The sequence below is a fragment of the Melampsora larici-populina genome (assembly GCF_000204055.1).
Source record: "Melampsora larici-populina 98AG31 unplaced genomic scaffold MELLAscaffold_12, whole genome shotgun sequence".
Classification (NCBI taxonomy): Eukaryota; Fungi; Basidiomycota; class Pucciniomycetes; order Pucciniales; family Melampsoraceae; genus Melampsora; species Melampsora laricis-populina.
In genome coordinates this window covers 1,589,794-1,659,591 of record NW_006768776.1, presented here as the reverse complement: position 1 = coordinate 1,659,591, position 69,798 = coordinate 1,589,794, and the positions used below count along the sequence as shown (strand labels likewise).

The window sequence follows — 69,798 nt, the reverse complement described above, 5'->3', positions numbered from 1 at the left end:
AAAAGCCACCTGGCCATGTACTCAACCACGTCGCTTACGAGCTTTCGCGTCATTGGTCAAACATTGACTCATAGCTTCGCTGGCAGATGAAAACTTGCCTTTCATCTGCACTCCTTCAACTGACCACATACGTCCAGATACCAAGGGTTCAATTGGTCGTGGCAAGAGTGAACTGCGGTCAGCGGAGCAAACATCCGCTGCCGACGAAAAGGTTCTTTCGACTGGGCACGATGTGGCACTGATTGCCAAATAATCGTGTGCAAGGCGAGCAAGAATGGGATATTTCCCTTCGTTTACCTGTTAAAGAGGTAACAAGTCAATATTTTGTATCGTGATGATACCGGTAAAAAATATAAATTAAGTAGAAGATACTCACTTTCCACCAACCCAAAGCTAGGTGAGGATTGTCCGCCACCTCAGCTGAAGGCTCCTCAGCCATCTCCAAGTATGATCGCAATTCATTTGCGGTGTTGCGTCGATTAAGTTCTTTGTGGTGGCGAAACTCTTCATCCTCGGCCAATAGACTGTTACCATGCCCTGGTGTTTTGGCTGTAGACTTCGCATTTGATGAATGAGGGACACTGGACTCGACTTCCAACTTCTTGCGTGCATATTGTGCTTCTATCAAGTATTTTGCTGTAAGCGTCTCCGATGAATTAGCGCCAAAAGCGAATTCAAAGTAGTCCATTCGAAGACTGGGATGCAAGATTGTCGCGAGGTTGAGTGTGTTAGACGAGGTAGCTTCCTTGAGATACGCCTCGACACGCACGAGCATGGCGTGGTACATGGGAAACAGTGGCTCGGCGCGAGATTTGGTCTTGTCGATCTTTGCTTGAATCTGCTTCTTCAGTTTTACATACTCACGGATGACAAGAGAGGCCGTTGGTCCATCCTGTTCAAAGAACTTGGTTAGATTTTCGAAATCCTAAAGTAGATGAATCAACATAAGCATAGAGTCAATTGGCGTGCACATTCAAATTCTATAGGAATTGAAACTCACCTCAAGGATCTCCATAAGATCTCGTACTTGTCGCCATTCGTCCGGTGTAATCATCACTTTATTGAAAATCCCTCGGGGACGGTGGATGTCAGGAGGTAGAGGGGTTTCTCCAGGTCAGGCTTGGTTTGCATGACGTGGTGGGTCCATCTGGTCCTCTTTGAGGATCTGATCGATCACCTATGTTCAAATAATGGTCAATATAAGTTATTAAAAATACTGACCTCGCGTGCATTGTACAGCCTCCGCCAACATTGGAGCTTGATGTTCCACCGGATTCCATACCCAGGAATCGGACGTGGAAGCTTCTTCTTGAGCATTGCTAGACATACAGCATCAAATAGGCCACACATGACCGCTGAGCCTCCGATTTTCCGACCTATGACATCAAGCTATCATAATTATTTTGATTAAATGTCAATGATGGTTAAAATTGAAATGAAAAAGATAGGAAGGATGGAAGGAAATTGTACTAACCTTGTCATCAGGTTGTGCACCGCGTTTGCTTCGTTACGATCAGTTGCTGCAGTTTCGATGTCTTCGGATGTGATATCTGGCTCTGGATGAGGCCCGTCCTTGAGTTTGTACCATCCTGGGGTATCTTGGGCTTGAGATGACTTAAGGTCATTATCATCAACCTCTGCAGCCGAGCCGACTTCTTCTAAATCGTCAGAAGTGCCTTCCTCGCCTTCCTTGTCCTCGTTCTCTTCGGGAATTGATTGCAACGTAGTATTCGGAATGGGGAAATCGCCTAACATTGATGATTTGACTAGGGGTGGCGGGGGTGCTTGAATTCCAAGTGATTGCAAACCGGCGTTTACCATCAGAGCCAACTTATGGCAAACACAGCGAACCCGATCGGTCTGGTGATCCCAGACAAAGTCTTCATTGCGATCTTGACTATACTTAGTAAGTCGAACTTGCATTGCTTCGGCCAAGGTGTTGTTATTGCTACCGGAATCGTGAGTCTGTGCCAAAATGTGGCTATAACAAAGGACAGACAGAAAATTAGTATAAGGGAAGGACAATATTTAAAAATCCTATTTGAAATGAAAAAAACATCAGATTACTTATCTTATGATGAATTCCATGCTTCGTGAGGATGTTGATTAGAGGCTCGGCCAGCCAATCCCCCTTGTGATGCCAAGCGATAAGCTTCAGACACAGATGCCTCGTGACAAACTTCCAGTCTTCGGTGATAAACGTCACTGTAGCTCCAATGAAACCATATCTATTACCTTTGGTTGTCCACACATTGTGGATCATTCCAAATTTGCTGGTAAGAGACTAAGGTCAAATGAAAAAAACGACAATAAGAAAAATACAATGGATAGAATATGAAAACATATATGCAAGAGACTTACTTTGAGTTCCTCAAAAACCACTGACCGCATCTCCATATAAGCCTCGTGAGCAAACTTGGCAACCCACCTTCGACCAAACAAGTGAGCGTTGGGGTTGGCATACTGGAAAGCCGCCCGTAGATAGGGGTCTTTGATCCGACGCCATGGTTGTGCCGTCCTAATGACCCACATGCCCAACATCTGGTTAAGGGTTTTGTTGTCGAATTTGGGGATGGAATGGGTGAAAGCTGTGATTGATGTTTGTCCAGCTGGAGGTTTCGAATCCATCTTTCGCTTTTCGGCGACGGTGGGAGGAAGGTTGCATCCTGATGCGATTGCAGGGTCCCTGTTGCTGCATCCTGGTCGGCCAGTCTTGGTAGGCTGCTTGGAACCGTCGCGATGGGCCCACAGGCTAGACGTCCCACCAACACTACGAACCCCTTTACCGCAAGCCTTGCAAGGAAAGGTACCACGTACACCCGGTTTCTAAGAGCAATGATACAGAGTCAGAAGATTGATACAGAGAGGAATGAGGAAATAACAAAATAAAACAAGATACTTACGTCTTTGGGACCCACTATTGGATTTTCGAAATAATCCTTGAGAGGATCATATCAATCATCCTCCACCTCTTCATCTTCTTCTTCTTGTTTACCAGCAACCTTGCTATTCTCGTCGTCTGAGTCTTGCGTAAGGTTAACTTGGAGTTTAACTTGACTGTTTGATGATTCGACATTGGAGACCTCTGCCTTTTGTTTTGAAGTTTTGGAGCTTTTGCGTTTGTTCTTATCAGGTTTCTGGGAGCTTTTCTTGCGCCTCGTGATGACCGGTTGAATGATGACCGGTTGATCGTCTTCAGAGCTTGAAGTTTCTTCTTCTTCTGCTGGAGAGTGCCTTCGGCGTTTGGTAGAGAATCAATGAGCTGAGGCGACTGATGCTTCAGATTCAGACTGCTGATCGTGCTGATCTTCATCACGGTCTCGACGTTTGATTGAACGGCGTGAGTCTAGCGGAGTGCGGATCATCTGAGGTGGATTTCTGGCAGGCGAAAATCGAGTGCTGCGTCGGTTAGAGGATGAGGACATATTGATGGAATTGGTAGAGATGGATTCAACAAGGCTAAGTAGATATCGGTAGAGAAGGAAGATGGCTCGAAAGATTTCAAGTTGATGTAGATAGAAGAGTAGGAATCTGTACGTGGAGGGATGAGAATTGGTGGAAAAAGATAAGACAAGTCGTCGGCAATCGGGATTAAGAAACTTATAAATTGAAAGAAAATGAAAGATTAGAGACGTACAGCTTGGAAAGTGCAGCAAGGGGCTGCACATTTAGATGTTCCACCCACTGCGCGCGAGGAGTGGCCATTTTTGTTGTGGTTGGATCTAGACTGCACAAGTAACCATGATTCAGTGCGAAATTTATACCAAAGAAGACAAAGAGGTTGAGAAAACTTACTTATATGACCAGATCGGGAGAGTTCCAGTGAGTGGAGTGCTAGTTTGATGGCATTGGCGGTGTGTTTCAGTGGAATACGATTGGAATGGGGTCGAGGGTTACCAAGGGGCAAGGGTTGTCCCCTTGCTGCTCTAGGTACCCTAAAAAACAAGGTACAGTACCAAATATCCCGGTACTAACTTAGTGCAGTATCTGGTACCGCACCCGGCCTTCCGGTACGACACCGGGTACCGTACCCGGTACGACACCGGGTACCGTACCCCTCCAGTACCGTAGTCAGCGCTCAGATCCAGTACCGTAGTCAGCGCTCAGATACGGTACTGACAGTACGGTACAATACCGGTACTAGCAACACCCAAACCCCGCCGCAGCGCAGCGGAATTTGGGTCCACGGGGGCAGAGGTGTGATTGACCCCAGTTTTAAGGGGACCTCACCGCAGCGCTGCCGCAGTGGGAAAAAATCTCAAGGGGACCGCGGCGCGCTTGAGACCATCGCAGCGCGCCACAGACTGGGTTTTTTTCACTAAATTCAAAAAAATGAAATTACCACCAAAAAAAATCCAAGCTTGCGAAGATTCAATGTACAACCATAATCACTGCTTCTAATCTACAATTACAATCTCTTTCTTCTTTTTTTTTAGCCTCACCCTCTAAATATTTTCCAATATACTTAATAGCATCTCCGTATTCACCTCCTGGGTCTACATCATCTTTGATCCATTCACGTGAGCAAACCAACCTACTAATTGTGGGTGGAATGAGCCCACCACGATCCTGTGAGCAAATGTCAGATGCACTCGAAAAGACCCTCTCTGCCGCGCAAGAAGTGCCTGAAACAGCGAGGTAATCTCGTGCCATTGTAGCAAGTACGGGAAATACTACTGAATTTGCCTGTAATGTTATATAGATGTCAGTTCAAATCACATCCTGAGCAATATGGAAATGTTAAACTTGTAATCACATTCCACCAATCAAGTGGGGTCTTACTTTTGTCATACTCGCGCTGGCCCATCAAGTAGGACTCAAGTTCAGCTTCCCGCGCCATTTGAACTGGATTGACGTTAGAGCTAGCTGTAAAGTCATTGAAGCCGTCATCGTCGTCGTCTTCTACTGGCTGAGTGTTGTCATTGGCTGGTGGAGGGTCTTCAGTGTTTCGTTTAGCATCCTCCAAAGCTGAAGCAAATGCTTGGTTAATCAAGGTGTTCACACGCTCTTTGTGTTCCGGATAACATTTCTGAAAAAAAGCTAGTCGATAACGGGGATGCATGACTGTTGCCAATACCAAGGCATCACATTCAAGAGCTTCGTCGATGTATATGTTGAGCTGGTCTAACATGACACCAATCATGTCCTTCGCGGCTTCAATTTGGTTTTTTTGCGAGCTTCGTTGAGCGAGTTATTGATCCGGTTATATTCTACAAGGACCATAGCTCCTGAGGGAAAGTCTCCCTCCATGCGCTTGGTACCTGTGCAGAAAGTCTATGAAATGATGAAATAAAATTTGATCAAAAACAAGTAAAAATGTGATTATGGGCAATATGTTCACTCACTGCTAGTATTTCATTGAGAGCTTCAATTGCTTCCCATTCTTCGGCATTTATTAATATCCCTTTGAAGTATTTTAAGCCTTTGCGATCGGTGGCTAGCATCTTGTTTACTATCTATGAGGTTTTGAAAGCCATGAGCATCAAAAGATGAAAGGTATCATGCAATGAAAGTAAACCAACCTCTTGTGCAGCACACATTCGATTTTGGGAGTCGTAGATAACGTTCCAACGAATGCCATACCCTGCAATGGGGGTCCGGTGATCTAATCCTGCTTCCTTGCAAAGCCCTTTAAACTCTTGACGACGAGAATGAGACCCTGCAATCTTCTTGCTGACGGTATCCACCTGATTGAAAGCATTCATATCAGTAAGTGTTGATTGACTCAGCTTGAGATGCACTTGCAAAAAGCTGACCTTATGAACAGCGGTAGCAAAGATGTTGCCAGCATCTGTTTCCGTCACTCTTTGAGCATTAGAAGTCAGTTCTTCATCGTCTTCATCTTGAGGACCTTGATCGCCTTCGTCCAAAGGATCTTCAACATCTGAATTGGCTGAGTCAACATCCACTTGGATAGCTTCATTGTTCAGCTGGAAGGTCGGGATTGGAACTGCTAGATTTGGTTCAGTGCTTGGTTTGACATGTCCCGATTGGATTGATAATGATTTCAATCCAGCCTTCACCACCAAGGCTAACTTATGACAATAGCATCGAGCGTGCATTTGACATGCATTCCAGAACACTGGCTTTTCTGCAGCCGCAAACATGACCGACATCTCGGATGCCATGGTCATGTTGTTCGAGCCAGAATCGGTTGTTTGGCCTAGAACGTGAATGCATAAATACAATTATCAGGTTGGAAGTTAAAGACAATATAAAAAGGGTAAAAGAAGTAAAGATAATAAGACCTATCTTTTGATGTAAGTCGTGACGAATTAAGTATTTAGCAACTGGGCGTGCCAGCAGCGCACCATAATGATTCCACGCAACCATCTTCAGAGTCAGAAAGACTCTGCAGTACTTAAAATCCGCATTGATATAGCAAGCAATCAATGCTATGAAAGCATATCGATTTCCTCGGGTGGTCCATACATCGTGGACTAACCAGATACGGCTGGTGTTAGACTGTGGAATTGATAAAACGGTCAATTTAAAGAACATAAAGTTAAATAAACAAAATTAAACAAAATCAACAAACCTTTATTTTTTTCAAAACCTCTGAGTGAAGGGCCTTGTAAACTTTCTTGGCTGTTTGTGCAGCCCATGTTGGTGATCGCATGTCGGCTGACGGGTTGGCCAACTTGAAAGCGCTTCGCAAGATTGGGTCAGAAAACCGTGCCCAGGCAAGAGCATGTCGCACGATCCAGAGCACAAGAAGCACGTTGAGCATCTGGACCGTGAAAGCAGGCCGATCAAGGAAACCATCCATGAACTTTCCGGCAGGTGTCTGCTTCTTTGCAGCCTTCTGTAATTGCTGATAAGTTTGTGGAAGCTGCATTCCTGACTTGATTGCCTTCTGACGGTTAACACAAGGTTTGCGATGCTCATCCCCATCTCGATGAGCATAGAGGTTGTCGTTCGATTTGATTCCACGGGTAAACCATTGGCCACAAAATTTACATGGGTAATGACGCTTGAATGACCCAGTCTTGAAAATAGATAAACAAAATAGAAAATCAAACAAATAATGTGAAATGAAATAAATCAGTGAGCTTTGAGTCACTAAAAAATACATTCCAGACTCAGGTTTATTCAATTCCACCGAAACCAGTGAGGTTACACACCAGTTGTAAATCCTCACTGGTTCACAAGCTGATCAGACCTCTGCACCAGTCAGAGCTTGATCATCACTTGCTGATGGAATGTAAACTTGAATCTGTCATCGCAAATGTATCAATGAATGAAGTCAAAGAACAAACGAACCTCATTCTTATAATGCTCCGGCTTTCCATAATACTTAAGGAGAAAAATAACGTCCTTCGATTGACCCGGACGTGTTTCAGCATTTTCATCTGAAGATGAGACCTGGTCAACGTCAACCACGTCAGGAACCGACTTGTCCTTTGTGCCCTTGCCCTAGAGAAGATAAAAGTAAAATAACATGAGTGGGGATCTGAGAAGCAGACAGCGCAAAACAGAACAAACTCGCCTTTGAGGTCTTTTGCTTTTTCTTGCTGACACTCGGATCCGGTGTGTCAGACTCATCACCATCTTCTTCACGTGGTCGCTTGTCCTGGAAGTTGAACAGACAAAAGTAAAAGAAAATGAGTGGTGGATATCGCTGAGAACCAAACAGCATGCAAAGATAGAAACTCACATTTGTGGCCTTTCTCTTTTTTTTGGTGAGACTCGGTTCGTTATCGCAACCGTCTTCGCGTGCTCGTTTTTGTGTTGTACCGGAACCAGAGGCAGCAGGTAACTCGTCGGTAGGGCTGTTAGGATGTGATGCATTGGCAGTTTCTCTTGTGATCCTACGGCGTGAATCTGACCCGGTAAACACATAGCCAGGTGATGGTTGTTGTGGAGATCGGTTTCGTAGGTTTCGTACTTCGCGAGCTGGTGTGGATGGGATCCCAAGAGTTGTGGAAGAGGATTTAGGAGCCGAGGAGGTGGAGGGATTCATAATGAAGGAAATGTTTGAAAAGCAATCGGAGGAAAGGTCATTCAAGGTAGAAATCGAATTTGAGGAGTACAGAAGAGAAAGTAAAGTGGAGCAAGGATTTGATCCAAGGGGTAATAGGAAGAGGATCACTAGAGGCCTATCAGCCTGTTCTAAGGGTCCAACTCTGAGATAATCCGCAAGACTGATTGGAATCCGATCATCAAGACTGATTGTGGTTGAACTTGGATGGAAGGAGGTCCACTGGAGACGGAAAGAGTTCAGCAATCAGCAAATTAACTAGTGAAAATTCTTGGGGAAACGTGATTGAACCACTTACACTGGATTTGCCCATCTTGAATGTACCAATCGAGATGTGGTTGATTGAATGAGAAAGAGATGTACTAATCGGGACTTCTGATTTGAGTCAGGGGCTGATCATGTAGAGTCTTATAGGCTACCTACAGTACGGGCCAAACTGGGCCCCTGGGTTCCCCCTGGGGTCCCGTCAATGGGGCAGCGGCGGGTTGGACCCCGCTAAAAACCGGGCCTCAGCGTGGTTTTATCCCAGTCCAATTTCAGTAGACTGAGGGCGCGGCGGGACCCCCGCACTGCCCCCGCACTGCCCCAGTTTTCAGCGGCGGGGTTTGGGTGTTGGTACTAGTGCCGTATCTGTGGCTGTGTTGCTGTCAGGCCCCCCCACAACCCATGAATTCATGGGTGATGACACACTACAGAAAGGTGGGACACCATCTGTCACATACCCTGTCACTACTGTTGGCACCTGGTCAACAGGCAAAAGACAGATCCGGTGAAAAAAAAAATTGAACATTTCAACCATTTTACTTTCTACCAACCTAGATAAAGAAGTCTTATTATTAACCTATGAAACAGATATTGAACAAACTCAAAGCTCATTGAGACAATCAGAACAAAGACCTTCATTACTTTTGTCTGCTAGATCTGATTTCTCTTCATTTAGATCACAACAAAGCAAATCAGATGGTGATCATCATTTAGGGGATCAAGATAGAATTCATTCAATTCATCAATTAGCTGATGATATCTTAGATCATGCTTATGCTAGACAGATTATTTGTACATTTTCTCTTTATCTTGTCTATCTTGTGTTTGTTATTATATTGATCTTACCTGTTTGATTCATTCATGTTCAAAAGCAACACGCCTGAATAACAAAAAACACATAAAAAAACCTGTGGATTAATCATATCATGTTTCGGTCTTTCATTTAAAAATCTTCATCATGATCCAAAGAAAGTTGGAATTGAGTTAAGATTGCAACGAGATTTAAAAGAACCATGATTGAGTTAAAGAATCCTGTGCAAAACAAGACAAGTTATTGGCTTTTTATCACCTTACAATCTACTCTTACATCAAATTTGACTTTACCAATCCTTCTGTGTACTTCACAGGGGCAAAAATTGATGCTCACAACTATGTGAGCGTTGAATAGTTTCTGTTTTGTTCCCATTTGGTTCCCATTTGGTTCCCATTTGTTTCCCATTTGTTTCCCTTTTTTTTCTGATTGTCAGCTCATTATGTGATCAACAGAAGCTGAGGAGATGAGTCAGGCCTCCCTGAGGCAAAATTCCTTAGCAAAGAAGCCTGAGGGAGGGCTGGCCCATCTGCTCACTTCATCTAAGCCCCTCAGCTCATCCTCAGCGGCATCCCTTGACACCTGCTGATCCAGGGGACACCTGTGGCTGGCTGGGCTTTTGTCAAGCTAGCCCCGTGTTGGGTTTTACAACACCAACCCTAAACTGTTTTGGGAACAAGGGCAACATAAATCTCATTCTCATTCTCAATCAAAACATCAAATCTCATCTCATTAAACTAACACCAACCAACCAGCCAATCAATCAATCAATCAAAAAAAAAAAAAACAGCTTGCAAAACACTTTGTTGTCAGAGTAAGTTCAATCAAATTCATCAACCCAATCAATCAAACCACAAATCAATCAAACCAATGGGGGAAAAACACTAATCTAGATCTCACTAGTCAGTTAGGACATCAGAAGTCACATTAGAATCACAAATCACACATTATGATAAACTATGTACATCAGTTTCAACAAACTTAGTTCAAATGGGACCCTAAACAATTCAACTTTAACACAATCAAGATAGTAGAATCCAACATCGAAGAGAATCTAAAACAGGGAGGTAAACTCCTCAAATCATCAATCCAATCCAATCAATCAACCAAAAAAAGAAATTTAACGGAGTTGTTTTTAATATAGCTTTCATTATTAGTGGATCAAATCCTAAGATTATTAGAAACAAGTTTCCCAAGCCTGACCAGTTCAATGATCCACAGCACAAACCGACACAAAGAAATCCTAACAACCTATGAAAAAGATTTCAAACGAACCCAATTATCCTTACAGGAATCTGAACAAAGAGCTTCATTACTTTCCTCTGTTTGATCGGAGATTTCCTCATTTGAATCTCAACAGAACCATTGCTCTACGGATGATGATCATCATCTACAGGATCGTGATCGGATTCATTCCTCAAATCAATTGGCTGACAAGATTCTTAATCAAGCTTATGAAACTTGTCATCAGTTCTCAGTTCAGAGGAATTTGATCTTAGGTATCAATACGAGGATGAATAGAGTGGTTTGTAAGTACTTCGGGTTAGATCAATCTCAAACTGATTTCTTTATTGTAAACTCATCTCATTCATTCTGTTTAAATAGCTTCAATCCCAGGTGTAAACTCTTTAGTATGAATGATCCAATCACGTAGAAGAAGAGATACATCCATTCTAGCTCGAGTAGCTGGAAGTTGTACATTCTCACTCTTACTGATGACCTTTAGATAAACTGAACATCAGATCTTTTGAAAAACCACCACTCCTTTGGAATTCATTCTTCTCTATGACTTTTGAGAAATCCTGTTTGATGACTTTCAATCCTTTGATCTTGAATTTTATATTTTCATGTATATATGCTTGTAACTTTTCTCATTCCTCTTTCTCTCTTTTGTTTGTTTTTGTTATCATATCAATCATATCTGTTTCATCCATCCATATTCCAGGAACCACATATCAGACGTTAACAAAACCAAACAGAGTTTGCTTCTCAGAATCATCCTACACCAAGCTTGCTAGAAAAATTTGATCATGTAAAGAATCAAGAGATGTAGATTGATGTAAGATCAAAAGCATATCTATAAGAAGTACAGTACCCAGAGTTGAATCGTGAAGAAATCAAGTGTACATAGAAGGGACGACTCTATCAATTGATCATCTTCACCTGCATTTCCCGCCCAAATCATCTCTGACTTTGCCTTTCCTTAAATCATGATATGACACATCTTTTGCTCCACTTGATCACTGATCTTGAACGGAATTTATAACACTCTACTTTAGCTGTGGCCTCACAAGACAAAAAAGTTGATCTTTGAAAATGCGAGAGGTAATCTTTCTAATAAACCAACTGGTACATATCTGTACTGGAATCCTAATGGTTCACAAAGAAATCTTTGGGTGGTATTGATTCCTTATTCCACCAAAATCAAAGAATTAATTGAAGTTCCAATAATCAGATTGTTTTCATTTGCGTTGATAATTATATGGGAAAATAAAATATTTACAACACTTCAGATTTTTAGTAAAGAGAAACACAAAACACTTCAAACAAAACTAACATTCAATCTGATGATTTCACAAACAGCAAAGACAACTCACATCCATTCTGTCACATCTTTAGTTTTTTTTTGATTTGTTAAAATCACTCAAGGTTCAGTTAAAGAAGTATCAATTCAAAACACGCAGTGAGAGTTTAATCAACTTCTTCAATCTTGATATCATCATCCTCCAAGCCGTCAATCTCCCCATCAATATCCATAGAAGTAGCATCATGATTAGGTCTGATTAAGATTTGATTAGCTCTCCAATCAGCTGTTACCATCGCCACTTCTCCATCCCTAATTCTTTCTTCTAAGATCATACAAGACAAGGGATGTAACAATTTGTTTTGATGGTTCGATTCAGTGGTCTTGCACCATACTGTGGATTGAATCCAGCTAGACCCAAGCTATCTCTTGCCTTATCGTCTACTTCCAAAGTGATATCCTTTCCATTGATGTACAGTCGTTTTTGAATCTCAGCCAATCGGACGTTCAATTGATCGGATTTGTGCTGATCCAAGCTTGTTGAGAATCTGTTCAAATGAGAAAACTTTTCAGCAAAATATCCATCTGATAATCACTGCACTTGATAAAAAAAAGCCTAAATCACTTATGATAGCTGCATCAATCCAATTAATAAACTCAGGAGCAAAGTGTGCACAAATAGCACTATGAACCAAAATCTTAGCCGATTCAGGTACCGGTCCATCTTCAGGCGTCTCATTCAGGTATACAGCTCCCAAATTACTCGTCATTACAATCAGACAATTTCTAAAGCTGACTACTCTTCCCTGACTATCAGTCAATCGACCATCATCCAAGACTTGTAAGAACAATTCAGTAAACTCTCTTGAGGCTTTCTCAATCTCATCAATCAATACGATGCTGTAAGGTTTCCTTCGTACCCATTCAGTGAAGGTTCCTCCTTCTTCGCGACCGACGTAACCGGGCGGAGAGCCAATCAAGCGACTAACACTATGCTTCTCACTGAGATAACAAATCACAAAAGGAAGGAAAAGTGTGCAGTCAATCAGTATGGTGCTTTATGGTGAATCCAGCAGTTAACACATAACTCACGAGTATTCACTCCCATCAATTCGGCAGATTGCATCTCCACTATTGAACAAGAATTTGTCCAAAGCCTTGGTAAGTAAAGTATTACCGGTCCCCAAAGGCCCACCTAGTGTGAAAGAAACCAGAGGTCAATCTTCTGAACAGTTATCAAATCGCATCTATGAATCAGAGGAAGAGAAACAAAAACTTACAGAACAAAAACAATGCAATTGGTCTTGACTCATTGGATAACCCACTTCTACTCAATCGACATGATGAGTGGGTGAGTTGTCGCAAGGTGTAGGTTCTTCACAACAGCAACATCTGATGTAAACTGAGAAGAGTAAAAGTCAATACTGTAGAGCTTTCTAGAACGATCAAAGGGAATACGTTCAAGTTCTTCGAGTTCCTTGACAATCCAAATGATATCTTCCCTCAAAGAGTCCAATGGATTGATGATTGGAGTTTGTGGGATTGAGTTTGATCCAGATGAAACTGAGTTGATCAGATTCTGAATAGAAACTTGAGATGGACTTTGAGTTTTGGCAGGAGAAGTAGTTGAAGATGGTATACAATTGAGGCACTGATTGTTGAGTTAGGCAAGGGTGGATATCCATTATTACAGCAGAATCAATCTGAGGTTGAAGAGATGGGTAATGTGATTGAATCGGTTTTAGGTTTTTGAAGCTTTGATTGAGATTGAGATTGAGAATCAGATGAAGAAGATTGATTTTGATGTAGTTGATTTGAGATTTGATTAGTACAATCGATTTGATCACAAGATTGATAATAATCAGAGAATGTTAAACAAAGTTCATTTGAACAACATAATGTATCCAAGAGTTGTTGATGATGATCTAAATCAGAACAACAATCAAAAGCAAATGAGTTAGGATTAGTAATAGTTAAGACTTGATCCCAAACTGAATGATGATGAGTAGATGTCATTGAATGTTGATTGGAGAAAGATTGATTAGATTCAAGTGGTGATGATGATTGTGGTTTGTATCTGCTGATGTCGATGCTGTTGGCGAACTTCTCACACAGGGGTTGACCAACCGTACTTGGAGATACATTCCTCAACCCGTCAAAAAACCGGTCTCTGCTCAAAAACCCGCGGAATTTGAGCTGGGGTCCGGCCGTAATTCTTGGGTACCCCGCAAACCAGATTTCAACAAAAGCAGGGTAAATTTGTGGTGTAGTGCTGACAAGTATTGGGAAGGGGTGGTGAAAAAAAATGAGTATGTTTCCATCTTGGAGAGGTTCTGAGCTGTTCTGAGTATGTCTCATGAGTGGATCCTGTATACTCATCTCAGAGACTGAGCCCAAAGAATGCTCATCCATGATAAAAATGAGCATTCTCCAGCAATGCCAAGCAAAATCTGAGCAGAACAGCCTGATCGCCTGAACACTGCCAAACTCATGAATTGAATGATTCTGAAACAAAATGAATCTTTTTTGGAGACTTCAGGAAAGTCTACAACGCTCACATAGTTGTGAGCATCAATTTTGGCCCCTGTGCTTGTAGTTTGATCTATATTCGTCCATGTGTTGAAAGTGAGATTTGAATGTGGGTCTTTGGGAGGCATTGCGGTTCCAGTCGACTTGGGGTGACGTGGTGATTGATTAGGTGGAGGTGTGGTTAATGAAAGGTCTCGCCAAGCTTTCATTGGGGATGTGACGTGGCGGAAACAAAGAGTGAAAGAATTGTGCTAAATTTCATGGGGAAGGGACAGGTCACTGAAAGGCCTGACAGTACTGTCAGGGTTGTCCCAATTGCCCCTTGTTCTCTGTTAGATTTGGCGGCCCCGGGGCGTGTACTGTGAGTGCTGTGAGATTGCTCGGGCAGAGTTGGCCGGACGGGGCCGGGTCCGGGTCACAGCCCTAGTTCAGGATGTGTCAGTAAATCACCCAAATCTATAATATCATTCATCTCAGACAGACTAAATACCTATTGGTTTCCATCCTATCAGAGAAGAACACAATACAGTTAAACCTCTAACATCCAGTGCTCTTGGTGGACAGCTTTTGTACCAGATAACAGAGATTACCAAAATCCAGAGTCAAGATCCATGCTGGTAGCCTAACTTGGCAGACCAAAATTCAACCATATATCAGAGGAGACCAGGTATTTGAGGACCAGATTGCAATTTTCAGAGGTTTGACTGTACTGAATACTCCTAATCTTACTTTTATATATGGTGGAACCATAGGGAAAACCAAAATCCAAAAAAAAAAATCTGGCTGATTGAACTCTGTTGAGGATGAAAGAGATGCTTGTTGTTGTGGAAAAATATATGACTCCAAGCATATCCATATAGTTATCCTTTATTTTTTGCTTGCTTGTTAGATTTCATTTCTTTGAATATTCTTATGTTGGACAGGTGGGTCATAGTAAAATAGATGAACCCCATAAAATTTGTATGGTGAACTATTATTTTCCTCCTTGCATCTTTTTCTTTCTTGTTGATGTTCTTATACTTGACAGGTGAGCTATAGTACTTTATAAGTGAAACTTTTGGCAGTTGTGGCAGCAACAGGCATGCCCCAACCTGGTACTGTCCAAAAATCCCTCATCATCTTAGGTGTAAAACCCCTGTTGGGTAAGAAATATTACACTTTCTAACCGCCTGAGCATCCTTACAAAGGCCTTGGTTTTAAGACTTGTATGCAGATTGTATCCTGCCTCTACAAGAAGGCTTTGGTGGGTGCAGGTCAATATGCCATATCAAAATGGACATACTTTCACATAAGCATTGTCAATTGGAAGGTTGGACTTGGGGAACTGTGACAATTTTGGGAGTCACATCCTGGAGGCAGGCTTGCCCAGGAGCACCCCAAAAGCTCAAAATATGTAGGAGAGTGTCACCTTGTTATTCTGCAGGCTGTGACAGGTTAGTGTCAAGGAGTTTTGGGTGTGCTGCATGTTAAAAAGATTGATCAATCCTATTCCAATAATATTCATTGGGTTTTCCTTGCACTGGGTTGATGTTACTTGTCAGTGTCTTCTCCCAGAAATGCAAGTGTGTCAATAATGTATGAATTTTGTTTGAAAAAAAATACAGTTGACTTGACTTGACCATGATATTTTATACAGTTTCCCTTGCGCTTTTGCACCTAGGCACACTCCTTCAAACAAGAGTGCGCCCACAGCATGACTTGGGACTCAGGTGGTGGGTGCAGCACATATTGCATGTCAAAAGGTGTGTCAAATAATTTCAAAAACAGGGGATGGCGCGCCCACAAGCAAGACTTGTAAAATTTGAAGTGTAGGTCTTCATGGGCCAAATCTTGGGCTAGAGGAAGCCTATCAGATTGTCATGTTGTTCTATGTAACTTTCAAGGCAAAGAAATCCCTTCAATTGAGCCCCACTTGAGATGTTGTTGCTAATGATTGCTCTTCAGAGTATTGAGACCCGTAAACTGTCTTTTCAACAAAAGTTTTCTGTAATTTTTATCTTAAAATCATGGCTATCGTGACTTGAAACAGCTTTTCCAAGTCCTGATTTTTGTTTGAGCTTTGTCACAGCCTTGACCCTTGAAAAGATTTTTTTAATGTTTTGCATGTTTTTTTGCTCAACACGCGCGTCCGCGTGCCCCCTGCTGTTTAGGCGCGCCTCTCTCTCCGCCAAATCCGCGCCCATCACGGTCATAATTTTCTAGCCTGGCAGCCAGTGCCTCAGTAATTTTTCCACCAATCTTTGATTTCAACATCTGTGGCTTCACGTGAATGCTCACCCTTTTGAAAGATACCGAAAACCAGGGAGAAATATTAGATACTTCCGAGTCTGACTTGGCCCTCACACTTTCCCAAAAGATACATTGGTCTACTTCGAATTGGCATCTTGTACTCCCTAGTGGATGCTCTATAGCACACGCCAGCATACTTACAAACTTGGCAATTTCACATTTTTTGAGTAACTATTCTCTTTGAAGGTTTGTAAACAAAACACAGGCCATATCAAAAACGCTTTGATTACTGTACAAGCTTCTTGAGCCGTGAATTGAACAGCGACTAGGTATTTTGACTTGATCACTTTTATGTAGCTGCATTGCAGGAATTGCCCCCGTAGAAACTAGATAGACCTTTTTTCTCAATCAAACAAAGCCCTTTAGGACCGGGAATCCCTTCTTCACAAAGCATCTGGAAACAACGGGCTTGTTTAAAGCTCAGACGTGACCTGATATTCTACTTTCTCGGACCAACACCTGACCCAAGCTCATCCACCGCGCGCAACCTCATTCACCGCCAAGAGACTATTATGTAAAGTGAGTCTGAACTTGAAGCACAGGCCCCCTGAAATCCTGACTCCAAGTTCTTCACCCCTTTTGATCGTGGGTCTTAATCAGAACCAAATCCAAAACTTGAAATCAGGTCAAAATACGGAGCGCATCCGAAAGAGGGGCCAGCAATCGAGAGGATCGAGATTTCAATCGACTTATTGCTTTCAGAAAATCCACGAGACAAGTTCAAGGCTCAGTAAGATGAAAATTTCTAAGCACGGAAGCTATACGTCCAATAGACGCGATTCCCATCGCCATGCTGTCTTCTCTTACGAGTTCTACCGTACGTTAGAAGACAGCATCGCCTTTTTTTCGGACGGGCCGGTTAGCCGAAAATGGCCGTTTTTCTACCATATATATAAATAATATATTGTTAGCCGAGGTTTGTGGTTTCAATGAAGCCCTCCAGGTCCATCTGGCTCATATATGTTTGGATTGGAGGAGGGGTAGGGTGCCCGGTGCAGGGAAGCAGACTTTTTCTCAAACTGTTGCTGCTTTCGCATCACACACTTTCTATGATTAGCTACATATCTAAGAAGGGACACGTTTCTGACGCTGTTTCTAAATCACTGCGCTCATCAAAATGTATCCATGGTTTGACAGCTTCTTGTCTGCCTATGAATTCGCTGGGGGGAGCACAACCGAATCAAGTAAAGGAAGGTCAATTAGGATCTAGATGGACAATTTGTAGATATCTTTTTAGTCGAAAGAATCGCTTTGCAATGTTTACCTGAGGGAGTGAGCTTACGCATCGATGTGCTCATAAAATTCGAACTCCCAAATATCTCAAACCAGATATATTCCTCGTAATAGTATGTTTCATAGCCGCTGTCACTTGCAAAGCGACGAGAAACGGCGCATCTCATCCCAATAAACTTGCCGAGGTGTGTATAGCTTGTTTCGCTCTGTATTTTTGGGGGCGATGGCCAGGTCCATCTTGCTGCGTCGGATGTATTCTATCTTAGCTTACACGCACCCCACTTGGGATTTTGGGAAAAGAAGCATAGTACCATCATCAGGCCGGGGAAGATCCGGCTGAGCAGAACGGAATACACAGCGAGACCCAAGATGTATCTATATAGACATATGACACATAATTATGTAAGGATTGCGTTTGGTACCGGGAGGAGTCAGGACAAGGCCAAGTTTGGCTTTTGGTACCAGGTTTCACAACGAGCATCCTGGTCAAAGGTAACATTTTGGCTTCAGCCAGATAAAGGCACTCAGCCGGCGCTATTTGTGGTCCTGCGCAAATGCTATAAAGCAAGGACGGATTTGAACTCTTCCTTTATCCTCCTAAAGCAATAGGTTCTATTTTCGAAACATCATTTCGATTGATCTTGAGAATTTCACAAGGAGCCAGATAGATATATACAGTCGATATATCCAGAAATTTTCATAGTTTGATCCCTTTTCATCCTTTCCTGAAGTCTGATTATAAATTCACCATGCACTCTAGAGCCATTTTTCAGTTGTTATTATCGGTCATCTTAAATGCCCATATATTCACTGTATCTGGAACTTTTTCATCTAGTATTACCAAAGAATGTCCAACCTTAGCCCACAATCAGCCTTTAAGTCATGGGCGTCCGTTTATGACAAATAAGCGAGTTGTTTTGAAAAATGTGGGTCATCTTTGTTCTCCTTAATTGTGAAAGGTTTCTTTCTAGAGTTGAATTAAAGTAGCTTGTTCCTCATTTAGGGAAACCAGCCAAAAATATTTCAATCCGAAGGACCTTCTACTCGGGCTATATTTCCAGCAATTCGGACCGGAGAAGAACGCGCAAAGTCGCTGTCACAAGGATCTAACCCCAAAAAACCCGGCTTGGCCCTCACAAAAAATGACAAGCTGGCATGCAAAATTCCCGCTCCGTCTGAGAGAATAAAACAGACTACCATCACCAAACGCTGTCTAGGTTCATCTCACAAGACATTGGATCCGGACCTCGTCGTCGAGGCTTACAGACAGTCAACAGGCACTCGATTGATTATTTCTGATTATGATGTAAGAAAAATTCCTTCAGATATCCTTGCTAAACTCTTAAGCCCAGTTAACCAAGCCTAGAGACGAAGGATTTCTTGCACTAATTAAATTTTGCTTTCAAGGGAACTCTCCGTGAGTTTGTGAACGATCCGAAAGCAGCAACACCATCGCAACAAGTACTAGATGATCTGGAAGCACTCAGCTCAGAGGAAAATAATCTGGTTTGGTTGGTTTCTGGAAGAGATCAAGGATTTTTACAGAAACATTTTGGTCACATTGAAAATCTAGGATTGAAAGCTGCTTATGGTGCAGCTACACGTGATCCTAACTCTGGAGAATGGGAAGAGAAGGACTTTGATCGAGGATCGCTTGATACAATCATGGAGATTATGGAAGGTAAAATCTTATTTTCTCAAATGAAATTGATACAATCTGATTAGTGCGTTTTAGGTTGGCGTTCTTCGCTTCCTACCACGTGGATCGAGGAAAAAGACTTCGGATTAGCCTACCATTATAAAGAGTCGTATGATGTGGCTCTAGAAGACAGGTCAGAAGATCTACGTAAGTGCAAAAAACAGTCAAAGATTGAAATCTCAATCTAACATGTTGAACTTCAGCCCGTAAGCAAGCAAAGGATGAAATCGACCGCTTGTACAACAGTCGCGCAAAACAATTGAAAGACCAACTCGATGATGCTATTGCAGAGGAGGGATTACCATTGAAGACTATCCTTGGTAAGTTCCATTGAACGACACGCGACCAATTTTTCCACATTCTTGTCTCAATGTTTTCCTCTTCCAATTGGACTGTCCAGGAAATATGGTCGTGGAGGTTAAGGACAAGACTTTAAGCAAGAGAGAGGCTGTCCTATCAATTTATAAGAATATTGAGCATCCGGATTTCGTTTTGATAGGGGGTGATGGTGAGTACAATCATCACCTGAAAATACTTATGATTCTTGATACTAACACCTGACTCTGACCCTTAGATCCAGCAGATGAAGACATGTTTCAAGTAGCTCATGAACAGGAAAGTAAAGCCAAACGTTACGGAAATTCACCTTTTGTAGCAACAGTACATGTCTCCCATGACAAAGGCAAGCGAACTGATGCAAAATACATGGTCAGAGTACCGCATGAATTTCGTGGATTGGTGTCAAAGTTGTCAGCTTCAGGGTAGAAGAAAGTCCCTCTGCTTTCATCGTGAGTGGAATAAAGAATGTTCGAGTTAATCAAGGTTCTTAACCTGGAAAACTTGAATAATTGCGAAAAACTTAATTGGGAGGGGTCGATTGCTATGAATTGTTGTGCAGGGATCCAGTGTGAAGCCACCCCCTGATATTTGACAGTCTTCCTCCTGTGTATCCTCTGTGTATGCGTATGCATGAACGATGATATCACATATTTCTTCACTTTTTCTCTGATTTAATGATGTTCGACATTAATTTGTGTTCTAACATTGCCCTTATCCATGGCCAATCAGCAATTTATCAAACCAATAAACCAAAAACTCTACACATTCACCCGATGTCATCAATGATGCGCTCACCATGGGGTTGTTTTCTTCTTTGGAATCCAACTCTAGCGTTTAATTGAGCTGAGCATTCGTGTTGACAACACGCAAACGCCGCGCAGCGTGCCGCCGCACCACCTTCACAACGATAGCGCGGCGATTCACCGCAGCGTCATGACAAACCTATCGCAGCGTCGTCGCAGTGATTAAACGTCGGATTGCGAAGGCGGCGCGGCCGAAAAAATCGCCGCGCGCTGTCGCAGCGGGCAGAATTGTAGCTGGTCGCTGGCCGCTGTCAAAGCAACAAGATGCCTACAAAGATGACACAAGCTCGCACCTGGCACCTCCTGGCACATACTTATTGGTTAAAAAGAGCATATCAAATCAATATTAGCTGAAATAAGATGCGAAGGACTTGTATTTTGATACAAAGGACATATGTCGAATGCCTTATCCCTGCGGTCTCCTCACTGCGATTGCGGCCCGGTGCAACCGCAGTGAACCCAACGCGGCGGCCCGGCTGTACCGCAGGGATGGTTTGGGCCACTTCGACCACGACACGGCCACAGCGCTGTCGCAGTCCTCTGCGCGATGGTTTGCATGTTGGTGTTGATGGTTGGGGTTCCCCATTTTGAGTGCGAAGAGAAGGCATGCTGTGAAGAAATCGATGGTAACATCCACATATGTTCTTTTTGTGACTCTGGTCGATCCTGAAGTCCTCTTGCCTCACCTTAAGTTTACATTGACTTTGACCTTGGATGGACACACTCAGCTGTTGATTCACACCACACAACCCTGTTAAAAGAGCAGAAGGCACTATGTTTGACCAATTCACTTCTTCGAGGAACGGGCCACCTTGATGACAAAGGGAGTTTGCCGTTGTATCAGTTGTAACCCAACTACACACGGAAAACCAAAGAGCGTATAGAAAGTTGACCCGACCAGGGCTATTCGGACCCCTCCTCGCCCTACCTATACGCTCGGAGTATCCTCCTGATAAAAATACACCCAGTCACAAAAGCTGAGGTTTGGAGATGTGCCTGGGGCATCACTAAAGACCCCTGCAAGATATGCCGAACAAATTGATGTCAAGAAAAGCATTCGATCAGCACCTTTCTAAAACAAGGGTATCTGCTAGTAACAACCGACCAGGCAATGACACAGGTGCTTACGTTGGTGACTCTGATCTACAAAAGACAGTGAAGAAGTATTTGTAGGTCTCACCTCCGTATAGATTCTTTACATACTCTTTAACTGGGACTTTTGCTAGATTTTCTTTGCCAAATTTTCATCTGATTCGTAAGAGTCAGACATTCGAATGGTGTATATAAATCCAAACCAATCTTCACTCTTAACCTTTCTATAATTTCAAAAGATTAAAACATCTTTTTTCTTAACTTCCTTCAATCTTTTTTCCTTGGCAGGACTTTTATCAATTTTTTCTACTTTTTTCTATCTTTTCAATCTTCAAAAAATACAATTTCACTTTACACACCTTTTTCTCATTTCTCGTTTGCTTAATTTTTACTACTAAGCTCCTTCAAAGATCCTGCATTCTATCATGTTAAATTTCCATATCTTCAAAGTTTATCTCTTTCTTACATTCTATCTGGTTTTTCAAACTTCATCCGCCGTCATTAGCTCTGATCATCACATAGGTAACTCTCTGGTCTCATCAAAGAATGTGATCGGAACTGAAGACAAACTGGGAGGAATTCCAGAAAGCAATATAAGCAAAAAACATATCAAGCGGGCCAATTCTCCCCCACCAGCCAATGACGGCGGTGCTCATCCAGCTCCAGCTGGCGGTAAATCTTCACCCCCTGCTGGCGGTAAACCTCCAAGCGGCGGAGGCAATCCTCCTGCTGGTGATGGAAAGGGTAAAGCAGGCGCTCCTCCGGCCACTGGTGGACCCGGTTGTACAAAATATGTGATTATTAGGTTAGTGACTTTGACCCTTTGAAAATTCCACTTCGAAAAATCATTTATATCACTCTAATCAAATCGTGTTTATTTTGTTTCATCCGTAGTGCAAGAGGAACTGGTGAATCTCAGACTAACCCTTCGAGTTACTCAGCATGGATTAAGGGTGTACTGGGTCAAGCACCAGGTGGAAGCAACTACGAAGTAGTATATCTCGCGGCTACAGATTATATCAATGGTCCAATCCAAGGTGAGAAAGACACGATCAGATATCTAAATCAACAAAAGACAAAATGTCCGGGACAGCATTATCTCTTGATCGGTTATTCTGAAGGTGTATGTGCAATCTTTCTTTTTTCTCTTGATCATTCCCATAATCAAACTTCAAACTATCTTACAGACTTTTTCATCACCTGACACTTTCAGGCCATCGTTGTTGCTCGAGCTATACGTGCGTTACCTCTTCCAGATTCACAAGTGGTAGGTATCGTCCTTGTTGGAAACCCAGTTTGGAAACCTGGTAAACCGTACAACAGAGGCACTGCAGTAAGTTTTAGTTTCTGTTAATCACCAATTTTCGGTATTCATCAACATATACTCTATAATTTGATTCTTGAATGATCCTTTGACCTATTTCACTATCTATTTAGAAAACCGGTCTAGGATCAGCTTCGATTCAAGGCATTGAAATTCCTAGCAAATATTCAAAAAAACTACTAGATATTTGTAATATTGATGATATCGTTTGTACCTCATCTGGTTCAATGGTCGCTCATGTAGCATATCAAAATTCTTCTGCTTTCAAAGAAGCTCAAACTTGGGCTGTAGGAAAACTTAAAGGAATCGGTGGCAAATGAAACTTTTGGATTTCACTACTTGTCTTTTTTGTTTCTAGTTTAGCTTTCTAATTGTTTTAAGCAGAACTTGAAGTCTGTATATGTACCTTGAAAAGTAATCGTAATGTAACCAATCAAAGAAACCCCGTTGATTATAAGCAAATCATTCACTTAAATAAAGCAAGATGTACAAACCCGTTCATAGTTTTCAATTCACCCAACCTAAAAAGCAATGTCACCCTCCATAATGTGGCACTGAATTGACGAGCTAAAAGTTTGCAATCATAAAGCCAATTCAAACACACTTGATGAATTAAGATAAATTTTCTCAATAGAGCTCTAAATTGATATATGCAATGATCTATGCTTCGAGTGTAAACAATAAAAACTTTTTTAGCTCTGATCTTGGTAACTTTGAGTAGTCAAACCAAGGTAGGTAAACAAGAGAAAGAGTGAAATCTAAGAAGATAAACAAAAAAAATACTTGGACAATATAATCCATCTAAACCTTCAAACACAATTGAACCCATGATTTGATGGACACATTGAGGATCATTAAAATCCAAAACAATTGAGTACAGGTCAAGCAATCAAGGAGATCAATACTTAGGGCACATTCACTTAAGCAATTTCTGGTGAGAAATCACATTCTGCAAAATTTAAAGTGTCTATTTGGTGGTGTGTGTGTCATTTTTGCATTAAAAAATCACATTCTGTAAATTCTTTAATTCAAAAATGAAACATGCAGCACCAAATGGACACTTTAAATTTTGCAGAATGTGATTTCTCACCAGAAATCGCTTAAGTGAATGTGCCCTAAGTGAACATGCCCTTAGGAATGATGTAAAGCAGGACCCCTGATAGTCCCTATAAAGGTCCAATGTGTCAAAACTCAATTTTTGCCCCTTTTAGCTCTCAGTAGATTCACTGGCTTTTGCCAAAAACCACATTTTGGCTCCAATTTGACCACATACATTGGAAAAATGCCCCAAATTTTGCCTAATTTGGCTCCAGGGAGACAACAAACATTGGAAGCTTGGATTTGGGCATTTCAAAGTTCTTTGGATGAAACAAAAAGAAATGGAGGAAAAAGGTTGAAAAAAGAACATTTTTAGAAACAAAAATTTATAAAGTACACAACCTTCATACATTAAAACTTGTTTTCATCTTTATTTCTTGGCAAGTTGATGTGAAGCAGAAGGCTCAAAAGTTTCTTTTTGTTTCACACAAGTTGAGCTGATTGGTATGAGTGAACTCATAAATCTGATCTTTTCCTTGCATGACTCTATATAACATGTGTACCAAGAAGAGCTTATATCAGATTGACTGTGGTGGATTCAGACTTTTCTTTGTAATTCAAGTGAATTTGGCTGGATCACACTGTCACATATTCAATTCCCAGTGTACTTCTGCATTCCAACTACATGTACCTCGGAGTTTACTTCCATTCTTCTTAAGACCAAAATGGCAAAGTGAATAGAAAGAATTTCTTTTCTTTGTTATCTTACAGACAGCTTGCAAGGACATTTAGAGAGTGATGTATCCATGTCAAAGGATTTGCTTTGGCTGGTGTGCAATTTCTTGTGACTTTGTGGATAGTAAAAGTGCTTAAAAACAGGGTGTCTAGGTGATTCTTCAGTTTTCTCTGAGACTGGCCAGTATGACCACATGGGGTTGCTCCATAGAAACAACACACATAAAATTTTAGAATAAAAAACAGGTGGTTTTGGCTCCAAGGGCACAATGACCTTGGAAAAAAATTCCAAAAATTTGGCTTTTTGTCTCCAGGTTTCACAACAAACATATCTACTAAAAATTGCAGTTTGGCTCCAGCAAGACAACGGGGCTTTGGTGGTGCTACATATCAGGGGTCCTACCATATCTACATCCAAAGAAAACCCCAAGTTAAGCTTCAATCAAAGTAAAGGATTATGATCAACAATAGTTGCAATTATAAAGCATTCTTATCATCATTCATCATTCATCATCAAAACATATAAAAAAGATCTTCACAACGTTTGTATACAGGGTTTTTGAAATTCATTGAAATGATCAAAGAAAGAAAAATGAATAAAAGAAAATCAGAAACACGCACTCATGAACTAAAGTGATATAGAGAAGAGAAAAAAAAAGAAAAATATAAAAAAGAAAGAGATAAAGGAAGGCGGAAAAAGAGGGAAGGTCATCAAAAAAGAAAGAAAGCAGGTCAAAAGTGTTCAAATCCGATATAAATTCTCTTTAGGTATATTATATATATATAGATCTCTTATCTCTTTCAAAATCTAAACATGAACTTCAATCAGGAATGAATCTACTACAAGTTATAGATAACTATTTTTAATGATCTTCTATTTCTTTGCTTTCTTATCTTTCTTCTTTGTAGCAGCTTCAGCCACCAACCTACAAATCACAAGACCTCAACAAGATCAGACGATTGCATTGTAAACTGATAAGAGAAAATCAACATACCTTTCCAACTCTCTTCGTTCTTCATCTGTCTCATCTGGTTCAACAGCTTTAAATATGGCTCCAATCATCATTAAAGCTTTAGCTCGGTTCATCAAGACTTGATCAGTAACTGATGGAGAATCCTAAAATAGGGTAACAAGTGATGATCATCAATGAACCAAACCGCATAGAAGGTGTGTAATGCAAAGAGATCAGAAGAGAATGATGTTTACCTTTGAAAGTACATTATCAGCTACTTGTCTCAAAATAGCACCAGATTCAAACCTAGTTCCCTTCCAAGAAATCAACAACAACTAAACCAAAAAATCAAATCAACCAAACACCTTCATTTCAATTCCCAATACTCAAGAAAGAAAATGAACAAACCTTTCCCACCAAATCTTTATTCAATTGTTCCATTTCATCTTCAGGTAACTCACCCTTCTCTTGTCTTTTCTCTAAATCGACCATCGCACTTTGTACATCTAAAGTCGAAGATAACATTCCCCAAGCTTCTTTGATCATCTTTCCTTTCTGTTTAGTGTTTTCAAAAAAAGATGGTAATCCAAGAAAGTTCGTAAAAGGTGATTTAGATCTATGTAATTTAATATATGTTGTAGCTTTGATTTAACAAAGCAAAAAAAAAGAAATTCATCAATCAGAAACCGATTTGACTTAGAGAGAAGTTGATTTTGGTCTTTCAAGATGAAAATAAGAATAGTACCTTTAGTAAAATAAACACTTCCAATCAATTTCAATAACTCCACTCCAAAACTCTCCAATTTCAAATCTTCAGCTTCAGTTTTAATACTCTGAGCAAACCGTTCAGTTTCCGGATCACCCGGTTCACCCGGTTGCTTAGCATCCACAAACGGTCTGATCCTTTCCAAAAGTCGTTTAGTCAAATCTGTCACTCGATTCGCCGTATCTTCCTTTCGTTGACGTTCATACTTTTCCGCTTCGGCTCTCTGTTCCGGTGTTTGTTTCAAACTAGGTTTCACAACCGGCGTCGGTGGGGTGGGTGGCGTAGTAGTAGGTTGAGATGATCCAGAAGCAAGTGTTGTGGCTGTCGTTGCATTCGCTCCTGAAGGTTGGATGCCTCCTGTACCAGTTGCAATCGAAGGTGTACGACGCACATCGCTTTCTGCATTCACAGATGGTTCAGCAGGAGTAGTAGAGGAATCTAAATCATGTGTGATCGTATCTTGTGGCGTGGTCCCATTAGCATTGGTCGCAGCCCATTGAGTTCTTAAAGTTTCTCTTTCTTCTTCTGTAGTATTATGTTCAAATGCTTTGCCAATATCTTTTCCTAATGAAATTTCACCAATCCAATCCTTTTTTTAAAAGAAGTTCGAAAAGTAGAAATCATAAGGATTTGATGGATCAAGATCTCTAAGCAGTCTAAAGAACTTACCCTGAACTTTTGACCTCCAAACATCATTTCAAACAGTTTTCCAGGATCTTCAAGTGGCGTCTGTCCAGCTTTAGTATTATCACGTTTACCATTCTTATTATAATATGCTCTTTCCCTAAGATGAATGAAGCCCAAAAGATTCAACATGAACCCTCGAGTTTGAATATGGAGATTGGTATGAAGAAAAAGACTAACTGAGGATCCGATAGAATCTGATAAGCTTCTCCAATCAACACAAATTGTTTCTCAGCCTCTGCATTACCAGGATTTCTACGAAATGAAGTGATTAGAGTTAGAAACCGTTAGTTCTGAATATATGTTCTGATGAATAGGTTAGAAAATTTCAACTGAACTTATCAGGATGCCATTTGATAGCAGCCTTACGATAAGCTTTCTATAAAAGAAAAAAAGAACCCAAATTTTAATCAGACTAGATAAGAATGAGTGTAAGAATGATTTGAGATTACTTTAAGATCAATATCAGTTGCATCACCTCTAACACCTAGTAGTTCGTATAATGACATATCTGGAAAAACAGTCCAATCAAAAAATCTTGATTAGAAATGAAGATGTAGTTGTGAGAATGAAAAGTTGATGAACCTTTAATCTTTTCACCATCTGGACCGATATCATTTGGAGTTGATTGATTAGTTTCTGCCATTGTCTTGATAGATATTTTGATTTTCTTGATTGATGAGTTGGTATTGAATTGGTTGGAGAGAAGAAAAGGTAAACAACCGGTGAATTTAGTCTGAATGGCAGTGACTGTGAGTGTGAGTGTGGCTGTGCAACTGTAACTTCACAGTCTCTGATAATACAGTTTGCTTTCTGCATTAAACTTTAAAACAGTCAATCAAACTTGAATTTGAAACTGCTCTCAACTGTCATTCAACTCTTTTCTACTTTTCTCTTTTTAGTACTTTTCTTCACATTCTCCTTTCTTCTTCTTCAACAACAACAACAAAGCTTAACATGTTGAACACTTTCCCTTTTTACCTCAAATATGTTTCTCTTGAAGATCTCAGCAGTCTATTAGCTCACTCCATCTTTGCAGATCCCTTTCATCATCAATCTTCATGAATACCAATCTTTGGCCGGCCCAAACATCTTTAAAGAAAATTAATCACAATCACAAGCTATGTAAAATCAAACATGATTTCTCTAGTTATCCAAAGAACCAAACAAACAAATACATAAAACAATCAAACATCTAATGCTATTAAACATGTGATCCATTCTTACTTGTAAAAGTAAAAGAATTCGAAAAAGAAATCATCGGTTTACGAAATCGTTCCACCTCCCAAAACTTGAGTACCTTTCATCAGAACAATCACTTGACCAATCGAAACCCCATGTTGAGGGATCTTCAAATCGATCTCCAAAGCCTTTTCATCAACTCTACAATCCCAATCAAACATTCCGCCTGAGTCATCTTTCCAAGCTATAGAGATGATCAGAAAAAGCTCGAAAACTTACGGGTTTGAAAAGTTCACTTCACATGGAATAGGTTCTAAGGTTCCAGTTCTTACTCTTGCAGATAGTTCTAAAGACGTTTGAGATAAAGAAGGAGGATTGATCCATTGAAAATCATAGGTGAAGATCTTCCTTGTATATAATGCTGGATGATCACTACCAAGTAGAATTCATCGTTAGACCAAAAAAAATATTCAAGTAAAAGATAAAGCAAAGAGACTGAACTGGTGAGGTACTACGAAGACCCGATTGAGTTTCAAGTCTTTCTTTGCAACATACAGCTTTTGTGGAAAAGCATTAGGTTTGTTGATCCGACACCTTTGTCCAATAGTGTAATTCCAAATCCCTCGATGTTCTCCTACGACAGTCTTTTGATCATCAAACAAAACAATCTCACCTTTTCTACCCTCAATCTGTGTACCTTTAAAAAAAGAAATCTCTTCAATCATTTTGTACGAAACCCAAAAAAAACAAATCTAACCTAAAAATTCTTCAAACCTTTTTATCCTAGGTTCAACCAAACAAATCCCCATACTTTCATTTTTCAAAGCATTAGGTAACCTAACTTCTTTAGCAATCTTCCTGACCAATTCTTTATTAAATCCATTCTCACCTAATGGAAACAAACATCTTTTTAAGATCTTAGAAGGAATCGTAGATAAATAATATGATTGATCTTTTGATGTTTCTGAAAAGGCTTGATGTAATTCTGTTGTACCTTCTTGAGTATGTTTCAATCGAGCATAATGTCCTAAAAAAAGACCATAATAAGAAATGGTGGAGTGATGAAAAGGTAAGAAAGTTTTTTTTACCCGTGGCTAAGATTGTTTGGGGATCTGATTTTAATAAGTGCTCGGCTAGGATTCCAAACTTGATTTGTCTATTCGATTCGGTTTTGAAGAAACATATGTATGTATGAAATCTTTCAAATCCATCAGATTCCATTCTAGTGAGTTAGTCATCAGATTTTAAATCTTCACCGATTGCACATCACATCTGGATTAGGAGCTTAGAGAAGACAGAACAGGTGTTAATAAAGTGGATCGATCGTTCAGAAGGAAATTATACATTGGATGAATCAGTTCTGAACTCACTACCACCCGATTCCCATATCTTCAAACACGGTTCCCAAACTTGATTCCAATAAGCCTTAGATAAATCGATCTAAAAAACCGCACGCACCATGAGTTTAACTTCTCCAAGCTCCATTTCAAAAAGAAAAAGAATCACCTACAAGTTGACAAGGTAATTTTAAATGATCACAAACCGATTGAACATCATCCCAATCTCTTTTCCACTGACATCTAATACCCTGATCTTTGACTTTTACATCAGAATCATCCATCCAATTCTTAACAAAGATAGCTCTTAATCGATGATGATAACCTGATCTGATTAACAAACTGGCTACAACTGATGAATCGACTCCTCCTGACATGGCTATTGAAATCGTTTGGGTTGGTAAAAGGTTCAGCTTCTTCATGGAGCTTAATTGAATAAATGAATTTAATGCCATCAAGTTTGTTGGGTTGGGTATGGATCGTAGATGTGGTCATAAGGTATCGGATTTGAGTGAGGTGATCAGCTCATGAGTTGATCCATTCGTTTACTTTTCTTCTTTTCCTTTTTGTGAACTGTTCGATTTGAGCGAGATGTCCAATTGGACTGAATCGAACTTTGTTGAAGGCTGAAGCAAAACATAAAATGGATTTGATGGTGAAACACGTGATCTCTCCGTGACTGCGCGAGTAGTCATCGCCCTCCTTAATCCAACCGAACCTTCCAATCGATCCTGATTCCTCAGGCAGTTCATCCTCTTTCTCTACACGGAGAACAAAAGGGAATATCCAGGCTAAAGCCTCTCTCACAGATTCCACCTCATTGGGCTTGAGAATGAGATATGTCCATCTGATAACCATTGGGTTTTGAAAAGCCTAGCACAAATCCGTGCAGAAAAACTACAAAGAACCTCACCAGCATTAAGGAATCTTTCAATGACTGTGATGACTGATGCAAAGTGCTCTCAACACTTCGCGCGATAATTTTTTGGACCATTTTATGATTGTCGATCAGCATGTCCCTGCATCGTTGCAAAAATGATCACCTCTTGATCTGATGATTTACATAAACAACACGGTCCCTCAACACGGTCCTTCACCACGGTCCTCCAGGCTCAGCAGCTAAACTATACAGTCCGGGTCGGATGGAAATTTTAGAAAACGAAGAGAACAAACTTTCAATTAAGAACCAAACGAACACTTTAACACTATCAACACCATATATCCAGACAAACTATCCCATCAATAATGACCCTACAACAATCTTCAAGTTCACCATCAGTAAGTCATCTGGTTTCATATAAATAGTATTCAAACCTGAAACTCATCATCATTTCTTCATCACATCACTTTAGCAAAACCCACAAGCAGAAGAAGAAGAAGACCAAAACCAAGCTCAAGCTTCAGGTCCGATCCCGATCGCAGCATTAGCCGAACACGGTTTTTCTTCATCAGATATACAAAAACTAATCACAGCTGGAAATGATACAGTAGAAGCTATAGCATATCAACCCAGAAAATCATTAATAGCCATCAAAGGAATTTCAGAAGCAAAAGCCGATAAGTTATTAGCTGTTTGTAATACACTTTTACCATTAGGATTTACCACAGCATCTGAGATTCATAATCATCGAATCGGAATGGTTAGGATCATCACAGGATCCAAAAATTTAGATGCTCTCTTAGGTGGTGGGATCGATACACAATCGATCACTGAATTCTTTGGTGAATTTAGAACCGGTAAATCTCAACTTTGTCATCAATTATCAGTGACGTGTCAATTACCTGTTGAAATGGGTGGTGGTGAAGGAAAATGTATGTTTATTGATACTGAAGGCACTTTTAGACCTGAACGAATCCTTGCGATTTCTGAAAGATATGGTTTAGATGGAACTGAAGTTTTAAATAATATTGCGGTGGCTAGAGCTTATAATACTGATCATCAAAGTACTTTATTACGTGAAGCTTCTACTCTAATGTCTCAAGCACGGTAAGGAATTCTTTTAAAATCTAATCTCTCAAAATCGAATTCTAATCCAACATCTTTCTATTTTACTCTTTTGATACAGTTTCGCCATTTTGATCATCGATTCTGCTACTGCACTCTATCGAACAGATTATGTTGGAAGAGCCGAATTAGCAGACCGACAAGCACATCTAGCTAGATTCCTTCGTACACTCTTAAGTCTAGCTGAACAATTTGGTGTAGCCGTCGTGATTACCAATCAAGTGATGTCAAGTCCAGATGCAGCCACCGGACTTGGTAAAGCTCCTATTGGTGGTAACATTATTGCTCATAGTTCGACGACTCGGTTTGTTGTCTTTTACTTTTTTTTTCGTTGATTCACTTTTTCAAAATCACTAACCCTCTTGACATTTTCTGTTGGGTTATGGATTAGGTTACAATTTAGGAAAGGTAGAGATACAACTCGGATTGTGAAAGTGATCGATTCACCTTGTTTACCAGAAGGAGAAACCAAGATTGCACTATGTCAAAATGGAATAGGTGATCCAGAAGAAGATTGATTGATTGATTGATCAAGTCTCTTACACCAAATCCACTTTGTATTCTGCTCATTAATTCGAATCTTATTCTTTTTCTGATCCAATCTGATCTTTTCTTTTCTATCTTTATTATTGCTTTCAATCCGCCGTTTTGGTTTCTTTGGTTATGGTTTTTGTTTTGTGAGAAGTTTGGATAGAAAATGTATGAATAAATGTGTTGTAGTAATTGACTCTTTTTTTTCTTAAACATGATTTACTTAAGCAATTCTCTGTGCAAACAATTAAGTCAACGGATAACAAGAAGTGAGCCAAATGAGATTTCAGGAAAGTCGGATTGGTCATATGGATCAGATTGACTTCATATCAATATGGGTGGGTTGGCGCACATTCTGGGATAGTTTGTCCGCTAGATATAGTTCCTTTTCAACCGAAAATATCGGCTTTAGATCAGATTTCAAGATATTGGCAACGCCTTTTGGCATGAGAAATTTAGACCATTTGGATCTATGGTGAAAGTGATTGGACTTGAACTGTAAACAGTGGAGCTACGAACGTGTAGATGCGAAGACTCTGATGTTGGTTGAATTGTAGTTTGGATTTTGTGGACTTTGTGGAAACTCCATTTGATCGACCCTTGCACAACACATCAGCCGGACGACGTACAACAGGGCGTTCTCAAAGTGTATTCGAACTCAGAGTGTGTCCTTTTTTTGCAATTCGCTGATACCTCTTTTGGCGTGTGGCTTGCAATGGCATATAAAGCCTGCCTTTGTCAGGGAGGCATGATGAATCCGGCAATTTCGTTCTCACCTTCTCTGAGTTTACCTGATCTCCATAGACTCAAGATTCCAATATCTGACCAGTTTCTGTGAAATATGGCTATGAATCGATCAAACCCAATCTTCTTTCTTGTGCTTGTGTTTCTCCTTGCAGGAGATCTCAGCTCGAACATCTTCGCCAATGCTCAGTCTGTAGAATGTAACACCTTTTGGCAATTACCAAAGGATTCGGATGATGGTAGATATAGTTAGTGCACCATTTCTCTTCTGCCTTTAGTTCTTCATCTCTTCGTTTTCGATCCATGATCTATCATCTTCAGAGATATGATGAACTTACTTCATTTTTAAATACCTTCTGTCCCAAAACAATCACGACCGAAGAATGCGGTGGAAAAGATCCTGATGGAAAGAAGTATATTTATTCGTGCTCATGGTGCGGAAGGGGAGATAACAAACCATGCAGTACGAAAGAAATTTCTCATTTGCAAACCATGAGTTGAAAGACCGCTTCTGATTTTGTTACTTCAAACTTCTCACAGGTGCCAAAGACTGTGTTCCCGCCGGCAACGCACCTCGGGTTAACACAAGGGGAGCATTCCCTTGCGATGCCGGAGAGGATGAAAATTACGAGAGCCAGCCAGTCAGACCTATCTGTTGAGTCGATTTGCATGTTCTAAATACTCTCAGAAAAAGATTCCTCAACTGTTCACTTCAGTCCCAGATATCTTGATTTGACATACTAATATTTTGAAAACAATGGGCTCTACTTTTTGGATTTTGAAAACAACAGTCTGCTACCATAAGAACGCACAAGGACTCGAGGATACCTACCATTGCGCAAGCCGTCATTTGAACCAGCGTAAGTTTACCTTCAATACTTTGAGCAACTGATGACTGATTACTACTTTCCATGGATTAAATCGGATTATGTTGGCTACGGTAATTAGAATGTCCTCTGAATTTATGTAAGCGCACTTTATAATCAAACAAAATGCCTGTTTTGATCCTTCAAACGCCAGGATACGCGTAAAGCCTCGTATAGGAGAATGTAGTTGTGACCTTTTCATGAAGCGGATTTATTCTTGAAAAGGCTTGCCACCTACAGTTGTTCTCTTGATTCTGGATAGATTTAATACGGGCTCCTCATGTTGGAATACATTGCTTGCTATCATACATCGTCCTTTCTCCCTCTCTTGGAGGCGGTGTTCATTTACCGAGGCCCTACTTGCCTTTAGACAACGAATCTTGTCTGTCCTTGAAAGATATGGATTAGATTATACCAAAGTATTAAATAATATTGCGGTTGTTAGAGATTATAATACTGATCATCAAAGTACTTTATTACGTGAAGCTTTTACTTTGATGTCTTGAGCATGGTAATAATTTTCGGAAAAGTGACTTGACGCCGGGTTCCACTGGAAGGCCCACAGCTCACATGTTCTTTCACTTATCCAGTGCCAATGTCATCATCAATTACCAGTAACACAGTCCATGTATACAAAGCTATTGATTTCTTTCGTAACCAAAAACATTGGCTCTTTCAGCTTTCTGTAAGTATCTGCGATGTGATTTCTTCTTCATCGTCGATGACATTTGTATGTACACATGTCCCCACGTGGGCTTACATATGGATGCCAAGAATCAAGATATCGACCACACGTTTTGGCACAACTTTTGGCACAAGAAATCTCACCCATTTGGAGCAGGATGGGCTTACAGAGACTTACAGTGTCGTAACAGTGTAGAGCTACGAAGCTGATGGGGGTTGAGGGAAATGCGGAGTCTTGACCAATATGAAACTTCAATTGGTCTACCTTTGCAAAACATATTAGCCTGACCATGTACAACAGGGTGTTGTCAACGTGAATTCGGACCGAGAAACTGACAAATGTGTCTCTCCATGTGTGGCTTGCATGTAAAGGCTGCTTTTGCTAGGGAGCATAAAAGATCTCGCAATCTTCGCTCTCACCATCTCTGGATCTAGTTGATCTTTAAGATGTTTTCTACTTATCCTCTATCAATTTGAGCAAACGTCTTTTTTAAATACTTGATATCTTTCTGTGAAATATGTTTTGGAAATTGAACCAATCAAAGACTATCTTGTTTGTTGTGCTCGTGTTTCTGCTAGCAGAAGATCTCGGCTCGAACATCTTTGCAAATGCTGAGTCTATAGAATGCAACACCTTTTGGACATCACCATCGTATTGGACTGATAATAAATACAGTTAGTCCAACATTTCTCTTTGGCCTTTAGTCCTTCACTTTTCATTTCTTTATAACCAATCAATGATCATTCTCAGGAATGTTGTGAACTGACGAAAATCTTTAAATACCTTTCATCCAAAACAATCATGACCAAAGGGTGCGGTGGAAAAGATAAGGACGGAGCAAAGTTCATTTATTCGTGCAAATGGTGCGGAAGGGGAGATGGGAAATTTTCCAGTGCGAAAGATTTTTATTCATCTTCAATCGATGTTTAGATGGATGATGGTCCGCTTACCTTTCTAAATTTCTTCAAAAATGATCTTAGGTGCCTATGACTGTGCTGACTCCACCGGAAAAGTGATCACGACGGGATCATGGGATTGCGATGCCGGAATGGATCAAGATGACGACAACAAAGATAGGCCTATCTGTTGAGTCAATTTGCATCTTATACTCCCAGACAAAAATACCTCGACTGTCCACTTTAGTCACAACTTACAAAGATATTGAGGATTCATACTGACCTTTGAACACGATGGGCTCTACTTTCTGCATTTTTTGACCAAAAGTTTGCTACCGTTATAACGCAACAAGAGTTGCGGAGCCCTATACTTGCAAAAGCCGGCATCTGCTTCAACGTACGTTCTTAAACTCATGTGTGATCAAACAAATGATATCAACTCATCACTGACTGCTACCTTCTATGGATTAAACTTGATTTTGTTGGCTACGAAATCTAGAATGTCCTTTGGACTTATGCAAGCGCGTTACAAGTAAATAGGAAAATTTAAGCCTGTTTTATGACAAAACAAAATGTCTTTCATCATACACCAGATACCGTCTAAACCCCCGTGCAGTTCAGTGTAGTTGTTACTTGTCCATGATGTTGTTTTATTCTTGTATAAGTTTGCTAGGTATAGTTGTTCTCATCATCTATGATAGCTTAGATGTGAGATCATCTCGAAATACATTGTGTGCTCGGGCTCTCTTGAAGGTGGCGCTGATTCACCGAGCCCCTACTTGCCAGACAGGTCTTCCTTGAACACCCGTGGTTTACGGTATGGACAATAGAAAAGTGGTCTAAGAGGCTGAGATGTCCAAGGACAACAGGTTGTAAAGCGCCAGCCGTGGACGTTCCCCGTGCAAGCTCAAGCCATGTAAAGTTGCACAAATAGCTTTGCGATCCAGATAGCTAAGCAGCCCTTCTTATGATTTCGGATAATTAAACAAGATATGTATGACAAATATTAAATTTGAAGGAGAAAAGGAACCTACAGAACACAGATCAGAGAAGAATCAACGTTGATCAACTGACCTGTTCTATAAAGGCTCTCAAATCAGAAAAAATGATAAGCAGACACTCAGCAGGGAGATGAGGAAGTGATTTTTACCAAGAAGGGCTTCTAAAGCATACATGCATACAATTATTGTGTTTCACTCAATGTAACTTTCTCAAAACTGAAAAGTCTCAAGTGTGTGGCAATCTGGAGAACTTTGTGCAGCATTATCTTTGAGGGATAAGTATATGTCAGTGCATTGCACCTACATTGCACCACTGGAGCCTGCAGTGTTTGAAATGGAAGTGCGAGGTTTTGCGAGGTGACAGCCTAGGCCCTACAGGTCTATGACGCTCACGTGCGAAGCCGGGCGCATTGGTGCGGACCCAAAAATGAAACCGAAAGTTCAAGGCCCGCTTGTGGGTGCACAGCTCTGACCAAAATTTACGTTGAACTTGAGGTTTTCTGCGAATTTATTCATGCCACAGCACAATCAACACATTTCATTCAGCACAACACCAATCATACCAATATGTCTTTAGGGAAAAGAGCAAGACCTTCGAACGTCGGTGGGAAGCGTTCCAAAGCCAAGAAATGTGAATCCACCACGACGGCCAACAGCAAGCCGAAGTCAAAAACAAAAACAAATGAAAAAGGCAAGATGAAAGCTTTCATTCCTATTCCCGGTCACTCGGACGATGGCCAGTCCGAAGATGAAGATGAGGATGGAGATGGGGATGAAGATATGCTAGATGAAGAAATCGAAATGGGCGATAATGCAGCTGCTTTCTTAACTGGACTCGATAAGAAAGGTATCACTAGGTATGTTTTCCCTTTTTAACTGTTTCTTTTAGAAATCCGTGCTCAATATTGAAGTTCACTCCTTTCATCTTACTTTTAGATCACGCAAACAACAAGTCGTCGAAAATCGAAAGGCTCGTCCAAAAGCCTCTGCACCCTCTCAGTCTTATCGATCATTACCCAAGATCGGTCCAACTTCGAATGAGGCAGTAGATGACGATAAAGAAGATGGTGAAAAAATTGACGATCTTGATGAAGACGATTTTGCTCTTCTCGACAGCGATGATGACGGGGATGAAGACCTCGACCTCTTAAGCGATATGCCTAGCTCTATTTCTTCCTCTCTCTCTACTGGCGACGATGATTTCTCAGATGACGACGATCTTTCAGAAGAAGATGATAGCGACGAGTGTCTCACTGATGATTCTGCACTTGAAAAGGCTTACTATGCCTCAAAACGTTCGAAACTAAACGGATCTGATGACGAGGCAAATCAACCAACTGAATCCAAACTCCCAGTCAAATTACCTGACGGTACCATTCAGCGTTTTCCTAATCCAAATCAACCTACTGGTAGTCGTGCTTTGAAAAACACTATCTCAACTGATCAATCTGATACCAAACCAGCTCCGCCACAACCCAAAGCACGAGTGGGAGATTCATCTCATGGTGCACGATTCGGTCGCCTATCGCTAGTTGACATCTTAACTAAACGACATGGAAAAAAAGCAGCTGCGCGTGCTGAAATCGCTGATCTAGCCCGAGAAGCCATCAGTGATCCCGAAATGAGCCTTAGTCTCATCAAACGACTCATTGCACTTTGTTTACCTACTATCAAAGCTGATAACAATGTCAACAGCGTCATTCAAATCGATCCCGCTATCCGGTTCATGGCTCTCTTGAGTTTACTCTCTGTATTTCTCGACATCATTCCGTGAGTATAAATTGTGTAACTCTTGTTCTAATACCTTAGCTTTATTGATTTTTAATACTGACGCCCGTCCTGTGTGTGGCAACAGTGGTTATCGAATTCGAGCCTTGGGTGATGCTGAGAAACAGGCAGCTGTCAGTCAAATGGTAGCACGACAAAGAGAATGGGAAGACGGTCTAGTGAGCAATTACAAAAAATTCTTGGAGATATGTGAAAATGAGGTTATTTCAGCGGGTGTACTGGGATCAGTTGGATTAAAATGTCTTTGTAAATTATTAGCTGAAAAGACTCATTTTAACTTTTCTCAAAACATAATGGAAGTCGTAGTACGTAAATTGGGAAGGAAGGAATGGGACGAACAATCGGCTGAGTGTTTGGATGCGATCAAGGCCGTCTTCAGAAAGGATCTTGATGGGCAAGACAGTTTACAACTTGTGAGACTAATTGGGAGGATCATCAAAGCGAGGAATTACGCGGTTCATCCTGAAGTTCTGGCATGCTTGTTACACTTGAAACTCAAGGATGAGATCTCATCCGGAACTCGAGCCAGTACTGAAAGAGTTCACAAAGCCAACGACAATAGGACTGGAAAATTACCGTGGAAGGAACGTGTCAAGCACAAGAAGGACAAAACTGAACCAGTGGTCTTGTCCAAGAAAGCAAAGAAAGCAATTAGAGATCGTCGAGGGATTGAAAAAGAAATTCAAGAAGCTGAAGAAACTGTCAAAGTTGAAGAGAAAGAAAGAAATCAAACTGAAACTCTTAAACTCATCTTTGCGCTCTACTTTCGAATTCTTAAACTCGATCATCGTTCTATACTCTTTCCAACTGCCCTTGAAGGTTTGGCCAAATTTGCTCATTTGGTCAATATCGACTTCTTTCGTGATCTGATGAGAGTCCTCAGGCAACATATCGACGATCAGGTCTTTGTATCAAAGTCCACCGACCGAGAAGACGAAGACCAGTCAAATCAGATACGACGTGGTCGCGAACAGCTCGGAGATAGATTAGTTTGTATCCGAACAGCCTTTGAACTTTTATCTGGACAAGGTGAAGCTCTCAATGTCGATCTTACAGAGTTCATCAATGATCTTTATTCTATCCTCATCCCGCTTGGAACTCAACTTACACTGGAAGAGAATCAAAGTACCGTAATGAATCAAGAAGATCGTTCAGGTTTATCGAATCTTGATATACTCTTCAAAGCTCTCAACCTTGCATTCCTTACTCCAAGATCTGCGATTCCACCTTTAAGAGCACAAGCATTTACCAAAAGATTATTAACAATCACACTTTCTCTTGCTTCACCAATCTCTATCATCAAGATCATCAAGTTTATCATCAAGCTCATGCATCGTCAACCTGTGATAAAATCTATCTTAACTTTAGATGATGAGGATAGTAGAAGGGTAGGAGGAATCTATCGAGGTGAATTAAACGATGTTGGGTTGAGTAATGCGGATTGTGCTATCGGTTGGGAGGTTTTGGCTTTGGAAAGGCATTGGGATGAGAGAGTTCAAGACGCGGTTAGAGATTTGAGAGCCGCTGTGAAGGATGTGTCAGGCTGATTACTTTTGACATGTTTGTGGTCTTGGAAATACTAGTCAGGTAGTAGGACGTTGTACTTTCATAACTTTTTTTCGAGACATCACATTATAGAAAACGTGTCCAGAAAATTTGGTAGGTGAGTAAGATGCAAAGATATACATACAACCCATTTACAAAATACAAATACAGCCGGTCCTATAAACCTTGGACAGTTGTCTTTTGCTTTTGCACTTTGCGCTTTTTGTATTTGCTTTTGTAAATGCGCAAAAAGCTTTAAACAACACTTTCATTGGCTGTTTTTTTATCAGCTCCCCTCTACCAGTACACAGTGGTTCTTGAAGAAAAAACAAAATTTTATAGGTTGTACATACTGCATCTGCATGAAAGCTTGTACAGCCCTTTGCAGAATTGATGACTTTGGAAAAAGAGAAAACACTTGAGTTTTCAAAAAAAAACCTGTGAGTTTTTTTCAAAAACTGAGCGAGCTCTTTCTCTTTTAGAATTACTGGGCCAGGTTTCAAAAAAAAACTCACTGACTTTTTGAAAAACCCAGCAGCTTGTTGACCAAACTCGGTCACTTTCCAAAAAACTCAAGGTTTTTTCGTCTTCAAAGTCATCAATTATGTAAAGGGCTGTAATTTTTTCTATTTTTTTTTGCTTGAGAAGCGCAAAATTGGCCCCAATCCAAAATTTACCCAAAGCCGGATCAGCTAGATGGGGACTGATCCAAATCCCATTCAGCGCTTTGATGGTTTTCAGCTCAAAACCATTGATTCATCCAGAATATTCCAAGGGCAAAGGAACAGGCGAGTGTTGTGAAGCGGGGTAAACGTGAGCACAAGTCTCCCTCAATGGTGTTATATAGTAATCCAAAATTGAACAACTTTACAAAAACTTTGTAATTCCAAAAATGGATTTCAGCAATGAATATTAGGAAAAAATCACCTGTATTCATCATAAGAAGATCTGTTCATCATTTATTAACATCAATTGATCAAATTCACGCCTTGGATCATTACAAACAATAATATTCATGACATCATATGGTTACATTGGAGGATTTCTGTTGATTTTTGACGGTTTTTGAAGGTTCCCCTCTTGACTCATCTTATACTTTTGTTAGAGTGTTTTTAATCATTATTAAATTACTTTATCAGTACTAAGTTCACTAAATTGCCCCTTTATATCAAAGGAGAGATTTCTTTACGTGTGATAAGACTACAAGTCTTCTTTGGAATAACAATCTAATTGATTGTTGCTTTTCTAGTAATTAAAAGTGTGTTTTGTTGTGCTCAGATTGGAATAACACTATAGCAGTGTTGAGGTTTCTTTATTTCTAAAAACTCACGGGAATAATACTTGACTTACGTATTGAAAACAATTTCTCTGGTGCCTTATCCCAAAGAATTCAGCAAAACCCCGTGTTGATCTTTCAAAGAGGCAGTCTTAGGCAACTTCTACTAGTTAGTTATATTAGTAGATTATCCCTCTTTAAGCTCTGTAAAGCTCTTGTTGAGCTTTAAGTTCTACAGCATATGAAGTAATCAGCTGGGAATGGCAATGCCTTGCTTGCAGAGAGAAGTGTGGAGGACACATCAGACAAGAATATAGTGGTCAATGTGTTGATCATAATTTCATAACCAAAAGTGCCATAACTGGATAAGTCAAGATATAATTGGTTAGTTTACATTTGCTTCCTGTCTCAAGCTGCATCCAATAACTCACTATCCGGGCTGCTCAACCTCAAAGCCATCAAATTCTCCGGTCAAACTGAACATGTGTCAACCTTGGGTTTTCCACTTCATTTCGGCAGTATGTAGGTAAGACGATGGAACCTCTTGCTGAATGATCTTGAAAAGATGACTCGTGTTCTTTCGGATTTGTCTGTTAGGAGTCCAGTTTGGTTATCAGTTGCCACAGACACAAAGTAGACCAACTAGTACATGCAGAAGGAATTGCTTACTGGTCTAACTGTTGAAAGTCGATGGCAGTAGGCCAACCTTCACGTTTTCCATGTGGTATAATATTGGTTTTGGCCCGATGTAGAGCGCAAAAGTCTGCAGTTTGCGGAAACGATTGTTTCCACAAAAGAAAGAGGGCTTAGCGAGATCTGGAGGCTTTTGAATATCAATCCAACTCACCGGTAGGGACCTTGCATTAGGCAAAGCGGGTAGAGCTCCTTTCTTGCGCTGAAGCCAATCCAATGGGTGTTTTGGAAAGGGGTCTTCACAGAAGGGGCACAAGTCAGCATTGTCTGTATCTGACCAAAGCTGGGGTATGCTGGTAGAGTCCAAATCACTGCTGCTTGTATCTGAATTACTCGGTTTGGCTATGACGGGAATGCTTGATGGTATTACCACAACATTGTTGTTGGAATTTTCTTTCAGCCGTGGTGGGGAAGGTGGAACCACCACTGAGTTTTCTGATGAACAAGTAGGACAATGATTGGCGCGATGATTGACTTGTTTGCAAATGCTGCATTTATAAATGCGTTTGACGGCTGGAATTTGAAGAGGTGGATGTGAGTCTGTTGCTTCTTGAGTTAGTAGCACCGAAGGACAAACAGATAAGCTATCATGTTTTGAATCTAAAGATCTTTGACTCAATTTGACAGGTAATTCAGCTGTTTGAATTGATTTGAGACTTGCTTCAGGAAGTTTAGCATCTTTCTCAGCATCACTTTCTTCATCAAGTTTGGCTTCTTCAGGAGTGAGGCGCTTTGGGCAAGTTGTAATTCAGTGACCGGGCTGCAAGCATTGACTACATTGTGGATTAGCCACTTGAGCTTTTTTTGCTTCCTTTTGGGCTTCTTCAGCTTCCTCTATCTCCAAATCACACTTCCACCGGACTTTGTCTTGGGAAGCACCCAATCTTTTTTTTTGATTGGTATGAGGTCGGCCACAATTTTGTACCTTGACCATGGCATTTTCAATCGGAACCAGAGAAAAACGGCCACTTTCCATCTTAGCAAGATCTTCATATAAATTTTGGAGAGCATGTTCATCGAGTTCAATCAGGTGTTCCAGCCTTAGTCTGACGGCATTCTTCAGTTCCGCAAGGTTAGAAGGAGGTGCTACCAAGGTTAGATTCCATTGGGGGTGTACAAGGTCAGGAGGAATGATATCAGAGTGTACAAGACTTCGTGCAAGCTCATGAGAGCATGGCAGCCCCCATGCGCCTCGGAAAGTCTTGGTACACTCCCTTTTGATAGAGTCCAAGATTAGTTTGTACTGAGAGTTGATCTTCTTCAAGGCATAGTGTGATATCACCTCATTCAAATCTTGAAAACAAGTCAGGAGCCCCAGGAGCATCTTTTGACACTTGCCTCCAGTCAAAGTGGAAATTTCCTTGTACTGAGAATCACCCACCTGCTTGAAAGCTTTGAAGCATGTAATACAATCGTTATTGCTGCCATCTAAGAAGTTTTTCAGCCAACGGTGGCCACCCTCGACTCGAGATGTTGATGAGTTCCCAAAATGAGGTGTTTGGGATGTAAAGAGGGCAACAAATTTTTTGGTTCGGTGAAGCCAGGTTTTTTTGAGGTATTCCAGGATACGGTGATGTTGTGCTAGAGTCTTGACTTTTTGAAGGCGTTCATTGTATTCTTCAGTTGTTGCGCTTTGCAAAAATGAGTTTCAAGTCTTCATGAACTCGTCCCAATCAGCCTTTTTCATCTTCTTCTTACATTGTTTGGCAATGTTGTGATTTATATGCCAGATACATAAAATGTGAGTGGAGTCGGGGAAGACCTTCTTGATCGCGTTGAACAAGGCCGGTTCAGCATCAGTGCAGGAGGTTTTGGGAGTTGGAAAAGGGTTGTTGTCCTCAGAATCGCCGTTGAAGACAATTGACTTTAACTGTTCCATCGCCCACACATATCACTCTTCAACTTCACTGTGCATGAAGCACAGCGCAACGATAAACCTCTTATGTGTGTTTGTTGTCCCCACAATATGTAGCAAAGGCAGATTAAATCGATTAGTTTTATACGTGCAGTCAAGTCCTATTACTGTAGGAAACCGTCCAGCCAAGTCAATTCCGTGAGAGCTGGCCAACAAAAGCAATTGCAAAGTTCCATTGCTGGCTGTAGTTGTCCAAAATGCCCATTTTGAGTCAGTAATCAAATCAAATAACCCTTGGATTGGGGAGCGTCCGCCAAGCCAGACATCTCTTTGATGATAGAGGGCGTTGCGGATGTCCCTGACAAGTGGTTCTGACCCCGGATCGAATTGCATGAGATGTAGAATCTGCCCTGCGCTGCATCCTGCTGAAGCCAGTAATTTGATTTGATGTAAGGCTTTGGGGGTGAATTTCCAATTTTTCAAGAGGTTGTTCAGTTGATTGAAAGATGGATGGTTATGAGGATGTTTTGCGGTATTTTTCAAGTCTTTCTGGACAACCCATTGGTCTTGGCTCGAGTGGTAGTTGAGTGAAATCTCGAATTCATAGCCTGTCATCTTGGTAGAGCTTGAGCAAACAGTGGCGACCGAGTTGACCGGCCGGCCAAGTGAGCACCGCAAGTAAATTCGAACCTTTTGATGTTTATCGGTCTTGTGACTCTTGACAGCAATTCCATACCCTTGATGGCGAGCTACGGCGCTCATATACATTATGCCGCTCGCCATCAAAACAAACTCTTTTCCAAAAATTGGTGGTTGCATAAGTCGTACCGGTGCAGCTCCCAAGAAGATAGGTGCCCGTCAGCGAGAGCAAAAGAACTCAATCAAATCCAGGATATGCAAACTGAGAATGGGAGGAACTCACCAATTGTTGGCCAATCACTATCATGCTTGGCTTGGAGGTCATCCAGTAACTCTTTGTCTGATTCTTCGTCTTTGTTTTCATCAACATCTTTTTCAAGACCCAACGTAAGCAGCAGATTTGGCTTTAGAGACGGTTGCGAGATCGTGGTGATGTTGGGATTACTAGCTCAAAGTGGCACAGTAGGTGGATTGGGGTTGCTACTTGTAGTAGGTCGAGGAGGTATGGGTGGTGGTGGATGATCCTCTTGGGGGGCCAGAGGATATCCGTGTGATTGATGTGGAGGAAAAGACGTGGGATACGTATAGGGTGATGGCCAAATTGAGTTGCTCGTCACATTCTGATGATACACATGCTGAGGATAGGACCCATGATTAGGATTGTTGGTTGCGTTTTGAAAGGTGGTAAAGGTGGACCAATAGGGGTGGTCAGGAGGATACATGTATGGAGGTGTTGGGACTGCTAGGGCCATATCTGACAAAGATATGATGAGTACCAAAACAGTTTGATCTGGGGAACGGAGGTAAACAAAGAACGTAGGCTGTGAGGAGACGAAGGTGAGGTTGAGAGGAGAGGAGGACAGTCAGTACTTGGAAGGAGGGCAAGGAGGAAGAGACAAGGAAGAGACACAACACTTACCATCTTTAGGCGAGTCATATCGGATGGTCACCTTTGGATTGGAACGTTTGATCTTCCCAAAGCGGAAAGAATGGGATGGTTGAGGCACAGTAGTTGTAGAGAGAAGTAGGAGCCCGGTGTACTGGTAGAGAGGAAGTAGTAAGTAGCCCGGTTTGATGATGTGATTGAGGGAGAGGGTGTGATGTAGCCCGGTTTAAGAGGGTGGTTGTAGCCCGCTATCCATGATGGAAGCCCTGTTCCTTATTTGGTGCCCTTGTGTATTATTTGGTACCCAGATGCGCTGCGGCTGCGGCCAAATTTGGCAGAGGGAGGTGTAAGGTCGATGATATATCGACCTTCACTGAGTTCTCGATTCTCTACGGCCAAAGCCAGACAGAACAATCACCAAATATAATTCCTATTAAAAGCCTGAAAACACCGTAAATCAATATAAAAGATAAGAGAAGAGAATTGGAGGCAATAAGGGTCCTCGAGAGAAAAGAGAGAAAGGAAAGAGACAACACGCTCCTACATAACCGCTATACTACTACTACTGTAACTCCATACCAACATGTAGTCTATACCCATACACCTCCTTAGAGCATCCGCACTCGTTTGCGGTTGTTAACTTGGTCACGTGCGGTAACAACCGCTACATTAAGCAAAAAATGACTTAACTCAGCCAAATTTCGCACTCGTTTGTGTTAGTAGCACTGTAACGTTTGTAACTTTACCGATAATGCATGTGCTCCACAGTGGTCATGCAGTAAGGTAACATTCAATTTTTCAAGTACGATTTCAAGTTTAAGAAAACAAAGGCTATATTTGAATACATCTATTGATCTTGTGAAAATTATAAAGATTTGAAACTACACAAGAAAGATGAACAATCTGAACCAATCCAAACTTTTTTTAATGTTTGATTCAGCTTTTTTCAACTGTTTGGTTTGTATCTCTTGATCTTAAAAGTCTTCCAGTCATTAGTCTTTAGAATTCAATTTTCTCATCTATCTCTATACATATGTGAAGTCTGAAATTCTTCATATTGATTCGATTGGTTTGAAGTCGAGTTGAAGATTTTCAAACGACCTATTTTAGAACAAAAAAACAAAAAAAACAATCGTAAAAACATCGATTGGTGTTAAAAGGTCTTGATTCAATTCATGTGACTGGGTGAGAGAGGTGAAAAGACGATGTTTGTTGTTGACTTTGGTATTGGAGATTGGGCTGAGTTGAGTTTTTGGAGTTGTAGTTGCTGTGAACAGGTCGTGATGTGTGCTACCGCATGCGTTAGCCAATTGGTAGATTTAGAGCATCCACTATGGGTGCGGTAACCAAGTGATTTATCGTAACTTTAACGCTAAATTATACACAGGTCCACTATGGACCTGTTTTAGACTTGCGGTCCGTACGACTGCATCAAATCTTGCTCTCCGTGTGTTCAAATCTACGCAAGCCTACGACTTGATTTATCGTAGGAAATCAAGTCGAAACTACTGTTCCCAAAACTTCAAACTGCATATGAAACTTCATTTCTCAAACTTCAAACATCAAAACCTCACTTTCGAACTTCAAATTTCAAACTTCATCCTCAAATCTCAACTTCGAGATATCACATCTCGGAACATTGCACTTTGAATTGAATCGATTTCAATCACAACATCACCCTATATCTTAATCTTTTGCGAGACACCTTAAGAATTGAGGTGCACAATAGTCAATTGCTGAGTAGGCTGAGCTCGAGCTCAATCTGTTTGGAATTGAGTCTGAAATGGTGAAGGTGGTGTGTGAAGCCTATAAAACAAGATTTCTAGACAAGTTGCTCAAATTCTTGATGTTCCTCATCATTGTGGTTTGAAGACTTCAAAAGACAGTCGATGTGTCTCTTCAAGGAACTTGTAGTGGGCATCTGATGGATGGTTTTTCGGATGGGATTTGTGAGAAAGATATGATAAATCATCGCAAAATCAAACCACTGTGGATCTGGTTGATTCACAGTGATTTATCGTAGTTAAATCAGACATTACATCAATCCGTAGTGGATTTCATGCGGTTACCAACTTAGGTAAAACACGCGTGATTAAATTTCGCGGTCAGGAACGCAAAACTTACGATAAATCACCATCATGATAGTGGATGCTCTTACCGATTCGCTAACGCAAACTGATGAAAAATTAACTACCGCGGGGCTAATTGTTCACCGGTGCGGAAAAGACCCCGCGGTTGCGTTAAATTTAACCTTACCGCACTCGATTTACCGCACGAGTGCGGATGCTCTTACAGGAGGTCTGGGTTTGTGAGAAAACCACAACAAATGTGCGGGTAAGTACTGAAAAAACGCCGGGCTTTGGTTTTAAAAAGCCGGTTCCCAAATAGTGTTTTCCTTCTGTAATTCCCTTCTCAAATCTCAATCTGAATCAACACACATTTCTCAACTGATCACTTCAAAGATTTCAAAAGTCAAATCAACACATATATTGCTATATATTTACAATGTTCTTCGTTCTACAAATTCAGTCGCTTTATCCATGAATGTGACCATCAAAACTTACATCAACAGGTCCACCAAAGTGGTCAACGCATGATAAACAACTTCAACAGCGGTGATTGGAACTCAAAAACCAATTTGATTTGACTCAATGGATGAGGCGCTCTATCGCTTGAGCTCTGCCACAATCACAGATAGAAACAAAGGGATTAAAGAATTTAGCGACTTACTCTCAAACCCTTCAAAATTTAAAAAATGTTCAGACTCTACCTGGGCTTGGATAACGTGTCAGCTTCTCAACACGATGGAAGTGGAAAGATTGGCATACCACAAGCCTTCCAAGACCGCGAAGAGCACATCCACTAGGTCTGCTTGTTTGGTTTGTCTCGATCAGATGTTGGGCCTGCTTCAAACATGTGTGTCACAACATAAATCAGCAATGGGCGCAAAAACTTCGAAGCTACTGTTTCCTCGAGTCATCGACCTCATCACTATCATATATCAGCTGAAAGAATTCCAACCCACCACCATAGACTGTATCCGCATTATGCGTGATTTTTTCTCTCACTCCTATCATTTTGCGCACTTGAATATCTCAAAATGTTCAACATTGATTTGTCTGTGTTTTGCATTGTTACTGGGCAAGAAGATACCCAAAACACTTCTTTTGGTTCCAAATTCTGAATTCAACGATGAAGAAGTGAGAGTCGCGTCACGGCCAGTCCCTACCATGTTGGCTGATTGCACTTGGCTTTTATCACTCATCACCAAATCGCCAACAGATCTGACCATCACGCACTCTAAGACACTTCTCCATCACTTTAAGTCTATTCTTCAAACCTATCCTGAAAATTCTACATCACATTTCCATTTGATCTCTGCTTTATGTGCAATGTTGGAAGAACTAGAGTGCAACCAGATTTCCGATTTGACCCACTTCGCCACCGATTTGTGGAACTGCGTGATGGATTACTGGACTACAAAGTCTTCTGAATGCAAAGAAAGGATCATACTTGCCCTGACCTACCTTTTCCCATTCATCGTTTGGATCATCAAACAACCTAGCTCCGATGAATCTGAAGAAGCTTCTGCAATAGCCGAAACACTTGCGAGAAAAATTTTCCATGCTGTTGTAAATGATACGGACAGAGTTGGACTCAATACTCTCTCATCTTCACAACTTCGCTTCACAGAAGCGCTCAGTGGAATGAAAGTGACGCCACTCAGTACAAAGACTTGGGCTTGGGTCTCACTTGATCCTTCTGATGATATTGCTCAACGTCATCGAGTTACTTCGTGGGCTTCGCTACAACTGGGCGCTGCTGCTTTGAAATGTATTATCAATCTCAACAATAGGGCCCGCATAGAACCAAGCGTTCTGAGTCCAAGGAAACGTTGAAAGGTGCGTGGAATGATACAATGATTCAACATTTCAGATATTTCAACATGATCTAATAGCTTTGAGTCAACAGCTTGAAGACAATCTCGATATGTTCCTTCAAACAATGAAGCAAGGTCATTCGTCACCAAGTATCATACGTCGACTTCAACTTGTGATATTCGCTATCGACTTGAATTGGACTACAATTCACGCAAGCGCCAAGTCGCAAATCATCCACTCCATCCTAGACCTGATGAACTCGGAGAATACGGAAATTCTAGATTGGGTCTTTCTATGTATCACCAACCTCTCCTTTGTGAGTCAGATTTGAGCTTTCATCTTCAACCACCATCAAATTTACTGAAAGAACATTTCTGATTGCAGACACATGAAATAGTCAATAATTCCTCCAACGGATCACAGACCAATCTACTCCAAGATGGGGGCCCTACGTCTGACCAATGGTTTGATATGTGGAAATGTGCGATCCGCAGGACCTCCACTCCACAATGCAGTCGTACGGCGAGCTACGCAGCCTTGCTGATCTTAAAAAACGGACATCTTCCTAATCATTTGATGTATGACGGCATCAAAACTTTCTTCAGTGATTTATGCGTACAAGGTCCAAACTTCCCGAATGACTCGGTTTGTTTGTTGGTCTCGGAGTGTTTGTCAATGACAGCTGGGGATATGGCCTTCTCTGGATTTCTTTTTGAAGAAAAGGTGCTCATTTGGTTATCAAAGACATGGCGGAAAGTCGACTCTACCACAGCGGTCGAGAGCGCCTCGACTGGTGCAAGATCCAAAAAGGCGGTTATGACTGTTTTTCATCCAGAGTCAGCAATGGCCCTTCTACTATGCTTGACAAAAATGAAGAGATTACCTCGGCTTGGTTACTCTTGCATGGTCCTCAATTGTCCACTGGTTGAATCACTCATCTACAGAGATGACACTCGGGCGATTAGAGCCTTATCAAATCATCAAGAAGTGGTTGATTTCAATCACATCTCGTCATCTATACCATCATCAGAGTCATTGTTGAGCTTGCGAGTTCCTTTATCCGATTTACGCGACGTAGCCGATCTACTTCCGGGGTCAGAAATCCAGAACAGAATCTCCGTTATACTGGCCCAATCTATTGATAGTGTGATTGGTCAAATCTTTGATACTGAACCGCAGCGACTGAATTCTGCTTCCGGTTCTGTGACCAGCATTCAAGTAGCAATTGGTGTAATGATGGCTGGAATCTTGTTTGAGAATTCTTGACGCTCATCTGGGATCAGACCTCATCATGAAACCTTGGATTCAGCTGGAAAGCTTTTTTCTATAGTGAATGAGGCTCTCGAGGCTCACACTTGGTCCATTACTCAATTGGTGATTTTGTTATCGTGCTTTGAGCCTATCCTCCTTCTCTCTCCAGAATCCAACAATCAAGTATCAAAACATAGTCTTCTATCCCCTGGGTTGGCCTTGGGTCTACCTCGTCACAAGCTCGCCGATTCAAAAGCAACCCGTTCAACTCGCACAACTCTGGCATCTGAGCGGTTTTTGCCCATGCTCCCTGACCGCAGCCTGATCACTTCCATTTGGACTATTTCAGCCGACCTTCAAGCTCAGTTTCTCAACTTCTCTGAAATTTGTGAACGTATATTACGCAGTGTCAACTCAGCCCCGGGCGCCACCGAAGTCAACCTTACAAGTACCCAAATAGGGGAAAGGGCAGTAGGATTTGATGACAACAATGATGACAACTCTGACACCGACATGCAAGTCAACTGCCGGGACTTCTTGGATGGAAAGTGTTCCTTCAAAACAGAGCTGGGAGGGTCTGGAATGAAGAGAACGATTAAATCAATTGTCGATGTGTGCGTTCGTGTGCTCATGACCGGAGCTAGCGTGCAGGTCGGCAGTGATATGTCAAATACGATAGACATACCTGTCATTGCTACTATCCTCACAGAGTGCTCAGGTACAGCTATTGAGCTCATTGGACTGCGGGTCATAGAGTGCATTGATGTCAGCCTGATGTCACTGACAGAGGTCCAATCAGATCAGCTAATTCAATATGTGGGTGAAAGATACATGGTGCCTTACGCGTATTCGCACAATATGTACATTCAAATCTTTGCAATCCGCCTCTTGCGCGTCAGCTTACATCATTGGGCTTTGGGAAAGCAGACCAAACAACTTCAGTTAGATCATCATGCTTGGACGCTTTTTTCGCATTTTCTCGGCCTACTGTCTCAAAATACAATGCACTCAGAGGCTCAGCTTGAGTTGGCCCTGCTGCTTGACGCTTACTTAGAATTTGATCCATCCCAAGAAATTTGGAATAAGAAGTCCACCACATATCTTCTGAAGGCTTTACAAGGCAACCTGAGGCTACCTATTGACCTCCTCATAGATCATCTTCAACATGATAACATTCAAGTTCGATATGCTGCCGCATTCTTAATTCCTCATGCTTTTGAAGTCTTGCACTCCATCAACGTGTGGGATCGGGTCGCATCTTATTGGTCAACTGCAATTGATTTGACACATACTTTTGATTATGAATACTCGGTTACCACATCACTTTTCTTCGCCAACGTCTTGCTAGTAAGCGCTGAATCGCGACCACAAGCGTACCAGATGTTGATCAGTAACGTGACGGAGAAGGCGGAGACTTCGGAGCAGGTGCTTTGTCGTTCACTCATATACACACTGTTGAAATGTGCTTCTCATTGCCTCGGCTTTTCGGGGCCTGACAAGCTTTATAAGTTGTATGCTGCTCATATTGCTGCAGAACGGCATACTATGAACAAAGAACCACTGCATCCACAACACAACTTCATCGGCAGAGATCTGAATGATTTCAAGAAGCTCAAAGTCATCCGCGCAAATCTTCATGCTGTCGGACCCTTATTTTATCTCAATGACGACACATCTGCATTTCAAACTTGTGCTCAGCTCGCTGGCATGAACACAAGGGAAGTGTTGCGTCTGTGTTTTCCTCGAGTTGCTGGCGAATTGATAGCACGGACTTTTCAAAGTCATGATGGTGGAGGAAAAGAGCAAGCCGGCCAGATCATCTTACCAATGCTTAAACTTGCCACCTCCCAATGTGAGCTCGAGATCGATATGCTCAGTGTTGAGAGAGATTGTGTGGCTACTTACTTGATGTTAACGTCATCTGCAACTCTGGCTGATACAAAGATGGTTGCTGATACGTTGGGTCCAGAAGCTCAGGACTTATATTCAGCTCTCAGTTCAACACTAGAAACTTGCTATTTGACTGAACCCGCCTTGCCGTTCTGCCCAATTCTCTCCAATGTATGAGCAATAAAATGGGTTGATGAATTATATCCTGTTTTTCATGAACCCACTGTGGTGTACAGTGTAATCAGTAACATTTTGTCCGAAATCTCCGCCTCGCCCTTTGTGAACGACCATCTCCGCTATCTGCTTACAATTACGATTTTTATTGCATTGTCACATGAAGTAGTACAAAAATCTGAAGCCATTCTTACATTACTCCTCCAGGGATTCTTACATCTTTTCTCAGAAGAGGTTACATTTGTACCTGTGTGCACACTTGCAAAGTGGATCATCGAGAAGATAATCCAACTGGAACGTCCCCCGGAGATTGGCCATCAAGAGCAGAATACCTTTACTCAGAGATTGATAATCGCCTGCGTCAAAAAAGTTTTGATCGTTGCTAATTCAGGGACGCCGGAAGACCGCAATGTTTCTATTGCAAAGGAGTTCAATGAGTGGCTTCTTGCCCAGGTCAATTTGATATGTGATTCAGCCAATCATCCGCAGCATTTGATAGGAAATGCTTTGCTACTGTATTGGCCGGATGTGTCAATGCTGCAGTGTAAAATCCCCGATGTGAAAGATTTATTAAGTAGAAGGTGTGTGGAGAGCGCGTCATCCTTCAACTTCAAGCTCATCAAACACATTGTATCATCCGGACTACCTGGAGATAGAGTTGAAGCTGGTCAGCTGCTCTTTACCCTTCTTGTCTTGGCCCGCGAGTTGTGTGTGAAGCCTTTGCTAGAGAATACCGTGTTGTATTTTCAGCTGCTATCAAAAATTTCTGGCAACCTGAATCCACCGCTTCTGGGGCAGCGTACTCCGTGGGGTCCAATATTGACTGGTCGATCGAAATATCTTGATAGCCGCCACAACACAATTCATCAAATTTTTGCCCTGGTTGTTTCGCGTCTTGAAACTGAGGATTTGCACCTTTTGTTTTGCTTAACAGAATTCATTCGGAGGGCGGGCGTGTGTGAGAAGCTCTCAGAGTTTGAACAATATCATTCTCAACTACCGCGCTTGTCTCACGACAGAACAAATCTCATACTCTCCTCATCTTGCTATCGTACCCATGATCTATACATACCCCATTTGATCAAGTCTTGGTCTGATTTTTCCTCACTTATCGCAATCGCCAATCAAGCTCCCGAGTGGACAGTAGGGATCTTGAAGATACTGATCTTTGATTGATTGCGCAAAAGGCCTTTTTTTGCTCAACTCTCTCATATTTTAGAGATTGATGATACTATTGCGTCAGACGTCTTACCATGTGTTGTACACGCTTGTCTCCTCGAAGATCTGGTCTCACCCCAAGCTTCTTTCAAGAATGACTTGTCCAAGCATGTCTGTGCACTACTTCAATCAGCTTCGACATCAGAATCAGTCATTCATAGACTTCTCGATCTAATCACTTATCTACGCTTGAGTCCAACACCTGACGGAGATCCCCTTGGCTGCAATAGATGGTTGGATGTACCTTGGCGGCTCTTAGTTAAGCAAGCAACCTGTCTGGGTATGCCATCTATGGGGTTCTTATTCCTGGAAATTGCACGCAAAGGAGATGAAATAACTAGTCTGATAAGTAGCACTGAAAAAGAATTTCAAGACGTTTTTCATCTCCTTTACTCGTCATCACTAGATCCAGATGCATTCTACAGTCTTCCTCCGCGCGACCCATCTTACTGGTTACTGGAAAAAAGCTCTCATGAGGGAGAGTGGGACTCCATGTTTGGTATCAGCTACAGGGAAAGGGTTCGGACCTTTCGCATCGAGCTAAAACAATTCACACACTCGCTCAGTCACACTCTGGATGTGGGCTCGATCAACTCGCGTATCAGGTGCTTCAAACAGCATCTTCAAAGGAGGCAGCACATCCTGCTCGAGATCTTCTGGAGAAAGAATGTTACAGTTTACCCTTTGAATTGGCTTGGCAAGCGTCAGAGTGGGACCTTCCTCAAGCGGACCAACCTGATTTTGACTCCTCTGCACGCTTGTATGGAGCTCTGCAAGCAGTCAATCGTCAAAGAGGTTTACGGATTCAATCAGAAATTGTAAACCAATGTCTTATCGGCCAGTTCAAAGACCTGGTCAATAGCCCGGTAGTGTTTTTCCAACCAGATGCCAAAGTTATCGGGACTGCCTTAATTAGCCTTTGAAGAAATCTTGACCTGGCTCAAAAACAATGGTGCAGTCTAAAGACAGAAGTACATGGAGACTCTTATTGATCTACCACAAGGTTGCAAGTAAGTGCTCGGTTTTCTGATGAAGTGCGGAACACGTAGCAATGTCCTCATACTGATGATCATCGTCTTGCTTCAGTTACAAAGGCCTTGAACTGATATCAGTGGTTCAAAGGAGCTTGCTCCAGACCGAAATGGATAAGCAAATGCAAAACATGATTGGTGATGAACCAAATGCTACATTCCGTATAGCACAACAGATAGAACAGAAGATGCGAATAAAGACGTCCCAAGAGGCGCGACTGTCTGGTCGCATTCAGAATGCTCTCAACATCATTGTTCCGACCAAGATGATGGGAAGTGAAGATATGACACAAATTGCTTTAGAGGCCAAAGAAGAATTTGCCAAAGTCTTGTGGATGAAAGGAAAACACTCGATGGCTTTGAATATGTTGGAAGACGTACAATCACAGCAGACTTCAACATCTCAAGCTGCAATTCAGCTAGCTTTCCTTGTAAGTGGTTCATCTTGGATCATTTTGCCTACATTTCTTGCTCATGCACGGTTGTTGTACTCTGCAGGGCAATTGGATGGGGGCTGAGAGGAGATATACACCCCAAGAAATCATTGAACGGTACTTTGAGAAAGCAATCAGTGTCCTAGATTGAGAATCAGATCCAGCTGCATTTGGTCAGGTCTCATTCACATATGCCACATTTGCTGATAAACAGTATCGTGATGTGGTTGCTTCTGGAGAGGTCGCTTGATTGACAAAATCCACCATACGGCTTTCGGCATCGGTGAAGTACAAGGCTTCCAATAGAGCTGACAGAAACGCTCTCAAGTGGAAACAAAGGATTTATGATGAAGACTGTAAATCACTAGAAAGATATTCTTGTATGCAAAGAGGGTATCTCCATGGTGCTTTACAGATGTATCTCAATTCACTGGCATTCAGGGATCAACACGATGATGTGGTTTTTAGCTTTGTATCACTTTGGTTCGATCATTCGGATGATGATGAACTGAACAAAGTTCTCTCAAACCCCATCACAAAAGTCCCTATGCATAAATTTGTACGGGTAGCCCACCAGCTATCAGCGCGGCTGAGCATAGAGACCAAATCCAACTTCCAAGTGGTCTTGATCAAATTGGTAACGCGAATGTATTTTCAGCATCCGTTTCATTGCTTACCCCAGATATTACTGTTACGGCAAGGTATTCAGTCCGCGATAAGTGGCTCAGAATCAAATACACACCTCCGACGTACGTCTCAACAACATCCCGTACCCAATGACTTGACGCCTAGTCAATTATCGCGTGCAAAAGCTGCCAATGGCGTCCTGACCGCTGTACATAATCATTATCTTCGTCAAGCAACTGTGGTAAGCTTGATAGACGTTTTTGATGCTTATACGGAATGGGCGCAGTACGATGTAAAACGTAACATGGAAACAAAGTCACAGAGTGGATCACTTCGAATTCCTTCAAGAATCAAACTGATTGGGATCAAGAACAAAGCTATACCATTCTCAACTGCTCATCTACCAATCGACCTTACTTGCAAATATAATCCAGATTCTATGGTCTGCATCACAGGATATCAACTTGAATTCAAGCTTGCCCAGGGTCTTCATGCACCCAAGATCACCGAATGTCGAGGATCAGACGGACGCGTTTACAGACAATTGGTGAGCGATTTATTGAATCTATCAGGATCCGTTTGATGAGCTATTCAGAGCACCGTGATATTTTAACGAGTTGGTTTTCATCTCTTACAGTTCAAAGGTGGTGACGACATAAGACAGGATGCGGTCATGGAGCAAGTATTTGACCTAGTCAATCAAGTCTTGACACGCGATGGAGAGTGTTGAAAAAGACGCTTGAACTTTCACACATACAAGGTGATACCATTAGCTGAGGAAGCCGGCCTGATAGAATTTGTGACTAACACTTCAGCGCTAGGGGCTACGCTGACTCCTCTTCACGCAAAGTGAGTTTCAATCTTGAGGGATTGAAACTCCGCAAAACATTTTTTTGATGTTGATAGCCGACTACTTCTACATTGCTTTTGACATATGTTTAGATACAATGAACTCCCAGACTGGGACTTGAAGCGCGCCCAAAGTTACTTAGGTTTTCAAAGGAATGCATCTGAATCTAAAAGAATCGCCTCATTCAAAGAAGTCATGAAATGTATCCGTCCAGCAATGAGGTTCTGGTTTATGGAATCACAAACTTGTCATCAGAAGTGGTACAAAATGAGATTAAATTATATGAGGACGACAACCACTGCTTCTATTGTTGGACATATCTTAGGATTAGGAGATCGACATTTGTCTAATATCTTATTGGATAAAGAAACGGGCAATATGATTCAGATTGATTTGGGAATAGCTCTTGATGCGGTGAGTTTCATCCATTTTTCATTAATTGATTTCAGTTGGACATTGCCAAAACGGTTTACTACCATTGAAACTGCTCTAATGAATTTGTTGTATGTCGTAATGAAAATGTAGGGTCGGCACTTGCCAACACATGAGAAAGTACCATTTTGATTAACTCAAGATATAATTGATGGTTTTGGAACAACAAAGACTGAAGGCGTTTTCAGGAGATGTTGTGAACACACTTTAAGTGTGTTAAGAGAAAACAAGGACCTAGTGATGACTATAATTGATGTACTGAAGCATGATCCACTACAAATCTGGTGAGTCTCTGATGCTTTGATGTTAAAGTAGCATACGAGAATATTGATCAAACTATAATTGCTGCTTTTAGGGTGATTACCGAAGAGAGAGCGAGAAAACTACAGGAATCACATGATCCTGATACAAATGAAGGTGGAACAGGATTGTGTTATCCACTTACAGGTCAACAAGAGAAAAAGAATAAAGAAGAAGAATCAAAGGTTTCTGAAAGTGCATCTAGAGCTTTAGCTTCAGTAAAAGAAAAACTATCAGATAATTTGAATGTGGAAACAATGGTAAATCAACTGATATCAGGCAACTAATATGAATAATCTAGGTTCAATATATTGTGGTACGTTTATGTGTGATTTCTTTGCCAAAAGGACTTTAATATGAATATAAAGAGCTGATGACAACCCTTTGTATCTTGCTCTTGTGGTTTTTGTTTGGCATATCTATTTACGTTGCTATTGGTTTAGGCTGGTCCCCATGTAAGTTCTTGTTACAATCGCACTTGTTGCCCCGTGATACCACGAACTGATCAGAATGGTTTCCACCCCTAATTTCAACCTCGGGTCTTGTTCTCGTCCTACAGATTATTGAAGTGCCAAATCCAGATCTTTGTCCTTCTTGTGTTGATTATTTTTACATGTACCACTACTATATTACTGATACTTTAGGCATTGTGGGGAAAGAACAAAAGGGTTTGAGATATGATCATCACTTAGGCAAGCATGATTTCGAGTCATTTCTGACTTGTTTTTGCGTGTGGATGATGAACATCCTTCTATATTAATATGATCTTATTGTAACTTTTGAAGATCTGAAGAGAGGGCAATTTAAACTGTCGGCTGTTGATAATATTCACAAGAATCCCCAATCATCTGTTCTTAGGGCCCGTTCGGCTGGAAACCAAATACGGTTTTTGGCCAAATACTCCACCGAAGCCAAAAACTGTATTTGGTTTTTGACAAAAAGAGCAGTGTTTGGCAATGGTCTTTGATCAAAACCAAAAACGGTTTTTGATCAAAAGATCTTCAATTTTGAAAAACAGCCCTGAGGCTGTTTTTGGGACCAAAAATTGGTCGACTGTTTGGTAAATGAAAAAGCCAAATTTTGAGTTTTTCAATCTGCCCCTTTTTCAAGGGTCAGATCAAAAAATTGTTTTTGTGTAACAATTTTTTCAAAATCCAGCCAAACGGGCCCTTAGCTAGGACTACCACATCAGACGGTCTGCTACCAAAGAGCATCCCCAGCTGTGTCGTAAATTTGTATTGTACAGAGCGTTGCACAGATCGTTTAGGCAAGTGTTTGAGGCATAAGTTTCAAATGATTTTTTTTTTTTTTTTTTTTTTGCATTGCTTTAAGTGTTTATTGAGCCGTTAGGCTATCAAACACTATGTAATATGTCCAGCACCGGTAAAACCCCTCTGGCTGTGTCAGGGGAAAGGGTTGCTGTTGGCTGTTTCATCTAAGTTACATGTTTGTTTTTTAAAATTGTGAAAAGAAGGCGGTGAGGTAGGGATGCGAATATTGTTATTCTAGGGGTTGGGGTTTGTTCTTGGGGCGGGGTTCATTGGTGGCCTTAGCCCAGGTCCAGCGATTCGCAAATCTCCATGTGGAGTTGCAAAAAGTGGCAATGGCTTTGAAACTTTTGGGTTCGGAGAGAATTTGTTTGTTCATTTTTCTTGTAGCGTGGTTGAGAAGGTTGTGTTCGAGTTGATTTCGATGTTGTTCGTGTGACTGGCAAATGAATAAAAAGTGGTCAACTGTTTCGATGCCATCCTGGCATTCACAAAGTGGATCTATCGGTTGCTTGAATCTGTTCAGGTATGCGTTAAGTGGTATATGACCTGATCGTAATTGTGTGATGGTTGCGACTTCATGTTTGAGAAGTTCTGATAAGGCCTTGAGGTGTTTTTTCGGTTGGGGCTTGTGGCCGAGTCTTTTTATTTCTGTGTCGGTGAAGGATTCGGTTTGTGTGAGTTTCCATTCGTTGATGGCTGAGATAAATGCCGCTGAGTTGGGTGTATTTGTGAATGTGCTGGGTAGATCACTTTTTGCAAGTGTGTTGGCTAGTTTGTCGGCGGCTTCGTTTCCCGGGATTCCTTTGTGTCCTGGGCACCATCGTATTGTGACTTTCATTAAGGGGAAGCTTTGATGAATGCATTTAAGTATCTTAAACGTTTGTTGTCTGTTATCTAAGGAGGAGACGGAGGATGAGTTAGATTTCAAGTCTTTCACCACTCCCTGATTATCAAGGATAATGGATGTCCTGTGTGTGGCTTGAGTCGCCATTTCTAGGGCCATTTTCAGCCCCAGTTGGACGCCACGGTACTCTGCCTGGTAAATGCCTTGCAAACGTGCTGGGCCTAGGTGGTCTGCAGTCGAAGTCGTGGTGTTAGCGCACCATGCTGCCGCTGCCGTGTTTTTGTTTGGGATACGAGAGCCGTCGGTGAAAATTAGTATGTGATGGCCGCTTGGTTTAAGCCGTAGCGTCCCATTTGTGGCGGTGTTTTCATCCTCCTGGAGGATTGTTGAGTAATTAGGCGGCCTGATTAGCGTCGAGGCTGGGTCCACCGGCAGTTGGACCACGTGTTCTTCGAATTGCGTGTGAAGAGAGTGTTGGAAGAAATGATGAAAAGGGTTACGGTGGCTTTTCGGATTCGAATGCTGAGCCTGCTGGATAAGAGAGAAAAAGGGGTGTGATTTAGCTTTAGCTAAAGAGCGTGCCATGAAGCTCAAAGTTTTGCTTTGTAGGCGTATTTTCACGGGCACGAGGTTCATGTCATGCCTGAGAAAGATTGTTGGTGTGGTGCTGAGTGCTCCAAGCGCCGCTCGGGCGCAGGTGTTGTCTATCTGTGTCAGTTTGTCAATGAGAAATTTTGACGGCTCTGTAGGGTTCCAGGCCATGGCTCCATAATCGGTCGCTGCGTGGATCGTGGTTGTTATGAGAATTCTCATAAGGTGAGGGGGGATGCCCCAGCCGGTCTTCGAGAGACCTGCTAGGAAACCGGCTCGTTGTTGTCCTTTTGCAATAACTTCGAGTCGGTGTTGTTTGAAGGTGAGTTGATTGTCGACTTTGATGCCCAGCCATTTTGCAAAAGGGGCCGGTTCGATCATTTTCCTGTCGGCAAAGTCAATTGTAGGGATGAAAGCAGGTGTTTGTAAGCCAAATAGAACCCAAAATGTTTTCTTGATGTCAAAAATCGCGCCGTGATTTTTGGCCCATTGTTGTTGGCGAAAAGACAGTGTTTGCATCTGTGATTTCAACTGATGTGTGTCGCTTGCGGTTGACAACAAAACAACGTCGTCAATGAAGCCTAATGCCGAGGCCGAAGTAATGTTGTCAGTTATTTCAAGAAGGGAGGAATTGTAAAGAAGGTAAAGGAGGGGGGACAGAGGGGAGCCCTGCGGAAGTCCATGGTCGAGGGGAAAGGGTTGAGATGTGTAGCCGTTAAATGTGAGCGTTGTTGACCGGGATTCGAGAAAGTCGTGTAAGATGTTGAGCGTCTGCGTGTTGATGCCTTTCTTCTCAAGGGTGTCGAGGAGTCTAGGGTGATGGACCGATGGGAAGGCAGATTTGACGTCTGCAAAGAGAGCGCCAACTACCTTACCTTTAGCCCATTCTCGTTTGATCCACGATACCAGGTGGACTAATGCCTCCTGGCTGGATCTGTCGGGGCGGCCACCATAATGACCGTCGTGGAGCATGCCGAGGTTCTCGGCGTAAGCTGAGAGGTGGATCGTGAGGAGTTTCTCAAAGATTTTGCTGAGTGTGACGAGGAGCGCTATTGGTCGGTATGCCGATGCTTGTGTGTAGTCTGGCTTGCCTGGCTTGGGGATCATCACCGTCACTGCTGTTTTCCATGAGTGTGGTATGAATCCTGTGAGTGCAATACATTTGAAAAGTAACGTTACGTGTAATTTGACTTGATCCCAAACAAGTTTCCACACCCAGTTTTGGATTCCGTCCATTCCGGGTGCTTTTTTGGGCGGGCAATCGTTGATGACTGCCGCTATTGTGTCCTTCGTGATGGATGCTACAAAGGGGGGTGTTAGTTCGGTTGTCGGACGTTGATCCTCGAGGAGGGGGAATTCAAGGTGGTTAGTGTCGTCCAACCTGCATGGTGCTGTTGCCACGCAGGTGGCTAAGAAAAGTGCTTTCGCCTTTTCATCATTTGTTGAGCACGTCTTCCCATCAGGGGTGATGATAGTGCTAACTAGTGAGGATGGTTTCCGTCCTGATGCGATTCTCTTGGCCTGGAAAAGATTGGTGTGGTCGACTTTGGAGAGAAATTGTCTCCAGGAATTTTCTTTTTCTTTGTCAATTGCTTGGTTGAAGATGTTGCGTGCTTTTTTGTAGTCGGCACGTGACTCGTCGGTGTCGAGCTTTTTGGCACGTCGTCGAAGTCGCGAAGCCTCTTTTCGGAGTGGGTCAAGAATTTCGGGCCTCCACCAAGCCTTATGCTTGCCGTATGTTGCTTTTCGTGGCGAGTTCTCATTCAGTGCGTTCAGTAGCGCTGTTCGAAGCTCCATGTCGAATGTTTCAATGTCTTCTCTTGTCGGAAGTGGTTTGAGTTTTGGTAAAGTGGTTTTCAGTTGCTGTAACAATAAAATACGGTCAACTTTGTTCCAGTTCTTTTTCTCAGTGGATTGAGACTTAGCAGTGTCTTTGTCTCCTAGTATTGTCGAGAAGCAGGTTACGATTGCTTGGTGATCGGAGTTGTGGTTTAGGACGTCGTTCTCATCTATGAAACATGTCAGTGTTGCATCATCAAAATCTTCGTTTACCCAGACTTGATCGATGGATGTTCCTTGAGTGTTTGTTGAGCGGACTCCGAATGTTGGTATCCCTCTAGGTGATCGTAGGGTAAAACCCCATTCGGTCATCATTTCGATTAATTTTTCTGAGTCTTTGTCGGCGACGGTGCTGTGGCTTGGGTTCCATAAAGGAGAATGAAGATTAGAGTCAGTGACGCACACCGCTGGTAACAACTGGGTGTCTAGCGGCGCCGTGTGGAGCATTTCGGTGAAGGCTTCAAAGCCTGAGAGCGTTTTGCATGGGTTATAAACACTGGCTATCAGGATAGTGAAGCCAGTGATAGTAACCGTGCACGCTGCGAGGTTTCTGGATAATGAATGTATGGGGTTGATAATGGCGTTTAGGTCTTGTCTGATATAAAGACAGGCTCGGGGTCTGTCCTCCTCACTCAGTGATCGTGGAGAAGAACAGACTAGAGTCCAATTAGGATGGTTGAGCGGTAAGTTGTCAATAGGATTTACATAAGGTTCTTGAAGAGCAATGATGGAAAATGAATTAGTGAGGTCTGAATTGAAAAGAGAATGTGTAACGTGTTTGCTGTGCCAGCTATTCAATTGAAGAATACCAGCTGAATTGTCAATATTGAGCTTTTCTTTCATCTGGTTCTCTAACATTGAGTACGAGATGATTCCGCTTCGTTGACCACCTCAATATATGGTGAGGAGCTAGGGTTGTGAGGGGGAAACTGGCCAGCGATTCTCACAGGGCACGTTGGCGAGAATGGATGATGCAGAAAATCTGCATGGTTCTCTTTGAAGAGCCGTGTCAGATTGGCACTCGGGTCAGCTTTCACTTTGCCACGAGCACATGAAGTGCATTTCATTGCAGTTGAGCCTTTTATTGGGCAATTGTGTGAGTGGTGTTCTCCTGAACAATAGGGACACATGGGTGCTATTTTACAAGCTGGCGCTGTGTGGCCTACACATTGACAATTGAAACATCGCATGGGGGGGGGACCGCTCAATTCCGTTCTGTGACGGCCTCTCCCTTGCCAGACTTTTGTGCGCACTGCTAGAGTGGCTTGACTGAGTGTTTTGAAGCCTATTAAAAGGGAGGAGTGACGTTTTGCCGTGTCGTCGGCCGTATCTTTCTTAAGCCACCTCACAAAGAGGACATCGTCAAGGAGATCTCCATTGCATATCTTTAGGAGCTCAATGTCTTCTGGTCGAGTGGGGTTAAAGGTGGTGGGGACACCGTGTACGATGACTGAGTGCACCTCCTGCTTGATCGCGAGGTTAGGTGAGATTTTTGATAGCCAGCTTGCGGCTTGGTTTCGCAGAGCCTGGACTTGTTTTTGTGATTCGAGATAAAGCACCAAGTCTCCCGATGGGTGACGGTGTATATTCCGAACCAAAATGGTTGACTTGTCTTCCGTATCGACCTTAATGTTATTGGTCTTAAGGGTTTCGTTGAGAATTTTGATTAGCTCAGGGATGGTCTTTCCCGCGCCAGCGATATTCTTTGGGTCCTGCTGATTGAGCGTGAGTGAAGCCTCCGATTTAGGGCGAGAGCTCTGTTTTGGTTGAGCACGGTTGCTCTGTTGGTTTTGTTTGGGAGCTTTGGATGGTCCCGGTGCGTGTTTTGATGCTGCTAAGGCGTAGGAGCTCTTAGGCTGGCCTGGCTGTGTTTGGCCTTGTTGTTGTTGTTGCTGCTGGTTTGGTATAATAGCAGCCACCAACTTGGCCATTTGATCGGCGAGCGTGTCAACTTTCTCTGACAACGCTTCGTGTCGGAATTCGAACTGAGCATTCGAAGCAAGCGATGAAGGGGTGGGGGCTGTAGGACGATGTGGATCAAACACAACACGTCGTGCCTCCATTATGTTTGCTTGGTCTTGGATCAAGCCAGCTAGTACGAGGAGGTCAGCCGCTGATTCTATATCGACGTTGACTGATTTCGCGCGTTTGGATTTGGGCGCCAGAGCCGCTTTTGATATATCAAGCAGCTTCTGTACCAGGGCACCGAGTGGTCTGGATGAGCCACCTGGGAACAGACGAGCGACTCTGATCGATCGTGGGGTACCGGTGATGTCCTCAGATTCGTCTAGGCCGCTCTGCGAGGGTGCTCGTTGTCGGTGTCGCTTTCTCGAGCCCTCCAGCAAGGCTGGAGGATCCGATACCGGGCCAATGAGAGCTTGGGAGGGAAGGGTGACCTTATCGATGGTCTTTGAGGTCGGTTGACGCGTTTGAGGCGTGGTCGTCGGCTTCTGACCCGTCAGGTCAGTCGCGATCTCGGCCTCCATCGCGTCATCATACATCGACGCGTCATCTCGAACGGCCGAACCGTCCTGAATATCGGGGTCCGGGGGTCCTTCGTCCATCGGTGAGCGCGACGGAAAGGGAAAGATCGAGAGAAGTGATGAAAAAATTGAGAAAAAGTGAAGACGATTGAGGGAAAAGTTAGGAGAATGGAGTGGATGACTACTTGCGCAGTCACGGAGGGGGTCACGTGACAAATTACTAAAATTTGGTTCGAGACAGAATCCTCCCCTCAAATGATGCACAGCCGTGGTGTCGTACAGTATGGCTTGTAGCATATTTTGTGAAGTGAGTCATGGGTTAGTTGATCATTGAGGGAGATATTCTGCAGGGAGTGCAGTCGTGGAAGTGGGAGTTATGGGAGAAGCGAGGTACAGATGAATTTAGGGAGAGAGGGAATCACAGCGTGGCTACCTCTTGATCCACCTAAATATTTCCTCAACAACCTCTCAACAATTGACAATACTAGCGCAAGATAAGCACTTGGAGCACTCAACACGACACCCAAAGTGTTCCTTCAACATGACATGAACGTGACACACCCAGAAACTAGGCTACAAGCTAAGATTTTAAACTTTATCACAAAATCACTTTCAAAGCCTAGTTACCACCCTCTTTTCCCCATTATTCAAAATGCACAGGTATCAAAACCTCGGGATCACAGGAACATCTTCCACAAGTTCTTCCAGCATAAGTTAGGTAAAGAATTCGACGAATTCACTACTCAACTTCCAATCGACCCGACAGCTGTCCTAATACGGCCTCCAAACTACTCAACAATACTGCAAGACAAAAAAGTGGCCATTCAACAACGTTGGGCGGATACGTTGCTAAAAGGGGGCAACACATCGCCAACGCATCGCATCGATGCCTTTTGCAACGCATCGCAAGGCATCGGCTTGGCCCGGTACACGCTGCGATGCCTGCTGAAGGTGCTTGGTAAATACCGTTGCACTGCATCGCAACGGCCGTTGCGTGAAATGCAACGGTGCAACGGAGGATGTCTGCTTTCAGGCAGGGTCATCCAGGAATCTATTGACCATCTGAGATCATCATCTCTCCGCTCCTTGCTTACCCCTTTCCAAACTATGGGGTGAGGCTTGAGCTCGCTTTCTAATTCCCATCTCAAACATTAGGGGCTCCGCTTCTGAGCTCCCAAGTTTTTTTTTCATCATGGCAAGCACCTCAGCTTCATCAGCGGGTGTGCCACAATCCCAGCCTGAAGTCAATTCGACTCCACTTCGTCGCTCTTCACGTCCACCCACACCTCGCAAGAATGTACCTGGAATGGTTCAGCCTTCGTCTGATGGCCGGGCTACTATACCACTTCCAGGTGTTTCGCGCAAAAATGGTAAGACTTTGAAGAATCAGAGCACAGGAAAGACAAACCAACAACCAAAGAAAAATCAACAAACGGTGAAATCAAAACGGGCCAGAGAAGGATCATCGAAACAGGACTCACAGGTGGCGAGCCAATCTTCATGATCCCCATCTTGTCCATTTTTCTTAAGGCTGATGAGAGTGTCTAAACTCTAACAATAGGGATCCGAGAAGAATGCCCCATCAGAGGCCGAGATGAACCAGGACTCCGATGACAACCTGAATTACCGACAGGCAGCAAAAAAGGCCAAAGTTCTCAAAGAAGCTGTATCGGAGGACGAGTATGATGATGTGACCGATTACTTTGCTGAACCTATTTATGAGGGAGATGATGTAGTTCTTTAGGTTATTTTGTTTGAAGCCTTTTATTAGCTGCTGATATCTATTACATGTTTCATTTGACAATGACAGGATCGATCGCTGCCGGCCATCGCCTACCCCTGCCATTGGTGTACTAAGAAGGCGGTTCGTGCTGCGTATGACTCACTGGGTAACTTGAAGATACATCGCGATGGATCTTCAGGTAAACAAAATCGATACCCATGTAAGGGGCGACAACACGCTATCGATGCTGGCGCCAAACTGCCTCCTTCAGCTCACGAGGCCAAAGCAAAGAAAGTCGATGATAATCAGAAACAGATGTCTGAATTCTTTGAGTCTAAAGTCAGTTTCAAAAACGAAGTCCTCAATCAAATACTGGCAGTTTGGATACTTGGGCAAGCTCTTCCGTGGAATCGGATCGAGGACTATCACTTGCGACTGGCCTTTCGGTACGCTAGACGTGATGCCAAGATTTTTGGCCGCACATGGGTCAGCAGGGAAGCTGCTGGTATGTATGTGTCGTTCCAAGACACCGTTTTGAAGGAAATCACCGTAAGTAATTTAAAACATTTGTTAAGTGAGGCTTTAAAGTGTGTGAAACGATTTGTTTGTTACTGATTTAGTTTTTCAATTCAAAAGGGAAACATGGGCCGCTTTACCCTCATCCACGACGGTTGGACGACACATAACAACATCCATGCGTTTTTAGGCGCTGCTGTCACATTCATTGACAAGAATTGGGACTACCAAGTCCGCCATCTTACTCTTAAACTTGTAGCTTGGCACCACAACGGTGAATGGCTTGCACAGCCACTTGTGCACTTCATGAAAAAGCATAAGCTTCAACATAAGATAAGTAACTCTTTTTTTTTTCGGACCAAACCACTCGGATGCTCACATCATCATTCAAGTTAAAGGTAAACCGTGTTCGCCGGCAAAACCTGATTAAACTCCCAATCCCTACTACCAATTTCAAGGTTTACACGTCTAACACAGTTTAATCTGATTTCCACGCACCTCACCCAAAATATGTTTGTCATTCCTCTTATAAGATACAAATCAACTAACTGGAATCGTCTTGAAGGCTTTCACTCAGTGAGGCTGGTTTAGCAGCTCACTCCAATTTTGTGCAAACATTTATCAGCCTTCCTCGACCAACGGGAACAGGGACATCACAACCTAAACCATGTCTTCCTCAACTGACTTCACCCTTCCAACAACTGGCTCTAATCATCAATCAACATCAGCCAATGACAGACAAGTATTATGGTCCTTGATTGATGGTCACTGTTGTTACCCGACTTAATATGGAACTAGATCGGAATGCTAACAGGATAGGGTTAGGGTTAGGAAGAAGATTGTCAACCTCAACACAAATTGAACAAGATTACCAATTACTCATTTCCAGCACTCATTCAACTTCTTACTACTGGCACTACGATTCACAACCCTCTAGCAAGATCGATCATATTCAACCTCAATGTTTCTACTCCAAGAACTTCATATGCAACATCCTCAATCAACTCGCCTATTGGACTTCAAAGTTGATTGAGATCTTTTGCGGGAAACGTTCAACGCACTTATAATCTACAGCCTTCCCTGCGCGCAATGTCTGGTACCTCAAATGTAATCGCTGCTGCTATTGATAACGAGATGCCCGATTTGAAAGCAATCAATGCTATCATTTCCGAACTGACGGGTATGAGTGGACAATGGCAGGAGTTTTTTATATGCACGGTTTCCACAATTACAAAAGTAAGCGGTTGCATGCTGAAGCCGAATCCCACGATTTTGTTCGGATTGGATTTTTTTATCTTTTGATTGGTCCCGATTATAGATTCCATGATTACGAGTAAGTAATCTTAATCCTTGACCAAAAACCAAGATAATCATATTAAACCAAGTTTTTTTGTTCAATTAGAGGTTATCCACTTTTAGATGTAGTCTTTGCAGTCAGAATTTTTAAATCATTAGGTTGTGAAGCAGTAATTGGTAAGTTCAATTTAAACCAAATCATATAATTCAAAAAATTAATCTTTAACATCAACACTTGAATCATTCTGTTTTTGTTTTATAGTAACCAATGCTGCAGGAGCAGTGAATCCGAATTTAAAAGTTGGACAAATCATTGCACTTGATGATCATCTCGCATTACCATTGTAAGTTTTTAACAAATTGTTTGATTTATTTAATCAATTTGTTTTTGGATTGTTTTTTAACTCATTTTTGAATCAGACTTCTTGGAATCCTTTAATCGGTCCTAATATAGATACACTTGGTCCTCTTCTTCCACCCATGTCAGATGGTAAATTCTTAAGCGTTTTCTAATTCTCATAAAAAATCAATTTTTGTAATCTGATCAAACTAACTTGACCAAACAAAAAAACCTCTTGAATCTATTTTAAATAGCTTGTGATCTTGAACTTAGGAAATCAGTGTTTGGATCGTTACCCGAAATCGGATTAGAAAAGGGTGATGTGATAGAAGGAATTTATGCTTGGGAAATTATCACACTATGAAGTTCAACTTAATTATTATTCAGTGAACTAACAAATTGGATTTTCCTTTCATCCTCTCTTTGAGTGAATGATTTAATTTTGTAGGTTTCAGGTCCGACTTATGAAACAAGAGCAGAAGGAAAATTTATAAGAAGTACACGAGCAGATGTAGTACGAATGTCGTAAGTCTCAAGTTCTCAACTCCAACAAAACTCACCAAAAAACACTAAATCATTATTTTTGTTTGGGTTTTTTGTAGTACAGTACCAGAAGTAACTGCGTGAAGACATATAGGATTAAGAGTATCAACTTGATCACTCGTGACTAATGTAGTAACAGATAAACCGTATAAAAGTGCAGAAGAGTTTGTGGAAAATGAATTAAAGAATCAAGGATTGGATAAATCAAATGATGAAGGTGTTGAACCGGTTTGGAAAGAAGAAACTGCTAATCATGGAGGAGTTTGTTGACTTTCTCTTTTTTCTCTCTTCTTGATTTTGAAACTGATTTTTTTGTTCTTTCGATTTGGTTGGATGTTGGTTTTGGTTATTAGGTTTTAGAAATTGGAAATTTAAAATCAAAAGATAGACTTAAGATTGTTAAATATGTTGTAAATGATTCAAGATGGAAAACACCATCCTATTAATTATAACTAAATCAAATCGGATTGTAAAGGTTCTTTTCAATCTCAACTTGACAAGCTACAACATTCAAAGAAGAACCAATGAAATCGATTTGTAAAGTAGACTTCTCTTTAAGCTCTCATAGCAATTCATCATTGGAATCTTGATGGAATCTAACTTGAGATTTAGATTTGATTTGACAGTGGATCATACGAGTTCCATTAACTTCTGCAAATATAGGACCGGGTTTTGATGTATTAGGATTAGCTATATCATTTCATTTGACTATCAACTGACAAATTGATTCAAACTTAACATCAAAAGTAAATTAACTTATGAAGGTTTAGGATCAAATGAAGAACCAAGATCCATATCAAAATTTAATCACAAGAGTGGCATTATACATCTTACAATCAGATGAAATCAAAGTAAATTCCATTCGGACAAGGATTAGGTTCATCAGGTGAAGTGGTGATTGCAGGAGTTGGATTAGGCAACATTTCAGGAAATTTAAAGTTAACCATCAATGAAAATTTGCTTATGCATTAATGGTGGAAAGATATCCAGATAAAAGGATCTGTAGCATCTAATTCAAAAGAATCATCACCAGAAGATTTAAATGTAATCTTGATCCCATCAGCCAAAGTTTTACCTGAATTTACAATTGATGGTAAGAAACTTTCCATTGGTTCTATGACATTGATATGATTGATTTTGACCTCCTTTCTCATACTTTGTACAAATGGGTTTCTTTGGCTAGACAGGTGTTACACCAAACAACTTTCATCAACTCTTCTCAGCAACGGTCAATATGCTTTCAAGACCATGGGAAACTCAAATCCAAAATA

The 69,798-nt window shown here is 41.8% G+C and overlaps 12 protein-coding genes across 12 annotated transcripts in view; 9 read left to right on the top strand and 3 right to left on the bottom strand.

The window, feature by feature from the left end:
- Positions 1–11,747: 11,747 nt before the first annotated feature.
- MELLADRAFT_105255 (uncharacterized protein) lies at positions 11,748–12,893 on the bottom strand (the record flags this gene model as incomplete). Its single annotated transcript, XM_007408379.1, has 6 exons — positions 11,748–11,905; positions 11,971–12,128; positions 12,238–12,582; positions 12,673–12,775; positions 12,812–12,827; positions 12,861–12,893. 6 exons carry the CDS (start codon positions 12,891–12,893, stop codon positions 11,748–11,750), a joined length of 813 nt encoding a protein of 270 aa, XP_007408441.1.
- Positions 12,894–18,380: 5,487 nt separating this feature from the next.
- On the top strand, positions 18,381–20,095 carry MELLADRAFT_62084 (uncharacterized protein; the record flags this gene model as incomplete). Its single annotated transcript, XM_007408405.1, has 7 exons — positions 18,381–18,557; positions 18,635–18,937; positions 19,039–19,312; positions 19,367–19,477; positions 19,534–19,650; positions 19,731–19,838; positions 19,905–20,095. 7 exons carry the CDS (start codon positions 18,381–18,383, stop codon positions 20,093–20,095), a joined length of 1,281 nt encoding a protein of 426 aa, XP_007408467.1.
- A 1,894-nt stretch (positions 20,096–21,989) lies between these two features.
- Positions 21,990–23,208, top strand: MELLADRAFT_62083 (family 5 carbohydrate esterase; the record flags this gene model as incomplete). The annotated part of the gene is made up of 4 exons (XM_007408406.1): positions 21,990–22,369; positions 22,459–22,687; positions 22,778–22,897; positions 23,002–23,208. 4 exons carry the CDS (start codon positions 21,990–21,992, stop codon positions 23,206–23,208), a joined length of 936 nt encoding a protein of 311 aa, XP_007408468.1.
- Positions 23,209–25,613: 2,405 nt separating this feature from the next.
- MELLADRAFT_35053 (uncharacterized protein) lies at positions 25,614–27,710 on the bottom strand (the record flags this gene model as incomplete). Its single annotated transcript, XM_007408378.1, has 10 exons — positions 25,614–25,778; positions 25,869–25,949; positions 26,023–26,255; positions 26,360–26,701; positions 26,765–26,969; positions 27,050–27,164; positions 27,245–27,302; positions 27,398–27,443; positions 27,517–27,575; positions 27,650–27,710. The coding sequence occupies 10 exons, from the start codon at positions 27,708–27,710 to the stop codon at positions 25,614–25,616; spliced, it is 1,365 nt and encodes a 454-aa protein (XP_007408440.1).
- Positions 27,711–28,521: 811 nt separating this feature from the next.
- Positions 28,522–30,005, bottom strand: MELLADRAFT_35034 (uncharacterized protein; the record flags this gene model as incomplete). The annotated part of the gene is made up of 7 exons (XM_007408377.1): positions 28,522–28,678; positions 28,748–28,943; positions 29,004–29,273; positions 29,335–29,402; positions 29,503–29,530; positions 29,617–29,686; positions 29,757–30,005. 7 exons carry the CDS (start codon positions 30,003–30,005, stop codon positions 28,522–28,524), a joined length of 1,038 nt encoding a protein of 345 aa, XP_007408439.1.
- An 823-nt stretch (positions 30,006–30,828) lies between these two features.
- On the top strand, positions 30,829–32,106 carry MELLADRAFT_105250 (uncharacterized protein; the record flags this gene model as incomplete). Its single annotated transcript, XM_007408407.1, has 3 exons — positions 30,829–30,861; positions 30,936–31,144; positions 31,980–32,106. The coding sequence occupies 3 exons, from the start codon at positions 30,829–30,831 to the stop codon at positions 32,104–32,106; spliced, it is 369 nt and encodes a 122-aa protein (XP_007408469.1).
- Positions 32,107–32,960: 854 nt separating this feature from the next.
- MELLADRAFT_123889 (uncharacterized protein) lies at positions 32,961–33,846 on the top strand (the record flags this gene model as incomplete). The annotated part of the gene is made up of 5 exons (XM_007408408.1): positions 32,961–33,111; positions 33,246–33,326; positions 33,404–33,517; positions 33,655–33,723; positions 33,812–33,846. The coding sequence occupies 5 exons, from the start codon at positions 32,961–32,963 to the stop codon at positions 33,844–33,846; spliced, it is 450 nt and encodes a 149-aa protein (XP_007408470.1).
- A 1,085-nt stretch (positions 33,847–34,931) lies between these two features.
- Positions 34,932–35,850, top strand: MELLADRAFT_123894 (uncharacterized protein; the record flags this gene model as incomplete). Its single annotated transcript, XM_007408409.1, has 5 exons — positions 34,932–35,088; positions 35,226–35,306; positions 35,395–35,499; positions 35,639–35,707; positions 35,810–35,850. The coding sequence occupies 5 exons, from the start codon at positions 34,932–34,934 to the stop codon at positions 35,848–35,850; spliced, it is 453 nt and encodes a 150-aa protein (XP_007408471.1).
- Positions 35,851–36,878: 1,028 nt separating this feature from the next.
- MELLADRAFT_62080 (uncharacterized protein) lies at positions 36,879–39,646 on the top strand (the record flags this gene model as incomplete). The annotated part of the gene is made up of 3 exons (XM_007408410.1): positions 36,879–37,168; positions 37,248–38,081; positions 38,167–39,646. 3 exons carry the CDS (start codon positions 36,879–36,881, stop codon positions 39,644–39,646), a joined length of 2,604 nt encoding a protein of 867 aa, XP_007408472.1.
- Positions 39,647–47,644: 7,998 nt separating this feature from the next.
- MELLADRAFT_62079 (uncharacterized protein) lies at positions 47,645–54,229 on the top strand (the record flags this gene model as incomplete). Its single annotated transcript, XM_007408411.1, has 7 exons — positions 47,645–48,827; positions 48,952–49,190; positions 49,259–50,102; positions 50,205–52,186; positions 52,397–52,770; positions 53,124–53,143; positions 53,409–54,229. 7 exons carry the CDS (start codon positions 47,645–47,647, stop codon positions 54,227–54,229), a joined length of 5,463 nt encoding a protein of 1,820 aa, XP_007408473.1.
- Positions 54,230–55,938: 1,709 nt separating this feature from the next.
- MELLADRAFT_85060 (uncharacterized protein) lies at positions 55,939–57,608 on the top strand (the record flags this gene model as incomplete). The annotated part of the gene is made up of 10 exons (XM_007408412.1): positions 55,939–56,046; positions 56,137–56,224; positions 56,273–56,348; positions 56,442–56,763; positions 56,875–56,901; positions 56,953–57,065; positions 57,137–57,341; positions 57,383–57,397; positions 57,525–57,536; positions 57,591–57,608. 10 exons carry the CDS (start codon positions 55,939–55,941, stop codon positions 57,606–57,608), a joined length of 984 nt encoding a protein of 327 aa, XP_007408474.1.
- Positions 57,609–67,437: 9,829 nt separating this feature from the next.
- The window catches only part of MELLADRAFT_105246 (uncharacterized protein), a gene marked incomplete at both ends in the record, with an annotated part of 2,873 nt that continues 512 nt past the window's right edge, over positions 67,438–69,798 (top strand). Inside the window, 11 exon segments of the mRNA XM_007408413.1 lie at positions 67,438–67,550; positions 67,667–67,681; positions 67,751–67,821; positions 67,907–67,988; positions 68,099–68,126; positions 68,433–68,509; positions 68,592–68,647; positions 68,667–68,788; positions 68,881–68,937; positions 69,298–69,378; positions 69,518–69,620. Of these exon segments, the coding sequence (XP_007408475.1) occupies positions 67,438–67,550; positions 67,667–67,681; positions 67,751–67,821; positions 67,907–67,988; positions 68,099–68,126; positions 68,433–68,509; positions 68,592–68,647; positions 68,667–68,788; positions 68,881–68,937; positions 69,298–69,378; positions 69,518–69,620 (805 nt within the window).